The following is a 50,970-nucleotide window of genomic DNA, read 5'->3' as shown; positions in this document are numbered from 1 at the left end:
GCCTGTTCGGGTTTGGGTTCCCAGAGAAAAGGTTTGGTTACCAAGTACTTGGGTGAGTCAAATAATAGTGTGGGAATTGCAGGAAAATTGGGAATGTACTGCTTGCAGTGGCCAGTGAGACCCAGGAATCCTCACGATTGTCTCTTAGTTATTAGTGGGTCACCTGTTGCACAACCAGTTGTCCAGAGTAGGGGGGTCACCTCCATGGGATAAATCTGGTCTTAGGTCATGCACTTTCCTTTGACAAATTGTTAACTTCTCTAAGAAAACCATATGCTCTCTCTGAGCTAAAAGAGTAAACAGAAAAATAAATCTTTCTTAGAGCTCACCTTATCTTTGCAACAAAAATTAGCATCCATATATTAGATAAGAAAAGAATCGCTGGGCAATTTAAAGCCCTTGAGGTTCTGGCTGAGGTCTTGTGAAAAGTAGGACACCTCAGTAAGCAGTCCAGGTATGTTACTGATTTTCCCTGGAGAAAACAAACAGTTATTAACTTTTGATTTGAAGAGACACCAGAGAAAGTACAGCATAGTTCTACCATTGTAAAACACACAGTCAGTCTCCTCAGGTCCTGAAGATAAAATAGTATTTGAGTTTGGTTCTAAGGGAAGCAGGGAGTGACTTTATTTATGGCCATGAGGACCTAAGTAAATTTATATTCTTGCCTATACTGTACTATAGGACATGATATGAAGATTCCTTTCTCTTTAAGGCTTTTGATGATTAGTGTTTTTTTTAAGTATGTTTTATTGATTATATTGTGACAATAGTTCCATTTTTTTCCCCTTTGTTCCCCTCTGCCCAGCACCACCCCTCCCCCAGCAATTGCCCCCAGCCCTCCACCCCAGTCCATGCCCATGGGTCGTACATACAAGTTCTCTGGCTTGACCCTTTCCTATATTATTCTTTTTTTAAAAAGTAATTAATTATTTTTTTTAACAATAAAAAATAACAATCTCCCCCTCTCAGACTTAAGACCCTTTATAATCTTAGAAAGGACAGTGGGCGAAGGTCTCGAGCTCCTCTAGCTGCTTCAAGCTGGACATGGTCGTTGTCCTACCTACCCTTGGGTCCAGAAATCCCTAATAAGAGTGGGGGTGTGGAGGGGAGGGTGGCCTTCCCACATGGGGAAGGATCGTGCAGACTCCAGGTCGGTTGGCTGTTCCCGGACAACAGCATGCTTGGTTTAACAAATAGTGTTTTTTAAGAAGACTGTCTCTCGCGCGCTCTCTTTAAAGATTTATTTTTAAGAGAGAGGGGAGGGGAAGGGAAGGAGAAAGAGAGGGAAACATCAATCTGTTGTCTCTCACACACCCTCAACTGGGAATCTGGCAGCAACCCAGGCATGTCCCCTCACCAGGAATTGAACCGATGACCTTTCGGTTTGCAGGCCAGTACTCAACCTACTAAGCTACACCAGCCAGGGCTGATTATTAGTTTTATTCCTTCTTTAGCATCTTGTTTTAGAAGCTATCGCGCAAGTTTGGGTAGAGGTTAAGGTGGATCAATCTGAACCTTTATGGGTTTAGTCTGGTAGAATATCAGTATAGTTGTTTGCCCACAAAGAGCTTAAATCTCTGCTTGATCTACATACAAAAGTACTGGTAAATCAATATCCAAATTAACCAGAACCTCATTACAAATAGGGAGGTCCTTCGGGACTAGAAGGAAGAGACCACCAGGAGAGCATTCACACAGTAAAATCCTTGCTATTAAGTTAATGAGTGTAGTGTCACAAAGGATAAAGCTTTCTTGGGTTAAAGATTCAAGGCTGACAGTTAATGCCAGGTGTGGGGATTGCTGGAGAAGGTGTGGTGAGGATTATTAGATAGACCTGAGTAGTTGGTTGACTCCAAGGAACAGGCTGCATAATAGTGCTTGGGTTTAAGTTTTTTATTTTTTTATTTTTTTTAGTTTCTTAGTTCTAGAGCTCTTTCAATATAGAGCTCTTTCAAGGTTTTGGGGAATCTGACCATAGAACTGTTTTCCATTCTACTTTGTGCTTGCATATTAAACTCCCTATTTCTGGTATAAGGCCATTCACAAAAAGTTAAGAGGGAGAGCCAAGGTCAAGTCTGCTTCAGAACTTACTCCTGAATGTTGTCCCTAGGTATTAAAGAACCTATCCCTGAGGTCTCCATCAGATTTCTCTCTTTTTTTGGCTCAAAGAACTGAATCAGAACACAATCTACTTTCATAGGAAAGATAAAGGGTGGCTTCTCAAAGACCTTCACCAACATCTACAGCTTTTCTAAAGCCCTTCAGTCCCCTATGCAATTCAGGGTCTTATCTATATATCACCAGTGGAGGTCTTCCAATTCTGACTTTTTCATTGAATTGTTTGCATCTCAGATTTCTACTAACATATGGATTAATTGGTATATAGCTGGATGCTCTGGACTCTATGTCCCTCAATCTATCCTAAATTTCTCTGTGATGTTCTCTGTCTTATCTAGGCCTAGAAGAGTCTTTGATAATGACTTTCAGCTGAGAATGAAACCAGAGCTTAAAAATCACCAGAAGAGGTTTTCTCTGTGTGGAAGGAGGCTTACCTTAAAGAGGTAAGTGTAGTTTGGGGTATCTGGCTGGCCGGGAGGGAAGGAGAGTGGGTCAGGGAGAGAGATGGGGCAGCAGGAGATGGAGGAGCATAGGACTGTTACAGAAAAGCACTTGGGGTTCTACTGCCCACTGCCCAGTAGGCAAACCTCAGAGGCAGAGGTTTGGTGAGAAAGGAAAGTGGTCATTTATTCAAAAGCTACATAATTTTGGAAGAGTGGCAGGCTTCTGCCTTACAGCCCATTCCCTTAAAAACCCTCAAAGAAAAACAACCCTGCCACCCTCTGCCATACCAGACCAGTCCTAGGCTGTGCCCAGAGTTCCTTCTCCCATTTAAAAATGCTGTCCCTTGGGAAACGCACGCGGCCCCAGCATGATCATCCAGGCAGCTTAGCTGGTTCTCAGTCACAGTCTGGCTTCAGGCATCTTTTGGAGTCCGTGTGTGCCAGTGGCCTATTCGCTGCATGCTGCCCCTTTCTTGCCCTTTCTTTCCACACGCTGCCTGCTAGCCCAGCACCTGTGCCCTGTCCCTCTGGCCACAGTCTTGCCAGTGCGTCCATGTGCCTGTACGGTGCAGTACAGCGCCAGTCGCCCAGGACTCTGCCAGACCACGCGGCATCTCCAGGGCCCGCTGGCCCGGGAATGCTCCCCAGACCCAGTGAGCGAGAGGAAACGTCAAGGCGAGTTCCCGGGCGCCCTCCATTTAAAAGTTCGGGCGCCAAATCCCATGCATGGCGGAAGCAAAGAAACTCCCAGCCATTCCAGGCTGGTGTCCATCACACTCATCCACTTGTGCAGGTTATCTGCCCCTCCTTTGGCCGCCATGTTAACCTCCACAGTATACATGTATTGTGACTTTTTCAGCCCGTATGTATTTGGAAGCTTCCTCCTGCTGTACCATGAGCCCTGCTGGTTTGTTTATCCTTAACCCGGGGTATGGAAATCTATCACGTGCCACCTGCAATTTCAGTCCAACAGCTGCTGGTACTTCCCGATTTGCTTCTGGGTTCCCTTCCCTCTGCCCAGCGATCTGGCCAGATGCCCCCAGTAACAGGACGGGGAGAGAGGATAGTTGGTTTGAGTTGTGATTTGAGGGAATGTACAAGACAGATAGTTTTAAGTTCACTTTTTTTTTTTTTGCCTTCGCTAAGGAATCTGTTAAGGAAGCAATTTTGAAATCACGCTTCTTTTGGATGCTTCCTCAGCTAATAAAAAAAAATCATTGGATGTTAGAGATTGTGTTCCCTTTTCATCTTAGGCATTTCTCAAGTGAATAACTTTCTTCATATCAAAAGCTCCTTGTAGTGGCCACTGTAATTCTAAATTATCCTTGGTGAATTGATGCTATTTAGAAAGATAAGTGCACAAATTTGGCCCACAGCATCAATACATGTAAGAAGCAGAAGTTGGTCCCCAGGATGTCATGGACTGAGGTTTATACTGAGTCTGGGAATGGTCAGCTGAGAGTTATGTATGCCTCTTGTGGCTCAGGCCCCCTCCCCCCAACTTCACAGGTAGACCTTATCCAACCACAATTCTGATGAATTTATAGTTCCCAGCAGATGGAGGGTATGGGGAGATCTCTGCTGAATCAAACTCTCAGAGATGAAACAAGTCTGAGGTAAGTTCTCACAAGGTGTTGTTAGTGGCCAGGGACAAGCTTTGTCCCTGGGACAGCTTAGGAATGGATTTATTGGCACTCACCTGTCCTCTTCACTATAAAGTTTCCTCTTCTAGATGCGTAACAACAAATAACCAGGATGGACACTGACAAGTAGTAGCCTTGTTAATAACAAGGCAGATATCCACTAAGGAGGAAAGACTTTCAGATAATCAAAGGATTCCTATAAGGTGTTCTTTATTGCTAGGAGACAAAACAGACCGGACGTTTGGGGAAATCAATAAGAAGAACAATTAAAAAAAGAATTTGGAACTCGGGCCTAAAGCAGCAGGCCTTTCATCCCTCACTGGTGTGGTCTGAAAGACCTGTAGGAGCAAACTGTTTCTGGGTCAGAGGTCTTGTACCACAGTGGTGAGGAAGTCTCAAGTGGATCTCAATGGGCTTCAGTAATTAAAGACTGGCCCCCTGAAAATATTGGGGAAACAACTTTGTGATAATGCAAAGCTGAGTTTGTTCCCATCACACAGAGGGAGAGCAGTACTCTGTATAACCATAATAGCATCTAGAATAGGGGGACAAGGTTGGGAAATTTATGAGGTGTTGGGATCTGTTTTAAGGTGGCTCTTCCAATGATGGGGCTTGTTTAGAACTGAGCAAGAATCATGAACAATAGTTGAGGATTGTTGGGCAGGGCAATAGTTGACTGTTGAGGGCTTTTGGGTGAGGGTTTTGATGCAAGGTTTTTAAAATGTCTTAAAGAATAAAGATGTGATCTATTGAAAAGTTGCAAAATCCATTTCAATGGTTTTTTTCTTGAAATTTCTGCAAAAAATACAAGCTAGTTACAACTTGCCTCATCCTGGGCAAGAGTTTCCTGCAATAGTAAATTCATGTTAGTGTCAATAGTAAATTGTTCAGGTATAGATGGTTTTGGTTCTTCTTGTGTACAGACTCAAAAATGTATTATGTATGTTACTACAATATCTCCTTGCTCCTATCAGATCACTTTCATTTATACTGGTGTCACGTGGCCACAGATAGGAGGCCACCCAGAGGTGGAGATGGCCCGATGGGATGTGTTTCCCACCTTCTGCTGCAGCCTCCTCTTTCATACTATTGTATTTGCCATTTGCGGTCCTCTAGAGCCTTGTGTTCCCAACAGGAGCCCTAAAAATCCTGAATTTGAATATGAATTAAACCTTTATTCAAAGTCAACAGTCTTTTCATCCACTCTTATCACCAGCGTATGTGATGTAGAGCAGAAAGGCGAACTGCTTTCCCAAACTTCTGTAGTCACATGGCCCACAGTCCTTACATTCCTGTGATCTTGGAGCTGCAGCCCCCTGCCTGACGCTGAGCCTGGGGCTGCGCAGTCCACTGGAGGACTGCAGTGCCTTCTGCTCCGCCCCAGGCCCACACTCCTCCTGTGCACGGTACCCAGCAGTTCTGCAGATGTTGTCTATGTCCCTCACAGTGAGCAGGTGTAGGTAATAGTGCTTCTGAGAGGCCCGTCTGGATGAGGCTTTCCAAACTACTCAGAACATCTGAGGAAAGGTTCTGATTATGAAGGCTTAAGGGTATGTGAGATACGGAGCAAGTTTACATGGATGTTGCGAGAAAAATAAAACAGACTATGCAATAGTGTTTTACCATAAAGTCTCTGCTTAAACTTGGACGGGAAAGGGTTGCTTATTAAAATCTTAGCAATTCTGGTAATAAACTTCTAGGATAGCATCTCAAATGGACCTGCTTTATCCTCCTTGTGCCCTACTCTATCTCCCAGAGCCAGTGGATGAGCCATCAGTCAGTGAAGAGAGGTTCATATAAACATTCTGGATGGTTCTTTGGTTACATAATCCTTCCAGAAGGATTATTTTCTATCATTCAAACCTTCACCCTTTTCTGAAAAAGAATGCTCTGTCAAAAAAAGTCCCTTTTAATTCTAATGTGTTCCTTTTCTCATGTTCTGGGCGGTTGTTGAGTGCGCCATAGACCCTGGGAACACATATCCTAATCACTTACAAAGAGTAAATGAGTCAATTGCTGACTTAAACAGAGGGTTTGAACTAATACTTGGAGTAAACACTGTGGCTGGGAAAACTCCAGAATGAGTAACTACCTCTCTTCATGCAGTGCCTACATTGCTAAAAAATGCTGTGTCAATTGAAGTTTTGTAAATTAAACCTTACTAGAAAGGCAGAAAAGATCATCATAGAAAATGCCCTCTGTAAGAAGAGACTCCCTTAATGTGAACAGCCAGACTGTAACCTACAGATTATTGTGTTTGTTTAGCTAATGGCCTCTATATAACCCAGTCTCATGACTGAACGCTTGGGTGCTCCTGCTCAACACTCACCTACTCGGTGAAGCCTTCCCCGGCCACCCAGGTCTTATCATTCATGTTCTTTCATCTCTGCACCCAATTTTAACATCGTCTGTGTCCTACAGTTCAGCTCTTGTTAATACTCAATTTCTGCTGTGCTTTTTTTTTTTTAAAGAGGTATAATACTCAATACATTTAAAAATGCTTCTCTTGCTGCTTCCCTTTTTTTCTATATTTCTATCATTGCAATCTTCAGTATGTTTATCGTCGTCGGCAGCCGTCCGTCTCGAGAGACGATGGCGTAGCTTCTTGAGAGTCTATCTGCACCGCCGAGAATGGCTGTGCAGTCCGATTCGGGAGTGACAATCCCTGCCGCACTTGTTACAGGTGAAGGCAGATGGCTGTTGTTGCTGCTGTTGACGCTGCTTCCGCCTCGATCTTTTCTGGACCGCCTCCTCGTTGCGCGCAGCCTCCGCGCGTGACGTACCTTGCCTGACCGCGAGCCTCCAGGCTAGGCGGTCGTCTGCTTGAACTTCCCATGTGTTGAGATTGATGGAGCATTGTGTCATGTCCTTTTTGCAGATGTCTTTGAACCGCAGTTTTGGGCGCCCTGTCATCCTCTTGCCTTCTGCTAGCTCGCCGTAGAGGAGGTCTTTGGGGATACGGCCTGCATCCATTCTTTTGACATGGCCGAGCCACCTGAGGCGTCTCTCGCTAAGAACTGCATGCAAACTGCTCATATTGGCTCGCTTCAGCACCTCGGTGTTGGGGACCTTATCCTGCCAGGCGACATGCAGGACGCGTCGCAGGCACCTCATGTGGAAGCTGTTGAGTTTCCTTTCGTGCCTTGCATAGGTGGTCCACGTCTCGCTGCCATAGAGGAGAGTGCTGAGTACACAGGCTTGGTAGATGCGCAGTCTGGTTTTCTCAGTGAGGCTGGAATTATTCCACGCTCGCCGATTCAGTCTGGCCATAACTGTGGCTGCCCTGGCGATTCTCCGGTTGACCTCCAAGTCGACTGACAGAGAGCTTGAGATGGTGGACCCGAGGTAAGTGAAGTCGTTGACAACCTCCAGGGTGTATCCGTCGATGGTGATGCATGGGGGAGTCCCCGTGCCTTGAGCCATAACATTCGTCTTCGTCAGGCTGATGGCTAGTCCGAACTCCTTGCATGCGTGGGAAAGGCAAGTGACTAGCTGCTGGAGTCCCTCTTCGGAGTGTGATGTCAAAGCTGCGTCGTCGGCGAAGAGCATCTCACGGATGAGCACCTCTTTGACTTTGGTCTTGGCTCGTAGACGGGCCAGGTTGTAGAGCTTGCCATCGGATCTGGTGTGAATGAAGACACCCTCGCTGCAGTCCTTAAAGGCGTATTGGAGGAGCATGGAGAAGAAGATTCCGAACAGCGTAGGCGCGAGGACGCAGCCCTGCTTTACTCCGCTGCTGACTGGGAAGGCCTCAGAGGTTGCGCCGTTGTAGGACACCGTGCTGTGCATGTTGTCGTGAAAGGACATGACCACAGCAAGCAGATGTGGTGGACAGCCAATCTTCCGTAGCAAGCTGAAGAGTCCGCTTCGACTGACCAGATCAAACGCCTTCGTGAGGTCAATAAAGGCGAGGTAGAGTGGTTTATGCTGCTCGTGACACTTCTCCTGCAGCTGGCGTAGGGAGAAGATCATGTCCACTGTTGATCGGCCAGCTCTGAAGCCACACTGGGACTCTGGGTAGACGCGGGAAGCAAGGGTCTGCAGGCGGGCAAGAGCGACCCGGGCGAATACTTTGCCGACGACGCTGAGGAGAGAGATGCCCCGGTAGTTGTTGCAGTCGCTGCGGTCTCCTTTGTTCTTGTACATGGTGATAATGTTGGCGTCTCTCATATCCTGGGGGATGTAACCCTCCTTCCAGCAGAGACAGAGTAGATGGTGGAGCGGCTGTAGCAGGACTGGTTTCCCGCTCTTTAGGATTTCTGGAGGGATTCCGTCGCTTCCTGGTGCTTTCCCGCAAGCGAGGCGGTCGATGGCTTTGCTGAGCTCTGCCGCAGTAGGTGGGGTATCTAGCTCCTCCATGACTGGTAGGTCTGGGATGGCGTTAAGAGCAGTGTCTGTTACGGTGTTCTTCGTTGCGTACAGCTCGAGGTAGTGCTCGGTCCACCGCCGCATTTGCTGTTCCTGGTCAGTGATGACCTCACCTGTCTTGGACTTAAGGGGGGCGATCTTGGAGGGGATTGGGCCTGTTGCCTTCTTGATACCCTCATACATTCCTCGTGCGTTGCCTATATCGGCGACTTCCTGAATGCTTCTGCACAGGTTTAGCCAATAGGTGTTGGCACAGTGGCGGGCGGTCTTCTGGACTTTGTTCCTGGCAGCCCGTAGAGCTTGAAGTGTACTGGGAGTGGGCGTGACCTTGTAAGCCAGTAGGGCCTTCCTCTTAGCCTCGATCACGGGTTCCATTTCTTCCCAGTGAGCCTCGTACCAGTCAGCGTTCTTCCGCTCTTTCTTCCCGTAAGCAATAATGGCGGAGTTGTATATGGCGTCGCGGAGACGTGGCCAATTGGATTCGATAATGTCATCTGCCGCCACTCCCTCGCCGAGTGCATCTTCCATCTTGTTGATGAATTGCTGGGTCTTAACTGGGTTGCTGGCACAACTGGTGTTGATGCGTGGGCGACCCTTCATCTTGGAGTGGTGCAACCTCTTCGGCATTATGCGCACCTTGCTTACCACGAGGGCATGGTCCGTGTCGCAGTCTGCACTGTGGTAGCTGCGGGTGAGGAGGGTGCTGCCAATATCTGTTCTTCTGGTGATGACGAGGTCAAGCTGGTGCCAATGGCGGGAGCGGGGGTGCCTCCATGACACCTGGTGGATCTCTTTGCAGTTGAAGAATGTGTTTGTCACGCACAGGCCGTGGTGACACGAAAGCTCAAGCAGTCGCTGACCATTCTCATTGATCTTTCCTCTCCCAAAGTTTCCAAGGCAGGTGGGCCAGGCCATGTGGTCGGCTCCTACTCTTGCGTTGAAGTCTCCAAGGAGATAGAGAGCGTTACTTCTGGGAATCTTGGATAACGCTTCGTCCAGTGCATGGTAGAACTGTTCTTTCTCTTCGGTGGTGGCGCAGAGGGTTGGGGCATACGCGCTAAGAATGCTGACTGGGCCGCAAGTTGTTGACAATCGGAGGGTAAGTAATCTCTCTGTGCCTCCTGTGGGTGGCTCTATGGAGTTAACAAGCGTGTTCTTCACAGCGAACCCAACACCGTGCTGTCTTGGTTGGTCCGGAGACTTCCCTTGCCAGTAGAAGGTGTAGTTGGTTTCTCTGATAGTTCCGTTGTCGGCCAACCGGGTCTCCTGTAGAGCCGCAATGTCGATGTTTAGTCGTGCCAGTTCCCTATCGATGACAGCGGTTTTCCTGGCACCCTTGATCCACGGAAGGTCTGCAGTAAGTCCGGGGCACATGGTCCTGATGTTCCAGCTAGCGAGGCGAAGAGCCGGAGGCTTCTTTCTTGTTGTTTGCTTGGAATTAACTGGTGCGGGTGTTTTGTGGCCCACTTTTCGAGAGGCGCCTCTCTGATCCCCACGCACCCAGTGGGGCAGGCGAGCCATGGCGAGACGGTAGCTGTCCAGTGAGGTGCGATGACCTCTCCCACCGTCAGAGGAGACCCCTGGCGCTCGTTTCCTTCGCCAATCGGATGAGCTTATAACCGGTATCTGTCTCCTCCCGTGTTGAGTCGACATCTTGCGATGACGCTGGAGTGTCCTCTCAAGTGAAACTGAAGCTACAGAGCCTGGGCAGGGTGATATGGAGGGTCTGCTGTTGCCCATGCAGCAGACCCCCCCTCTCTTCGCAGCTGAAGGGTCCAAGGGAAAGACAAAGTCAATACAGCTTGGCTTCAGGTGCGCCGCAGGAGTTGCCGGTGTTGACTACAATGTCAAACCGCCTTAGGGACTCCGGCTCCGGATTTTCTGTCGGGGTTTACTCCCTTAGCCTTTCCCCTGAAGAGGTATGCCGCAAGGCAGCGGAGGTTTTTTGGAGTCAGAGTTTTCCTTCTCTGATTTTAGAGATGTCCTTCCTCTTTCCTCCTTTACAGTCTTGAGGGCAGCATTTACAGGCTAAAATAGAAAACTGGCAGTGTAACCTTCTAAGCAGATACTACCAATACCCTGCTTGGGTATACTCACCCAACAATAAACATCTCTTAAATGTCCTCCAAGTGCCATGCCTCGAATTAGTAAATGGCAGTGCAATGGCAGCCAAACATTTGGATCAGTTTCACTAAGTAAACCACCAACACAAGTAGGTTTTTAAAACAATAGAATAGTGTCTCATTTTATTAAAAATAATAACTATTTTTAAGCAACTTACCAGCAACACTGAATAAAAACCTGGCTGTGTTTCCCACTGTTTCAACTGCTCCTCAGCTGGCTTTAACACAGCAGTATCCTGACTGGTGGCCTGAGTTAAGACTTGAAGAACAACAGTGCTGGCACTATTGAGATCCATGGAAACCAATTGGCTCAGTCCGAATAGCCCGGCTCTCCAGCTTCCACTGTCCAACACGAAGTGGCGTCGGTTGGTCCCGCGCCCCACGCTTGCAAGTCCACGCGCCGCCGCCCACTGATGCCGAAAGCGGCTTCTAGGAACGCGCCATGTTCTGAGTCGCAGCTCTAAACGATGCGGACGCTAGAATATCGCGTCACAGACATCCACAGCAATAAAAAAGATCAAAATACTGATACACAAAACAACACAAATGAATCTCAAAAAGCATTACGCTAAGTGAAAGAAGCAAAGCATAAAAGTCTACATGAAGTTCTAGAAAATGCAAAATTATAGAGACAGAAAGTAGATCGCTGGTTGCCTTGGGCTATGGGGCTAGAGGAAAGGATGATACAACAAGACACAGGATAATTTTTAGGGAGATGGAAATGCTTTAATCTTGATTCAATAGTAGTTATGCTACCGAAAAGCAATTTGGGGTCCTGCTGCCTGCCGCCACCCTCTAGGCAAAATTCCAGAAGCAAAGGTTTGGTGATAAAGAAAGTCTATCCAGTCACAGCTTCAATTACTTAAGCCTATCAATTAAGGCTAAACTCTAACACCTGGGCCCTGCTATCATTTCCCCCTGTTTTAATCACCTTATTTCTATAGGGCTAGTTACAAACTAAAACAGCATAAAATACAAAAACTACACAACTTTGGAAGAATGACAGGCTTCTGCCTCATAGCCTGTTCCCTCTAGAACACCCAAAGAATAAACCAGGGACCCTCTGCCAGGCCAGCCCAATCCTTTAGAAAAATAGGAAGCCCCACACTTTGTTCTTCCACAGAGACACGAACTTAACAATATACTGTCTAAAAACGCTTTAAGAGAACTCCAGAAACCAGTTAAAAAGTCATAATATCCCAGGAAAGTGCAAAGCCAAAACCAGCTACATTAAAATGGTTAAAAAAATTATTTCACCCATGAGAGCCCCTCCCCTAAGCCAGCACAGAAACAACCTTAAAGAAATGAAGACCTAATAATTATGAGACAAAAATAAAAACGACCATCTTAAATAAGTTCAATGAACTTCGAGAGAAAACAGACAACTAAGGAAAATCAGGAAAATGATGCGTGAACAAAATGAAAATATCTTAAAAAACAGAACTTCAGGAATTGAAGAATATAATAATTCAATTAAAATAACACAATATCACATGTTGAAATATCTGTTGACATCACCCAGTGAACAACTGTGTCTTTCCAGCGATTAGGACTTTGCTAAACAAAAAATACCTCTAAGTGCATAACAATAAATTATATTAGGAATTCCATCAGTGTTTCATCATTTTGGGTGCCAAAAAAATGTGGCTGTTACTTTCTCTGGGTGAGGTGGCATTCTGCTGACATACCTGCTACTTCACCAGATAAGAAATGAGATGCAGGAAATGTATCACAGCAATAGAATGAGGGGGAAAAATTACATGGTGTTACTTGATATTTTTATAGCTTTTGTTTTTCTTGAAAATAATTCAAAACATAATGAAATTTGGGACTCTGGAAGATTTCAGTTCTTGGTGGTGTGGGAAGGTGAGGTGTGACTTAAAGGAAGTACCTGGAAGTGATGTAACTGCTTACCTCAGTCCCCACCTAGAAGCCTGGATCATCCCTGCTTCCCAGTTTCATATTTTACAAGCCTATAGATTTTTCTCCTAGGTTGTGGGCTCAATCCCTGGTTGAGAGATGTATGGGAGGCAGCCAATTGATATCTCTCTCTCTCTCTCCTCTCTCTCTTTCCCCCTTCTTCTCTCTCTGGAAATATGGATGGTCTTTTTTTCGGGCGCCTCAGGTGAATGGGTTCCAAGTTTTTAATGTTTCTTTGAAGTCTTCCTCTAGCATCATGTCCTAGGAGTAGTTCCGGTGGCAGACTACTCCGTCTTGATGACTTGTAATCATTTTGAGCTGACTGCAGCTTGTTCTTCGTTCTGGAATACAAATTGCTGTCATCAACTGCCATTGCAAGATCAGGGACACTTAACAAAAATCTGCAAAGCCAAAGCCAGCAGCTCCCAGAGCCATCTCCACCCAGGTTCAGACGTCCTCATGCAAAAGCATGAGGACGTCTGAACCTGGGTGGAGTATGTTTATAATAATAAGAATTTCAGGTATAGGTCTATAGGTCAACAGGTGTCACTGTGAAAAATAAAATTCTTAAATCTTACCATTCTTTTTAAATTTATTAACTAATTCATTCACTCATCCACCCCTTCATTTATTGTTTTTAAAACTGTTAGATGTTGGATCAAGAAGAGAAAACAATTATTAATGTTACTTAGAGAAGAATAGATTGTAATGGTGGGAATTTGGGGGAAGGCAGAGAAAAGTCACCTTATAGGTGACCTAATCAAGTTAATTTATTCTGAGCAGGCATCTGTCAACATTTTACTAAAAAAACAAGTACAGTGCCCTGAACTGACTTGTACTTTAAAAAAAAAACAAAAAACTGAAAACTGAATAGAAGCAGCTCAGATCTCTAAATGCCAATTCATGGAAGGATCAATTAGTTCAATGTCCAAGGTACCCCCAATTTGCCAAATGTGCAATTTACCAGAAACTTAGAGTACTCTTGAAAATAACCAATGACTATTAAGGTATTTTAAAATGAATATCATGTGGAATACTTTTATTCAAGATATTCTTCCAGATATTATTCTCTAATATTCTAATTCAAAACATTCATATTTAATATAGTCTAGAATATGTTTTTCTTAATGAATATGTTGCATGAATCTATTTACTTCTGTTTCTTTCAGAACATCTTGAAATGATGGTAAAATAAGTCAAGCTTTCTATTAATTGGAAAGCTAAGCTCATAAGAAAGTAAGGAAAATTCTCAGTGGTCAGAAAATTAAGGGGGAGCTAAGTTGGGGGATGGGAGAGGAAGTGTTGGATGAGCTGATATTAAGGCTTCCCTGGGGTTTACTGGTCTCAGAACCCAAAGACTTTGAGATTTAATGGACACACATCAACAGGAGAAGAGCAGTTGGATTAATAAGAATAAGGAGATAGACTTGATACTTTCACAAAAAATTGGAATTCTCAAAGGGTTATACCTTTAGTGACAGTATGAACCAGAAAATCTGCAGAGATGTGCAATGAAACAGTAAAGCTCTATCTCTTGGTCTAGCATCTTGACAGGGGAAAGAACAATTTCCCTGAGAATTTATAACTAGAGCCTGCCCGTATTCAGGTCCAGAGTTCAGCCTTATGCTACCTATAGAAACCCAGAATGCACAAGTTGAAAAATTAACCTAAGATAGTTAGTAAGCAGATAATAAAATCTCTTTGAAGGGACCTACCCTCCACCTGGAACACACAGGATTCCCATAGACAAAGCCCCACTAAAGATGAACTCATCATCCAAAATTATAAAATGTAGGAGGAAATAGTCACTGCAGGTAAGAGTTGAGAAATTCTGAGAGAGTGGTACAGACCTGGGCTAACATCATAGCATCAGCCCAGCATGAACATTCTATAGTTAAAATCTCCTAGTCATCAGAAGAATCTGTCAGTAACTGAAATTGCTTTCCTATGCTTACCCTAGCTAGCCTGTTCAAGAGCACACTCCACACACTAGACTGTAAGTCCATTAGCCTCTCACCCACCCAAATATCGAATTAAAAATATCCCCAAACTTACCGTCCTCAGAGTGTCTTTAGTTTTTTTCTTCTCTTTTACAAATTTCTTTTTGTTGGCAACAGTCTAAGGACTAGTCTCTTTAAAATAAGTGAGTGTATCACTTGCATGCAGATAAATAAATGTCTGAGTTATGCTTTTACTGAGTCAAAAAGAGTAGACACACAGCCCAATAGACCACAATAACTAAGGGTAATAGAATGATCAGACTATTTTTAAAAGCATGCTTAAAATATTTAGACTTATCCCTAAATATTTTATGTTTTTGGTTGCTATTGTAATGGTATTTAAAATTTTTTGTTTCCCACGTGTTCATTATTAACATATAGAAATATATGGTCCCTTCTGGGGTTATCCTGAGCTTCTTAGGCCCTGGGCAATGCATCTTACTTAGATTCAAGATTTAAGGTCCCCTTAAAAATGGGGAAGGAACATAACTGTGAAAGGGCATACATGTTCTAAGGCAGGTCCTTGTCAGGCAGGTCAACTTTAGCAAAGAGTGCGTATGAAAATGGAAGACCTGCAAAGTAATCTCTGAAGCTACCCATGCCTAGACACCCCTTGGAATGTCTCCATGTACCCTCTGTATGAATGGTGACAGATCATCATGATGGAAATGGCAAACGCAATGTAAGATAGGCTGGTTGGCTAGTTTTGATGGTTTAAAACATAAGAGAGCTTTTTTTTTTTTTTTTTAGCATATTTTATTGATTATGCTATTGCAGTTGTCCCAATTTTTTTCCTTTGCTTCCCTCTGCCCAGTACCCACTTTCCCTCCAGCAGTCCCCTTCTTAGTTCATGTCCATGGGTCATGCCTGTATGTTCTTTGGCTTCTTCCTTTCCTATACTATTCTTAACATTCCCTTGTCTATTTTGTACCAACCAATTATGCTTTTTAACCCCTGCACCATTTCCCCATTTCTCCCTCTTCCCCCTTCCAGCTGATAACTCTCCAAATGACCCCCATACCTATGATTCTGTTCCTGTTTTGGTTGTTTGTTTAGTTTGTTTTTGTTTTTATTTTTAGATTCTGTTGTTGATAGTTCTGAGTTTGTTGTCATTTTAATGTTCATAGTTTTGATCTTCTTTTTTTTCTTAAGTAAGTTCCTTTAACATTTCATATAATAATGGCTTGATGATGATGAACTCCTTTAGCTTTACCTTGTCTGGGAAGCACTTTATCTGCCCTTCCACTCTAAATGATAGCTTTGCTGGATAGAGTAATCTTGGTTGTACGTCCTTGCTTTTCATCACTTTGAATACTTCTTGCCAGTCCCTCCTTGCCTGCAAAGTTTCTTTTGAGAAATCAGCTGATAGTCTTACAGGTGCCTCTTTGTAGATAAACTCTCTTCTTTTCTCTTGCTGCTTTTAAGATTCTCTCTTTATCTTTAACCTTTGACATTAATTATGATGTGCCTTGGTGTGGTCTTTTTTGGGTCTAGCTTATTTGGGATTCTGTTCTTCCTGGGCTTCTATGTCTATTTCCTTTGCCAATTTTGAGAAGTTTTCCTTCATTATTTTTTCAAATGAGTTTTCTATTTCTTGCTCTTCCTCTTCTTCTGGTACACCTATGATGCATATTTGGTACATTTAAAGTTGTCCCAGAGTTTCCTAAACTGCTCCTTGTTTTTTTTCAATTCTTGTTTTTTCATTCTGTACTGGCTGTTTATTCCTTATGTTCCAAATCATTGATTTGAACCCCAGCTTCCTTCCCTTCACATTGGTTTTGTGTGGATTTTCCTTCCTTTCACTTAGCATAGCCTTCATTTCTTCCCTTATACATCTGTCATACTTGTTTGTCAAGTCTGTGAGCATCATTATCACCAGTGTTTTGAACTCTTTGTCTACTAGTTTGGCTATCTCCTCATCTGTTAGGTTAGCTATCTCCTTGTCACTTAGTTCTCCCACTGGAACCTTGACCTGTTCCCTCTTTTGGACTATACTTCTCTGCCTCCTCAACTTGACCACCTCCTGTGTTTGCTTCTGCGTCTCAAGGTTAGAGGTGTTGCATATGTTACATAGTAAGGGGCGGAGCCTTAGGTATTCATCAGTGCAGGGCAACCTGTTTCACCATGTTGTGGTGCTTTATGTGGGAGATGGATCTGAGAGGCAACAATGCCACTTACTCAGTACTCGCCCCTTTTCCAGGCACTTCTCCCACTTCCCATTGGGACTGATGCCCCTTTAACTGTTGCCCTAGTTGCAGTTCTCAGAGTGGGTGGGTTTGTGGATGTTCTTGGACCATGGGGGCCTCTAAATAAATGGACTCTGCTTAGAGACCAGCAGTTTCTTCTGCTGCCCCAACCCCCACTGGTTTTCACAGTCAGAAGCAATGAGGCTTTATTTTGTCCAGCGCTGGAGCCATGAGCTGCATGGCCTAGTCTGGGTCTGGGACCCTCCTGAATTTTATAATGTGTGACTGTGCTTTCTGCCAGCTGGCCACAGCCATGGCCTTGCTGCCACTGCCGCAGCCACCACTGCCACATCGTGTCCTTTCCTTCCCAGCTCTTCCCCCCCTACCTGTCTGTGTGAGTATTGCTTCCTCATATCTTTGTTTGTTGGACTTCCATGCAGTTCAATTTTCTTGTAGTTCTGGTTGTTCTTAGTTTTGAGATAGTTGTATTTCTTCTTATTGTTGTGGGGGTGGTGAAGTGTGTTTACCTATGTCTCCATCTTGGCCAGAAGTCCTGGATGTGTCAGAGAGAACTTTAAAATAATAAATTTAAAAAATCACCAACTCAGAATTTAAAATTCTTTGCTCAAACCACAATCAGAGCCTCTAAAATGTAAAAAAAAAACACAAAAACAAAAAAAAACAAACTCTTCTCTTAGAGCTGTTGAACATAAGCAGCTAAAATCTAGATGCCGTGTCTGATACTGTGGAAACCTATATTATTACAATGTAAGATGTATTTACAAAGAAACCATATCTCTTATGAGAAAGTTTTGGCATGGACCAAGAACATATGGAACTTTAGGAATTAGAATAGGGGAATCTTGGTGGATTTCAATTCATCTGAGTACCTGGAATTCTTAAAACTGAGAATCTCCCTTGCCAGTAGAAGCAGCTCCTTCTTTCCATCCTCTCATCCCTTGCTGGTGTCCTCTACTAGCTTAGCCAGCAGAAAGCCAGGTGACTGGGGAGGCTAGGAAATGCAACCCACGGGGGGTCAGAACACTGTGGGGGAAGAGTGAGGAATGGCTCTGAAATCCAGTAGTCCCAGGACAGGACACCCCTCTCTTTCCCCATGTGCTACTAATGTCTGGAGTCCTGCCATGGCCTCCCTTTGTCAGGTAGATCTGCTCTGCATCCTCCTCACCCCAATCACCAGGTCTCATCTGGTTGCTTTGCTCTCACACTTGGTCTCCTTGGAGGGCTTGGGAATTCTTGCCTCCTTTTGCTGAACCATGCTGCAGTGGAGGGACTCCTTCAGGATGCTCTTAGGCCCATCTTCCCAGTCATCACCCTCAGTATTGCATTTCCATTATTCAGGTCCCATATTGGGGCACATGGGACTTGGAAAACACCCAAGGAAACTGGGGTCTCTACCCTGGCTCAAATGCAACCCAAGTCATGAGCCCTTGAACCAGCTTGGGATCATTTTTAAGGGGATTCTGCCCAAAAGAGTGTCTGCTGGAGTGCCAGGGGAACCAGATATTGAGAGAGAGAGCCAGAAGCCTGTCAAAAGAGGTGCTGCCCATGTGAAGGGAACTGCAGTGAAGGCTCCAGCAGGGGAATACAGGAAAGCACAGTGAGTGAATCAGCATTAAACGTCAGTGAGGTGGGGGTAGAAGAGCCAACTTATCGTACCAGTTGAGTAAGAACTTCCGTATTCCTCAAACCATTCTCCAATCCATCCCCTGACTCAACCCTAGCAAGAGGGGGAAGAGTTGGTGATTGAGAGAAAGGAACTTGTTTTTTTATTAGGCAACTTTCTGTTCTACTTTTTTCCCCTGATATGTCCATATATAATTTAGATACAAAAACTTTTCAAATTAAAATTCAAAAAATGTACATTAATTATTGTATACAGTCCACTAGTTATGCAGACTGTACCATTATAAATGAAGAATCTCCAATTTCAATGGAGCCTTCAGCTCAGGCCAGAAGGTCTTCTGACTCCCCTAGGCAGCTTGCTTTCTCAGTTACACAATGAAGATTTCAAATTTTGACTCACTCAATCTCCCTGCCCCTCCCCCAATTATGGCAGTCTCAGAAAGTTGTCATGCTTCCCAAATTTCAGGCTAACCCCCCCACCTCTGGGCTTTGTATCTATTCTCTCCTGCCTCCTCAATAATCTTATTCTTTCAATTTTGTCCACTCTACTGTTTCTTGAATCTCGTTTTTGCCGGGTCTTTCCCAGAAGGATTTAAAACATATACAAGGCCCTCTACCTTAAAGACAACCCTTTCTGCCTCCTGTGTCCCCCTCTAGCTACTTCCTGTCCTTTCACAGCGAGTGCTTGAAAGACTTGAGTATACTAGTTGCACCCACTGTTTACCTACCAGCCACTCATCACCCACTGCAATTTAGCTGCTGTTCAATATTGCACATAAACTGTTCTCTGAGCCTGCAGTGACCTCACATTGATAAATTCAGTTCACATTTGAGTCCACATCTTGTTTGACTTCTTTGTCACTCAGGAATGCTTTGGACTATAAGTAACTGGCTTAGAGTGACTTAAACAAATAATTCTCCCTGCATAACAGGATAACCGGAGGTAAGCAGTTGCTGGTGCTGATTCAGCACCCTCACAGCACTGGAGTAGCCTTTCTGAAATTCTCCTGCTTCCGTTCATGGTTGAGGATGACTCTGAAGTGGTGTCCTGAAGAACTTTAGTAATTAGTTCATGTATGTTATGAGATGAAAAAGGTTGAAAATAGCTGTCCTAGTAACATAGGAGGTATGCAAGAAATGTTACTGAATTATTGAACAAATAAGCAAATGGAAGAATAGATGGATGGCAGATGCAGGGCTGGAAAACAAATTACATCAAACCAACTCAAACTTCAGAGTAAGCAAATAAGAGTGGGTCTTGGATTACTAGGGTTTCTTCAGGAACTTCAGAGTCCTGGGACTTTTCTCTGGGATAGGACTGACAGATTTCAACTAAGATGAAGGTGAGAAGGAATGAGTCACTGTCCATGGCAGTTGCGTTGGCCAACTTTCAAGGCACCGATCTGCTAAAGCCGATTGCAGGAGGGGTTCTGGGACCATCTGCTTACTTAACCACTTTCTTTCCCTGTCTCCCTTTCTGGACCCAGGCTCATATGAAAAGTGATTATGTATCTTTATGGAGACAAATGGGAGAAAAAAAATTTTTAATGAGTTTCACGTTCATTTACTCATCTGGTCAATAGGTATTCACTGAATGACAGGCTTGTATGGAGGGAAAGGTATAAATAAGAGATTTATGGAGGGCTTATGTATTTGTTTCTTTTGTTTATGGGTCTTTTTATTTTTAATGCTTGTCTTCTATTGAGATAGCAGCTGATTTCACGAACTGCACACGGAAGGTGGTGTTTGAACTGGGCCACCCATAAAGTCTCGGTGGGACCCCTATATGAGTGAATAGGTATTGGCGGCTATGGCTCTTGTGGAGTGGAGAAAGTAGAGTCTGGAAGAAGGCCCCTTTTGGAAACGCAGGATTCAAGGCCGGCTCTAGCATCTTTTAGCCCTTTCATTAAGAAGGGAATTAGGATTCCTATCATCTATCTTTCTTCCCAATTTGCAGTTAGAGGAACTGCTGTAAAAGTGGAGATGGAGGCAGAGCTGGAAGCTGGCTTTGGCCTCCTCCCCACTCCGTTTTCACCACTCTACCTCACACGCGGGACTACGTTCCTGGGAGTTTCCGAAGTTGCCTAGTAACCTTCCGGGCCTCTGGTGTTCGCGTCAATCACGCCAGGCTCTAGCCGAGCGTTGCCTTTGGAAACAGTAATGAGAACTCCCTCTGCCCCGCCCTCTGGAGCCCGTTACACGTGGAATTGCCCCAGCCGAGCCGTACACACAGCTGGGCGGTGGGCAGGGGCGGCGCTTCGTGGCGCCAATAGGCGGGCAGAAGGGAGCGCGCTTGCGCAGGGCAGGTCTGGGGGCGGGTCGGGACAGGGGAAAAGTGTTGCGAAGACGGGGGCTGGCGAGGCTCACGCTGGAACGCTTGGCGTCTGGAAAAACGGGAAGTTGCGGGCAGCGAAGGTGAGTGAACTCGGGAACAGCCCAGGTGTGGGCCACGGCTTGTGAGTCCCCTGACTGGACCCTGGGGGAGGAGGTTCGTGAGGAGGTGTGCAGTGGTCCGCAACAGGGCGGAATCCCAGTGTCCATCTGGGGTCTCGTGGCCTCAGGCTCAGGGTGAGAGGCCTGAGCGGCCTAGGTGTGGGTCTCCGCCCTCGAGCCGCCTCGGGAAGCTTAGCGGACTACAAGCAGAGTCTCTCGGGGCCGAAGATGCTGGGGCCTTTGAAGGCAGATGGGCCTGGCCGGGCGATCGATCTCTTCCCTCTTGAAGGACCGGCCGTGGGGCGTGACTCAGTCTGCTGTTGGTATCCCCCTCCCCCCATCTTCCACCCCCATGGAGGAGACAACAAACTGGTCCTGTCTGGTCGGGCGGGCTTGGCTTGGCTGTCCCGGGAGAGGGGGAAGGCGAGGTAAGCTGATTTCCTCTTGTATTTCCTATCCGGGCACGGACACCGTCGTCCACCCAGGGCCCAAGCCCGAACCTCGCGTAGTTCTCACCTCCTGTGCTCCTTTACCACCCATATGGAATCCATCACAAATCTCTCTTGGGAACGGCCACCTTTACACTCCCAGCCTCCGCTCTAACTAGTTCAGGTCACCATCACCTCTCTCCTGGACTACCCCAGTAGACTCCTGATGATCCTCTGTATTTCTTGTTGATTCTCTGTAGTTTGTTCTGTACTGGACAGCCAGAGTGAGGGTCTTAAAGCACAGATCTGATCACATCACCCTTTCCTTTCCGACCCCTTTCCGTGAATTCCCAGTGCTCTTCCTAGCCATCCAACAAGGGCTTGCAAGCCCCTTCATGCCCTGTTGTCTTTTTACTCTTAACTCATCAGTCTCCACTATAGCGTGTCTTCAACCATATTGAACTTGGTCGTGGGTTGGACCAAGTTCTCTCTAGGTTTAGGTTTCTGTTACATCAGGTTCCCTCTGCTTCTGGTGCTATTCTTTGGTTGAAAAAAATTCTAATCCCTAATGAATTACTTCAGGTGTGGATTGTGTGTCTTACTGGTCCATAGGTTGTCATCTGTGTGAGTGGAGTTTGTCTCAGTCACAGTCCTAACCTTATACCTTATGCAGCACCAGGCTGTTAGTGAAGAGTATGCCATGCCCTGGCAGGTGTGGCTCGGTTGGAGCATTGTTCCAACCCAGGGTTGAGGGTTCGAGTCCCAGTCCAGGCACCTCTGGGAGGCAACCAGTCAGTGTTTCTCTCTCACATTGATGTTTCTCTCCCTTTCTCTCTTTCTCTAAAAGCAATGAAAAAAAATATCCTCAGGTAAGGATTAAAAAAAATAGATAAATAAAGAGTATGTTCATTAAATGTATAAATGAAGCATGGCAGCTCCTGGGCTCCCTAAGTGAACAAATTTCTCTGCTCTTTCAGAATCTATTCTGAACCCCCAACCCCTGTAGATGTTCCTTTGGCCTAGGAACTTGCTTATTTTCTCGTCTTCAGTTAAGGCCCATGGAAGTTTTAAATGGGGAGGTACCGATCAGAGTTGTTCTTTGGCTTTGACTCTATGTGCAGGACGTCTGGATGTTGGTGAGTGTGGCTGCTTTGAGTTTGAATTCTTAACCGAGGCCCCTTCGTGTGAGAAATGCTGCTAACAGCTGCTGTGGTGTTTATGGGAGAAAGGCTGGCTCCAAACTATTCCTTACTAAAAGGACAAACTATATAATGGGAGGGATGGGTGGGCCAGGCCAAATCACTGGTGAGAGGGCTCCAGAGGAGAGTTATTTTTCCAGCTTAGGCCACATCTTTATGATAGGGAACAACATACCTAGAGCCAGGAGCCACTGCCCTGATTCAGATGTGGAGGTCTGCCATCTGTAGGGCAGCTCAGCACTCTGTGATGAATTTAGTAGGGTGTGGAAGAGACAGAGAAGATAGGTTCCCAGCCCTCAGAGAGGGAGGAGGAGAGAGAAAAGCAAAAGAAGAAAACTCTGTGACAGTATCTTAAGGCCAAATGAGTGTAAGAGGCTGCAGACTGAGGTCAAGAGGAGGGAACTATTGATCTTGGCTGGAAGAACCCAGGGATGATATTTGAAGTGGGCCTGGAAGGAAGAGGGAGGACAGACAGGTGGAACCAGTGGGAGCAAATGCTCTGGCTGGAAGAGGACGCTGCGGCAGTGAGGGGAACTGTCACAGCCCCAGCGCTGCAGGGGGCTTGCTGCTGCCGGTGGGCCAGTGCTTTGCTCCCAGGACTGAGGCTTCTTGTTTAAGATGTCTCAAAGTGTGGGTTGTATTCTGAAGTCTCTTTCAGAAATCTCTCCTTTGGCTTTTTCTCTAACCTAGCCTTTACATTTTCTCAAAGAAGGCCAGTGAGGTCAGGAACTCCTGGGGTTGATCTGCCTGGCTGTTTGCTCATGGCCTTGGGCTAAGTGGTTGGGGTGTGGGTGATGCAATTTGATCAGCAGGCTGAAGGGAATTTCTTATGTTTCTTTTTGAATGTGACAATTTAAAGTGTTGGTGGCAGTCAAATTCCCTGTTTTCATTGCAGCTCTTACAGTGAGAGTTTCTCCTCTGTGTTCATAGATTTGGTTTCCATTGTGTTCTAATACAGACATACCCCAGAGATGTTACGAGTTTGGTTCCTGACCACCACAATAAAGCAGATTTTGCAATCAAGTGAGTCATGTGAATTGTTTGGTTTCTCAGTGATATAATACACTAAACTGGTACTCTCTTAAGTGTGCAAAGTGCAAAAACATGTCTAAGAAACTGTGTACATTCCTTAATTATAAATACTTCATTGCTTAAAAATGCTAAACATCATTTGAGTCTTCAGGGAGTCTTAATCTTTGTGCTGATTGAGGGTCTTGCTCTGTGTTGATGAAAACGCCATAAAGTGAAACCCATTACAACAAGGTATGCCTGTAGTTAGAAACCTGCAACAGCAAACCAAGATGGGACAGGTTCAGTATCAATGGTTCTTGGCCTTTGTTCTGCCTCCCTTGAAGAAGGAATCATTTGGGCCCACAGGTACTATACTACTAATCACTTGGTTACTTTTTGGTGTTCTTTGAATAGTACCAGCCCCCCACTCCAACTTAATATACTAAGTTTCCGGCCATGTACTTATAGGAAATGGTGCCATGGGTTTAGTGATCAATCAGCTCAACTGTCTGATAGATATCTCAAAAAAAAGTTTTATGCTGTTACATTGACATCAAAACTTGGCATCAGGTATGTGTAAGTGGGACCCCCACTTCCCCCAAGGACCATGGCACACAATCTGAGGACTGTCAACCTCTGTGCCTGGCACCATGTCTGATGCTAGGAGTGTGGTTGCAGTCCCCACCCTCACAGAGCCCATTCCGGTGAGGGGCACAGGCAACAGTCATGTGTGTTCAAGGTCACGTTCACAGCTGTTGTCAGCAATGGGCAGGCCCTTCTGATGGAAAGCGCTCTGGAGCATATGGAAAGAACACCTCAGTCAGACTTGGAATTAAAGGCTTGTTGGAGAAAGAGGCCCCTAACGCGTGTATGGGTGTCTGAAGGGCTTGGGAGGAACTGGCTTCTCTCTGATCCCTCTTGTCCCAGAACTCGAACAGGCTGTTCTGTTTGGCCTGTGCAGTCACTGCTGAGTAACTTGAAACCTTGTTTTCTGGTACCAGGCACAGTGGCGGTGGCCTCATCAGGGTCTGGATACTTTTATTTGGTAAAATTGGAAATGTGGTTTCTGTTTCTGAATTACTTTCTAGAGTTGAGAATTGGGAGCCCCTTTTTAAATCCCAGTCATATAATATTGGAACAAAAGTATGAGATAAGTTACATTAACTACATAATTGTAAATTAAACACGTCTATAGAAGAAATTTTAGAAGCAGTAGAAAAGTGAAGAAAAATCAGAAGTCCTAATCTCATGACTCAAAAGATAATCTTTGATTTTAGTTGTTCTCTGGGTGAAATACACATACATTCTTTCTTTTTTTACAAAAGTGAATTATTCTTTACAGATTTCTTCAGCCTATTCTTTTTTTGTTTGATATATATATATATTGAACATCTTTTCCCATTTTTAATTTTCACAGATTGCATTATGATATCCCTCTTCAGTAGTAGTACTAGGTGTTGCTTTTTCACCTTAAAAGTTACAGACCCTGGTGACTATTGTCCCCTTAGGGAGGGGGCCATGGGATGTTATACTGCTGATAGGCAGTGAGTTTGGGAAATTTTCCTAAACATTTGTAAGGGTGGAATTTTCTAGGGCCTACCTTTTAGGATGGGTGAGGGGGCTGCAACACGTGTACTTTTCAGCCCAGGTACAGGGAGTAGAAATGGCACGGCTTCAGAGCTGAACTCTGGGTGCAGCTGTGTCAGGGCTGCAGTTGGCCCCTTAGAAATCATGGCCCTTGTTATCCAGTGGAATCTGCACTGCTGCCTCTTGCGCAGTGGATCTGTAAGTCAGGGCTTTTCTCTGTGTTGGTATGCAGGTCTCCTGGCTGTGCTGCCCGTTCCTTTTTGAGGTCAGTTCATAAGCCCCAGAAGGGACCAGGACTTTCAGTTTAGCAAACAGTTAGGAAAGCCCTGCCTGAGCTTGGAGGGGCAATACTAATGGGAACAAAGCACCCCAACCTCATCAGGGAGCTTGCTCTGTCGCTGACTGTGTCTTCCTGTTGTTGACCACAGTTCCAGGTCTAGCCAAACCTGGGAGTATTGGATGGAATTCTAATTTCTATGCTCCTCTCCTTTCCCATGCTCTTCCATGGTATTTAAGTTACTGGCCTCTGTCACAGGCCTATAAATGAGGGAGGCAGGGTGTAATGTAATTTTCTCTATGACGGCCTTGAACTGACCCACGTCATTCCTTCCCGCAACTATCTGTGACTGCCTTGAACTGACCCACATCATTCCTTCCCTCAATTATCTATGACAGCCTTGAACTGACCCACGTCATTCCTTCCCTCAACTACCTTTGCTGTTCTAAATACCTTCCCTGCGGCGCTGCCAGATCAGCCACTCTGAAAATAAGCTCTGATCTCATCTTCCACTCAGGAATCCTCAGTGGCTCTGCGTGAGCCTCAGGAAACTTCAGTCCCCCTGGCTTACCAGGCAAAGCCATGTTCAGTGCTGCTTGGTCATCCTTTGCAGCCTGTTCACTGTTCTGCCTGCCTCACAGCCTCTGGTTTCCAGACCAACTAAACCATTTGAGTTTCTTTCCCACTTGTCTGCACCTGCCCCTCTGCTCACGCCATTCCCTTCGTCCTTCAGGCCACAGCACACTCATCCTTCCAGGCCCAGCTGAAGTGTCCCGTGTCCATCAGCCTTCTCTGATGTTCCCTCACCCAGAGGAAATTTCTTTCTCTGAACTCGCAGGGGGTTTATCTGTCTTTAGTACAGTTCACTTTCCACCTTTATTAGTTGCTCTCGGTAAGCTTCTTGTAGGCAGGACTAATCTTCACATCCCTTTAAGCTGTCAGTGGGTTGTGTGGCATTCTGAAGGTGCTTCAGGAAATGTCCTGGACTTGCCAGTTTACGTGACAGGGACCTAGAGTCTAGTGGTCTAGTGGCAGAGCTGGGCTTCGAGCCAGATTAACATATCCTCTTACCCCACCTTGCTCCTTCATCAGGTTCCTGAGGAGCACACTCTGTTGAGTCTTGAAAGAACTCTAGCTCTGGTGTGCCCACCTTCATCTTCTGTGTTCCCCACCTCCCAGGTACCGGTGACCATGAGATCTCTGCGGCTGCTCAGAACCCCCTTCCTATGTGCTCTGCTCTGGGCCCTTTGTGCCCCAGGTGCCAGGGCCGAGGAGCCCAGGGCCGGCTCCTCCCATCCCGGCAACGTGGGCCTGGATAAGAACACAGTGCACGACCAAGAGTACGTATTCAGCCAGGTCTGTGGGCCAGGGGTCTCCCCGTCCTCTGCGGCTGCAGCCAGCTTCCACGGTGCCCTCCGTCTTTTTTCCTTCTAGGTGAATGGCTCGGCATTTTTCGAGGGTGATATTTATTCCTTACTTCCACCTGTAAGTCAGGTATTCCTTTTTTCGTCATCATATCACCAGTGGAGGATCTTGAAGCCCAGATGGGATACATGACTTTCCTGAATTCATTCAGTCTCTCACTACAGACGGGCAGATACACACGCATGCATACATGCAGTAGTAGTGGTGGAATCCAGAATGGAGCTAAGGTTTCTTGACTCTGACAAGACCGTTTTCTTTTTTTATTGGCATATCTCAACATTGAATCATTTATTGCAACTTTTGTCTTGGGCCAGTTAGCCTCACACATTATACTCTGTTATCCTTGAATTGCTTAAATCAATGTTTTTTAATTGATAGCCTCAAAAATATTACAGCAATATTCTAGTAATAAAAAGGAAAAACACCCATAATCTGGCCAGCATCATAGATGCCGTGTTTGATTTTATTCCCTGTTCCTTTCATGGCCTTGCCTGTATCTGCCATCCTTGACTGTGGTCTGCCACTGTATCTGTTTGTTTTTGTGCTACGGATGGATTTTAAGATCTTGAACTTTTAATTAAGAGTCCTTAAGCTTTTGGATTGATCCCACTGTCCCTGCCAAGTGGTCTGAGTCTAACTGTTGGTTTCTAGGCATATCATGGAACATCTAGAAGGTGTCATCAACAAACCAGAGGCAGAGATGTCCCCACAAGAACTGCAGCTCCATTATTTTAAAATGCATGATTATGACGGCAATAATTTGCTTGACGGCCTAGAACTCTCCACAGCCATCACTCATGTCCATAAGGAGGTAGGTCAGGCAGTTGTGCACTGGGCAGCGGCCCAGAAAGGCCTCCCTTTGGTACTTCAGTCCCCAGTCTTGATGACCTGTGCTGTCCTTGTGCAGCAGTGTTACTGATTCTCCTTTTTCTGCTCACCACTCTGTTCTGTCTCTTTTCCTATTAAGTGGCCCTTCTTGCAAAGGGTGACCTGTTGAGGCAGAAGCCCTAGGCCCTTGTATCTTTAACAAGTGCTGTAAGCATTTCTACTGCACACCAGAGTTTGAAAACCAGTGCCCAAAAGATAGACCATGTTCAAAATGCAGAGCAGGAGAGAAGTTATTTTACTTGAGAAGAATGGGGAATCGGTACCAAGGGACAGGGAGACTCAGCAATAATTGAAGGTTTGCATATTGCTGCAAACAAAGCCATTTACAAAGCACTTTCAAGTAGGTTAGAGATCTCACTTGATCTTTGCAACAGCCTGTGAGTAGACAGGGGTAGGTGTTGTTATTACCTGATTTTAGAAGGGAGGAAACTGAAATTGAGATCTTATGTCTTTAGGCTTAATGCCCGACCTGCCCTGCCACACTGCAATGTAGAGAGAGAGGAGGAGAGGCAGAGTTGGCGAGGTGGATGCGATCACATTGGCTGCCCAGGAGAGGAGGTTTGGGTTTACTGTGAAGGCAGTGGGGAGGGCTCACAGCTCTGTACAGGAGAACAGCATGACTAGAGCAGTGTTTCGGGATGATCTTTGCTTGGGAGGCCTACTGATAGATGTGAGGAGAGTCTGGCATCAGGGAGAACAGATTCAGTGTCCTGGCAGGTGAGGGTGGTGGTGGCAACAGGAGAAGAACGGGTGAACATGGGAGAGGTGCCAAAGGAAGAATCGACACAGGATGCTAACAGCATTGGCTTAGCACTCAGCACAGTGAGCCTCTGGAATAGGAGACATACCTTCCCCTCAAATATCCTAACAGGTTCTACTGGTTGGCAGTGCCTTCCTTCCTCCTCTTGTTCTGACTCCAGGGTATAGTCCAGAGTGGATTGCTTCTTACTTTATCAGGGCAGATTGTTCCCAGAGCTGCCCCTTGGGAGGGCCTGGGCTGTGAGCTTTTATCTAGGGTGGGTTTGTGGGTCATGGAATCCATGAAATGCATAATTTTCTGTAAGCCAGATCTATCTTTCTACAATGAACGTATGTGACTTTTATAGATAGAAAAGGATGGAAAGTAATTTTTAAAATAAATAAGCAAGGGCCAACTTTGATTTTATCTTTCTTTTAACTGGCAAATATAATTTCTAAATTGGATCATTATAAACTGACTATATCAGATATATGGTTTGTGGATTCCTACAAGTAGAAGTGACCACATACTCACTGAAGGAGTTTTTGGACATGTATGAGCGTGGACCTTTTGGAACTTAGCTAAGCACTTCCAGTAAAATGTGCCAACTCATTGTCTAATTTGAATTTTGTAGGGAGGAAATGAACAAGCACCTCCAATGAGCGAAGAGGAACTGATTAACTTAATAGACGGTGTGTTAAGAGACGATGACAAGAACAATGATGGATACATCGACTATGCTGAATTTGCAAAATCACTACAGTAGATATTTGACCATCTAGTTGCTATGCAAATGTGACCCATTATAATGTGATCAAAGACCTTCCATAATGCAGAATAACTCATTTCCAACTACTGTCAAAGTATTTTGGTAAAAACATGTAGCAAATGTTACACTGGCATGAGAAAGAGAAGTCAAGAGAAATGAAAGGGAAGCAAAGTGGGACATGCTGTAGTCCCCAAGTACTGTTAAGTCTCCTTTGAGCAAGGGCTTGATTAAAGAATCTTTTTAAGAATATTGGATCATTGGAGCTGAATACTCAGGAACATGCCTATAGAACACTGCTAGTCTCTTGGTTTTAATTCATGCTACTTGAAAAGTAAGATGAGCTTTGCCAAGTGGACACACTTTTCAGTAACAGTGAAGGAATGGGATCAGTGCCAGATGTTTCCCCCTGTGAGTCCTGTCTTTGCAGGTAAACATGGTCAGTATTCTGTAGGGTTCCCCTGGCTTAAACGATCACTTGCTTTGGGCAGGTGAGTACTGATTAAGCTATTTCAAAGCCACAGCATAACAGACGTCAGATTCTGAGTTCAGCTAGCCACAGAATGTATATCTTCTGGCACTCTGGATATGCCACACCACTGACCCAAGTGATTAACCATTTTCAATTTTTCAATATTTTATAAAACTACTGCCATATTCTCATACTTTATTTCTTTTATGTCTTCTTCAACCTGGGAGACACCTTGAACTTAAAAGCATTCTTTAATCAATAGCAAATGTTTTAGCTTTCTTAATATGTATATTTAACGCTTGCTTTTAGGGTTTTGTTGTTGCAGTTTAGAAACGTAGGAATGTATGGGTTTATCCCTTCTGCTTGATGCAGTGGGGGTAAAACTACTAGCTGCCTTAACCTCTGTGAAAACTGAAAGATCGTTCACCAAGCACAGTGATAAATCTGATACAAGTGCTGGTTAGAAGGAGTGCTGTTTAAATGACCTCTTCTAACCTAAATATGTGAATTCTTTTAGATCAGGAAAGATTAAAAAGAAGCCTAAAAACTCTTTTAACAGTATGAATCTCAACAGTAGTTAAAAATGAGAAGCAGCAGCAAACCGTAATTTGGTTCATTGGATGTGATGGACATACTGTGATAAAAAATCTTGGAATGGGGAAAAACTGCATAAAATTTGCTGTATGATGTATAGAGATTTATTTTCTTTATTAAAGTATTCTTATAAGAAAACATATGTATTTGTAAAAATGGTTTCTTGTGTCAAGTATTTGTGCATTTAGAGCTGGATTATAAACTATTCTTGTAAAATCTAGTTATTTTGAAAGATTTATATAATGAATTCTGGATATATGACCAATAAAACTGATGAAACAAAATAAAGAGTCATTGATTCTGTCCACATAGTCTTCTCCCACCACATGAAAGCTTTGTTTATTTAATACAGATGCTTACATGGGCCGGTCTATCGTAGATCCTGGGACCCTCCCTGTTCCTTTTGCAGGAGCTGATTTCCAGTATTCAGTCACCACCACCCCCAGCCCCCTTTTTTTCCCCTCTGAATGAAATCACTTTTTGGACCTTTTTTTTTCTGGCCAGTTCAGATTATGACAACATTTTCTGGCTTAGGAAAATACAGTGTTTTCTCCTTGAGTCTGGTGATTGTTCTTTGCTAGAAAATTTAATTAGATATTATTGCAAGCCTCCCAGGTCCAAACAAAAAGTACAGTTCCTTCTGGCTTTTTGGAGATGACACTTTGTTCTGCCAGTTGAAAAGGAAGAAAGGAAGTTACCATTGTCTTCCCCCACCCTGCAAGATCCTTGAATCTTGCACTGGCTCTTCCTCATCCAGAGCTTCCCCTCTGGACAGATCTAGTGAGTGGGCTCCCACTTGGAGGAACCTCATGCTGTTGGCAGCTGGGAAGGGAGTCAGTGAGGCAGCTGGGGAGGAAAAGAAGCAGATCCCTGGAAGGTAGGGTCATTCCATTAAACAGGCAAGGTGGATACCGGCTTCCACCTCCACAGCTGGTTACCTTTGGTAACGATTCCCTGCTGGCCTCTGTGGTCCTATTAGTCTGCTTTTCTTTTCTATAAAGTTTCCCTGGGGAATGGGGGGCCTGTGACGTCAGGGACACAGCATGATTAGCCATTTTCTGTATATCCTTTTATCTCCCCTCCGCTCCCCTCCATGAGGCTTTGGCCTCATAGCTCACCTCAAGGATCTTTCAGAAAGTGTTAGAAACATCTCTGTACAGTAGTCCCTCTCTATATCGTGGTTCACTTATTGTGGCCTCACTGTATCGCGGGATTTTTAAAAATACTATATTTATCACGGATTTTTCGTTATGTTGCTGGATTTTGCGGTACTGTATACGTATGTTGTTAAAAGTTACATAGGTTTAAGAGTAGAATATGTTTAAGAACATAAGTAGTGTTTATAAATGTGTGGAAAAGGTTAATAAGGGACTGGGAATGGTTTCTAAGTGTGTGGGTAGGGTTTATAAAGCCTTAAAATATATATAAATACTAAAATAAATGTAAGGTTCCTACTTCACAGATTTTCACCTATCGCGGGGGGGTCTAGAACCTAATACCCGTGATAAGTGAGGGAATACTGTACCTCAGTTTCCTCATCTCTAAAATGGAGATAAATACACCTGAAAGAGTCAGCTTATGTGAGCACAAGCTTTTGGACTTAGGCAGACATGCCTAAGGCCTGCTGGTCTTTAGCTATGAACTTTAGTTTCTTATCTAAAAAATAACAATAATGAAACACCCAAAGAGTGGTTAAGAGGTTTAACAAAATGAAAAAATATATAAAGCATCTTACAAGTACCTGGCACAGAGTAGGTGCTAAACATAACTCATCTGCTCCTTAGCCTCTCTAGAGAGCCGAGACCCCTCCCTCACTGAAGAGTGGGGCTGGAGGGGCTATAAAGAAATGAATGACTCTTCAGGGGCATGGATCCAATAAATATCCATGGGATATTTATTGTGTGTTTGCCGCATAACCTCTCTCGTCTAGTTTCTGGATTTCAATATCTTAAGGAGAAGAGAAAAAGAAAAAGCTTTTTTTTCTTTTAAAATCACATGTCAGACTTCCCCTGAAGGTTCTAAGGGGCACACAGTAATGTTCTCGCACAAAAAAAAAAAAAAAAACAAAAATAACAAAGTCACATTTCTACCTCAAGAGAGGGAATTCATTATCTCAGGAGCCTAACCTAATATCTCGCATTTCAACCAAGAAATTAGTAGCAGAAACCATGAACATTATGTCTGAGCTTCCTGGGTGTTAAGGATTTCTGCTTCTAGGAAAATGGACTAGATGCACTTTTTCCTATTCCTCTAAGCATGACAAAATCCCCGGACATTACTTATAAGAAGCCTTTGAAGGGCAGAATTCAGATGGGCTAGGGGCCTTGAGACCTAAACAACAACATGGTGGTAAGTTTCCTGTCTTCTCTCCCACCCTGCCCCCTACTCATACATTCTCAGACTTGGAGCTAAGGAAGCTGGCAACCCAGAAATGCCAAAAGGAGCAGACACTAAAAAAAGAAAAAGAAAGAAAGGACCTGCTCTCTTCTAGCCAAAGAATGCGAAAAAGCCCAGCCCAACAAGGCAGACAACTTCTAGACAATAACTCGTCTACTCCAGCCAAACACCACAGGGAAAGCTGGCCCAGCCAGCAAAGGCTGACTGAGGAGCCTGGACCTTCACCCTTGCCAAGCTGTCATGAGGTGCCCTTCCTCTCTATATTTGAGGTGATGCCAGAGGAGGGCACTAGGGAGCTGGGGCTTTCATTCTCCCAACCCCTCCTGCCTGCAGTGTCACCAGCCCCTTCCTGCCCACAGTGTCAGTAAAGAACACACGGGGGGCCTGAACCCGTGGCTCCTCTCCCTCTACCCACTGGGTGTGTCAGAGGAGGCCTAGTGGAGGGTCAGGACGTTGACCACTGCCCAGCGATAACTACACATACCCTCCATTGCAGTGTCAGTTGAGACAATGGTGTGGGCGGGGTGCAAACTCCCACCCCTGCCCAGCAGTAATGCGGATGTCCTGGCCTTGGGTGTCAGTGAGGCCAAGTGGAGAGTTTGGACTTCTCCCTGCACCTGTCAGTAATGAGGCAGCACCCTTCTATTCCCCTGCTGGAGTAATGTCATAGAAAACCAGTTAAAACAGAAGTTTCGATAAGATCGATAATACAAAAACATCCAGTTTCAATAAAAAATTACCACACCAAGAACCAGGACATTTTAAACTGAAGGGGAAAAAGATGCCAACAGTGAGGTAACATGTTAGAATTATCTGACAAAGGTTTTAAGGCAGCCATGATTTAAAAAATAATAACTTCAATGACTACAAACATGCATCAAACAAATGAGAACATCAAGTCTCAGCAAAGAAAGAGAAGATATAAAGAAGAACCAAATGGGAAATTAAGAACTAAAAAATATAACCAAATAAAATAACCAAAATAAAAATGTCACTGGATAGGTTTAACAGTGGAATAGAGGGGACAGAGGAAAGACTCAGTGAACTGGAAGATAGAACAATCGATGCTACCCAATCTGACCAACAGAAAATGGACTGAAAAGTGAATATGCAGAGCCTCAGGGACCTGTGGAACAGGAATGAAAAAAAAGTCTAACATTCTTCCGATCATCAGAGTCCCAGAAGTAGGGGAAGAGGAGGCTGGAGCTGAACAGGTATTCAAAGGCCTGCAGCTTCATGAAGCTGAGCAAACTCCAAAGAGAACAAGCCCAAAGAAATCAACCGCAAGATTCATCATTGTCAACCTTTTGAGACTTAAAGACAAAAACAAAAGAAATTGAAAACAGGAGAGAAACAACACCTTACCTATAAGAGAAAAATGACTTGAATAACAGCAAATTTCTCATCAGAAACCATGGAAGTTAGAGAGAAAATGGTACAACAGTTTTCAAGTGCTGAAAGAAGAATCCTCAATCCAGAATGTTGTATCTAGTGAAAATATCCTTTAGGAATAATGGGAAATCAAGATATTCCCCATGAAGCTGAGAATCAAATCAGTGATTTGGAACATAAGGAAGCAAAAACCAACCAAACAGAACAGGAAGAAAGAAAAAAGAATTTAAAAAAATTAGGATAGTGTACGGAACCTCTGGGACAACTTCAAGCACACCAACATTCACATCATAGGAGTGCCAGAAGGAGAAGAGAAAGAGCAAGAAACTGGAAACCTATTTGAAAAAATAATGAAAGAAAACTTCCCTAACTTGGTGAAGGAAATAGACCTACAAATCCAGGAAGCACAAAGAGTCCCAAACAAGTTAGACCCAAAGAGGACCACACCAAGACCCATCATAATTAAAATGCCAAAGGTTAAATACAAAGAGAGAATCTTAAAAGCAGCAAGAGAAAAGTAGTTACCTACAAGGGAGCCCCCATAAGACTGTCAGCTGATTTCTCAAAAGAACCTTTGCAGGCTAAAAGGGATTGGTAAGAAATATTCAAAGTGATGAAAAGCAAGGATCTACAACTAAGGTCACTCTATCCAGCAAAATTATCATTTAGAATCGAAAGGCAGATAAAGAGCTTCCCAGACAAGAAAAATATAAAGGAGTTCATCATCTCATCATCACCAAACCAATATTATATGAAATGTTAAAGGATCTTCTTTAAGAAGAAGATCAAAAATATGAACAAGAAAATGGCAATAAATATATATATATCAACAATTGAATCTAAAAAACAAAATAAATAAGAAGAATAGAAACAGAATCATAGATACAGAGAATGTCTTGATGGTTGCCAGATGGGAGGGGGGTTAGGGGGATGGGCGAAAGAGGTGAAGGAATTAAGAAGTACAATTTGGTAGTTACAGAATAGCCATGAGGATGTAAAATACAGCCTAGGAATAGAGTGGGCAAAGAACATATATGCAGGGCCCATGGGCATGAACAACGGTGTGGGGGGATTGCCTGAGGGAGTGGGGGGGGCTGAGTGGAGGGGGACAAAGGGGGAAAATTTGGAACAAGTGTAATAGCATAAACAATAAAATATAATTAAAAAAAGATATTCTCAGATGAAGGGAAATGAAGAGAATTTCTCACCGGCAGACCTACCCTAAAATAGTGGCTAAAGGAAGTTCTGTAAGCAGAAAGGGAAAAGTAAAAGAAGGAAATTTAGAGCATCAGGAAGGAAGAAAGAATATGGTAAACAAAAATATAAATAAATAAGTAACCTAGGTGTCTATCAATAGATGAATGGTTTAAGAATATGTGATGTATATATATATATATACACACACACACACATATATATAAAATGAAATATTACTCAGCCATAAAATGAGTGAAATCCCGCCATTGTGACAATATGGATGGACCTAGAGAATATTATGTTAAGTGAAGTTAGTCAGACAAAGAAAATACCATAGATTTTCATTTATGTGTAGAATCTAAAAAGCAAAAATGAACAAACAAACTCATAGATACAGAAAATTTTATGGTTGTCGGGGGGGAGGGAGTGGGGGAGATGGGGGAAAGGGGGAGGGGAATTAAGAAGTACAAAATGCCATTTATAAAATATGTCATGGGGATGTAACATACAGCATAAGGAATATAGTCAATACTATTGTAATAACTAGACTTATTATTATGAATAACTAGATATTCATAAGGTATATAAATATTGAACACCTGAAACTATTATATGTCAGCTATAATGAAAATAAATTTAAAAAAGAGAAAAAGATAAATATAATTACAATAGACTTTCCTTCTGTACTTTATAAGTTATATTTAATAGTTGAAGCAAAAAATATAATATAGTCTGATGTGGTTCTAAATGTACGAAGAGGTAATATTTAAGATAATTATATTGCAAATGGGGAGGATAAAATAATGTAAAGAAAAATAAGTTTTCTATATTTCTTTCTATACTTCAAACTGGTAAGATGAATGTAAAATGGTACAGGCACCCTAGTAAACAATTTACAGCTCCTTAAAAAACTAAGCATTCAACTACCACATGACCAGCAATTGGATTCTTGGACATTTATGCTTGCACAGAAACATGCACATGAATGTTTATAGCAGCTTTATTTGTAATAGCCCCAAACTGGAAGCAGCCCTAATGTCCTTCAACAGATAAATAGTTAAGCTATGGCACATCCATTCCACTCAGCAACTGAAAGAGACACACTATTGATAATGGGCAGCAACCTGGATGAATCTCCAGAGCATTATGCTGAGTTTAAAAAAAAAAAGAAAAGAAAAAAAGCCAATCCCAAAAGGTTACACACTGTAGAATGCTATTTATATAGAATTCCTAAAATGACAAAATTATAGAAATGGAAAACAGATTTGTGGTTGCCAAGAATTAAGGAGGGGTGAGAGCAAGGAGAAGTGGGCATGGCTATTAAAGGGCAACACAGGGATCCTTGTGCTGATGGAAATGTCCTCTATCTTGACTGTGTCAGTGTTAATATCCTGTTTTGGATATTGCATAATAGTGTTGGGAGGTGCTACCCTTGGGGAACTGGGTCAAGGGTATGCAGGATCTCCCTATGATTTCTTACAACTGAATGTATATAAACCTAAAATTATTTCAAACTAAATATTTTAATCAGGCCCAGTGACAGATGATTGCTAGAATTAGTGGGGTGATCACACTATAAGGTATAAAAATATCAAATTGCCTGAAACTAATATAATATTGTATACTTAAAAAATAATTAAAAGTTCAATTGAGCCCTAGCTAGTGTGGCTCAGTGGATTGAGTGGCTGACCTTCAGACCAAAGAGTCACTAGTTTGATTTTTGGTTGGGGCACATGCCTAGGTTGTGGCCCAGGTCCCAGTGAAGGCATGTGAGAAGCAACCGATCAATGTTTCTCTCGCACATCAGTGTTTCTCTCTCTCTCTCTCTCCCTCCCTTCTCCTCTCTCTAAAATTATAAATAAATGAAATCTTTAAAAAATGTTTAATTGAAAAACCAGTTTTGAAAGACATACTCATAGTCTTTTCAATACTACCACTGGAGACAGTGTTAGGTCTGCCCATTGGTTGGTGTTAGAGCCCCAGGGGCTGTACTGGCTGTGCTTACAATCAAAGTTTTCTTTCAGAGAATTTGCTTTGCTCTGCCAGAATCAAAAGGAAACATTGCACTGGGCATTTTCCGTCCATGAATTTCTAATTGCCTTCCCACTGAGTGGCTGGGGAAGGACATACAGGTCACACCTGCCAAGGCTAAAAGGGCCTGCTGCCCAGAGAGGGGAGAGAAAGTTTAAGGAGGTACTTGTGCCCCGCTGGAGGGGGAGTACAGGGGGATGACCTAAATGGCTGGAGTCCCACAGGCTGAGGCAGAATGAGTGTCCTTGTCCTTGGCTGTGCGTATAGTCAAAGGGGGCAGTGGGGAGTGTGTGGCTGTAGTTGGTGAACCTCAGAAAAGAGTTCTAACAGGTGTACAAATCGAGATCGCAGGGAGAGATCCTGACCTTCATGGATGTCAGAGAATCAGAGAGCAGGAAATAGTGATGGCTTATCCATGAGGCAGGCTCTGGTGTCCATAGGTAAATTCTAAAGGTACTGGGGAGTGTGGGATGGAAATGGTGTGACCATATCTGAAGGGACAAGGGTACTAAACCCAGTGTCCCTAGACTTGTCTTGAAGGGTCTTGGAAGTGCCCTTTCTCATATGGTTATGGGAGTTCAGGACCCCATCAATAACAGCCTCATCAAAACCCAAACTTGAGCTGTTAGAGCAAGTCCCTGGGTGGCAACACGGTGGTATAGAGGGACCAGAGCACAGAACAGTGATGTCTAGGGCTGTAGTTGATGATGTCCTCTACCTCAAGGTGGGGCCTCCAGCCTTTAGCTCAGCCACACACATGCCTCCTTCTTGACTGTTCTTTTTCTTTTTTAAAAGATTATTTATTTATTTATTTATTTATTTATTTTTAAAGCGGGGAAAGGGAGGGAGACAGAGAGGGAGAGAAACATTGATGTGCAGGAGAAACATCGATCGGTTGCCTCTCACATGCCCGCATCCAGGGACCTGGCCCGCAGCCCAGGCATGTGCCCTGACTGGGAATTGAACTGGTGACCTTTCAGTTTGCAGGATGACGTCTAAACCACTGAACCACACCAGTCAGGGCTTGACTGTTCTGATAACATTTCTTCTGCTCCATGAGGGTAGACATACTGAGGCTATAGGGCCCTGTCTATAGATCATAGTTTCAGAGTTAGACCCAAATACCCACTCAAGTTGGACCAACACATCCTCTCTCCCAGAGATTTGATATTTGGGACAGGGGAACTCAGCAGCGGGGAGGGGTGGTGGCAGAGGCATGACAGTGGTGCGCTTGCCTACTGAATGTGTGGTCCATGGACCCCAAGCATCACCTGGGGGTTTATGACTGCCTTACCTCAGGTGTCACCCCAGATCAGCTGAGTCAGAATCTGCTTGATAACAGCTGCCCAGTGATGTGTGCAGGAGAAGCGCTGCTCCAGAGAGAAGGTCCCCAGACATCTATTGCCAAGACACCTGAGCTGCCCCATCCCTGCTGCTTGGAGAAGCGTGGTTCCCCCCTTCCTTGGATTCCAGTGGAATCCTATTGAGTTGCCTTCTAGGTCTGGGCAACTTGGGTTCTCTGTTGTTTATAACAAGGGAAACTTACTCATGCACATGAGCAGGTCAGGGGGCACAGTGTGAGTCAAGGGCAAGCAGACCAGTGCGCCACACCAACCGAATTTCATAACCAGAGGGTCAGTCTTCTGTGCTCATAGATGCTTTGAATCTTATTAAATGAAAATCTTCCTGAAATGAAAGTGTTTTTAGTCATTTATCTTTTTGTATGAAGTCGCTTCTCAAATTCTTTCCAAAGGGACCCATTTGCTGGGCTGGGCATAGGAGAAGTCATAGAAACCCTCCCATGTTTACATTTTGGCAAAGTCTGGTTCTGCTTGCCCAGATAAAACCTGTATTGTATTGTTCTGTGGGGCCCCTTTTAATAAAGTATGAAGATAATTATGATAATTCTATCTTAATAAAGTTGAAAGAAAAAAATTAGAAGAAGACATCCACCCAGTCCTCTGGGAAGCCTTCTCTGACTAGTCCAGCCCATGGTCACCTGTTCCTACTCTGAGCCTCCAGAACAGCCACTCTTGACCTTTGTATCCATTGGACTGCTGTAAAAAACAACGTTTTCAAGTGCATAAAATAAAAAAGGATTTCAAATAAACCAATTATATAGAGATATAGATATCAAAATATTTTAAAAGACAAGTGATTTAGTAATAAATGTGCTTCTTAATTAACATTAATAAGATCTAGAAGCAGGTCTAATAGTCACTGTAATTTCAAAGTAGTAATGAGTAAAATGATTTGAGATATCTGTAATAAATGTACTATGATAGGAAAATATTTTATAATTTATACGAATGATGAAGTCACAGGTTCTGATAATACCACTGCAGTGAGTTGTTTAATTTATAACGGAAGAAAATGCTAAATTTCAGTCTGTTTGTGAAAACAAAGATGTAATTTTTTCCACCCTGTTTTTCTGGGTCCCCTGGAGTGAACCTAGGGTTGGTAGACCTGAGGTTAAGGACCTTGTCTTAGGGAACGTGTGGCCAATAACAACTAATAAATCATTTTGACCACTGAAATGATAAGTGTTTTAAAGCTGCGAACCAAATAGATGTGTATTAAAGCAAGATTCCAGTCCCCACCGCTCCACTGCTTGCCGTTTACTGGGGTTTGCTCTTCGGCCTGCCGCTGTTTGGGCAGGTGTTTGGTACTTAGTAGACTTGAGTCTGTGTTGTCTCCTGGACCATCAGCTCCACTCCACTCACTTGCAGGGGCCGGGCCCAGAATTTGTTGACTTTAAGTCAGCACTTGTTGACTCTCTGCCTGTGATGAGTCTTTGAGTGTCAACATTTTAAGATTCTGAAATTTTTATTTTCAATCCTGACTATTGAAACCCCTCAGGTCTCATGCAAAATTTGTCATTTTCATGATAACCACTAGATGGCAGCAGTATCTCACAGAGTGTCCATTCTCAGCCCTTAGTTTACCCTTGTTTATTTTTTTCAGTCAGTTGTATTTCACTCCCGGAAAACCCAAATTCACTGTCCCTCCTGACCTCCCCTCACCTGCGTGGATTTCCCAGACAGAGTCATCACTGCATTATTTTGTTCCTCCTGTCGGGAGGCAGTGCAGAACAGTCGAAAAACATGGGTAGGTAAGCAGACAGTCTAAGGTCACGTACAAAATGTTCCTACTGGTCTGCATGGGAAATTCAATCCCTCCCAGCATTTACTGAGCACCTACTGAGTGTCAGACCTAATGCTACAGTTCACTTACATAGACACGCTGTTTGTGTCGCAGATGTGTGGCCATGTACAGAGAATGAAGGGAAAGTGTAGCGTGGTCTCTGGGGGAATGAAGAAAGGTTTAGTCAGAGCTGCAGTGGGGAACCGCTTCTGGCACGAGCAGTAATGCCCTCACGGGGCTGCTGACTCCACTTGGAAAGTTTAAGTCCCGAAAGTCTCTGACTGTAATGAAGCTAAAATATATATGTGGACGAAGTCCGAAGGTGATACGCAAACATGAAATCTGTGATTGTAATGGAATTGAGGGAGGACGGTGTATACAAAACGCTCTGTCCTACTGCCATTATATAATTTAAAAAACAAAAAGATTGAAGAACATATTAATAATGCTAGTAAGGAGTAGACCTTTAGCTAGCCCCCAAATCTATTACACATGTTGTTCATAGATGAATCAGGTTTGGTGAGAGACCTTATCGCAGATTGTGTTTAAGTGGCCGAAATGGCAGGAACAACCCAGAGCGCTTCCATGTGAGGTCAGCTGCTTTGTTTGCTTCAAGGTGGAACAAAAGCCTTTTAATCTTCAAATCAAGAGGCAGGCTGGCTGACATCAAATGCTTCCGAGTATTCCAGAGCGCATACCAGAATCACATGGTCTTGAATGGATGTGACTCCTTCCCTTCCATGCAATCCTTTACAAGGACAAAGAGATGGGTTGATTCTTGGTCAAATCTCCCTGAATCAAATAGCCACCAGAAGCGCCCCCCTCTGCCCTGCCAACACACATTCACATACAATCACACAACAGCAATGAAACCATTAAAAAATGAATAAGAACGTGAAGAGAATATAACTTCTCTGGCTGAACTGCTGTGGGGAAAGGCACTGTTAAACTTTCCCCAAACAATGATAGTGATGATCAGGAAGAAGAGAGGCAGGGTGGCACCATGGCCGAAGCAGCCTGTTCCAAGACCTAGTAAAGGAATCTTGCTCAGCTTGTGAACTAAAGAGCCACTGTGCTTTCTTTTCTGAGAAATTCCCACCATGTTGCAGCTGAGCTGAATGGAAATGACATTTCCCCAACACTGTCATTAGGATGGCACTGGGGGTATGTGTGGGGGACAGGGCCACCCAGAGGCTGCAGCAGTGTGGGGGTGGGGTGCAGAGGCATGGGAATCATGGAACACAGCCTGGACTTGGAAAACCAGCCAGGTAGATTGAAAGAACCAGACCCTGAGGGAGGGGTGGAGTAGGGGCAGAAGGAGGTGGGGGAACTCGGTTAAGTGCCTTGTACCCAGAGTTTACATCCTGACATTATCAGTCCTTAAAGTTTGATGCCAGCAGCCCTCCAAATGTTACCAAAGCTGAGAAAATCCTCCTGCCACCCTCCCTCTTCAAAGTCTGAGAAAGCCGAAACCCCTAAAGAGGTGAGAAAACTTTACTTTTTAAAATGTTACTTGTTCTTTCAGCAGAAGCAACAAGGAGAAATCAAACTGGTTTATTTATTGCCAAGCTTTGAAGAACAGACTAAAGTGTAGTGTTCTACCATTTAGTTTGGTGAATGTTTTTTAATGTCTGAGGAGCCAGTATTCTGAGGGCGGTGACGAGTCTCAGACCTGGGGTTCAAGGTCCAGGCAGCATGCATAGGAGTCACATGCTTTCACAAAGCCTCAGTTGCCACCTCTGTAAAATAGGGATATCTGGTGCCTATTTCATAGGATTATTGTGGAGATTAAGGGTAAAGACTTTAGCACAGAGCCTGGGGCATTTATTGATAATTAACCAAGAAATTGTATATATTGATATGCAATTATGTATGTATTCATTTAGCCAAGTCTGGTGGATCTCTGAGGACCTAAAGATGAGAGGGACCCAATCTCACCCTCAAAGAACAGGATATTTAATGAGCTATTGTGAACCCAGGAGACATAGGAGTGTATATACAAGTACACCCACATGTATCATATTTCATCAATTCTAAAATGTAATTTTTCATATTTTAACATCTTTGAATTTGACAACTTTTTTTTTCTTGGTGGAAAATGACATAATGGTGTGGCTTACAATCAGAGGAATCTTAGATTTGGTAAAAACAGTATAATCATAAAGACAGAGCCACTGGCTCACCACCCTGATCCAGCTCCTACATGGACACCTAGAACCACAATCCCAGGACAGGTGACTCAGGATGCTGTCTTCTCTCTCCTCGGATATGTCAGCTGCTCTGCTGCCTTTGGGAGACAGGACTGGGAGGGGCCATTGGGGTGACTGGACTGAACACGTTCTTGGTGTCTGAGGGCTGGGCTGTACCCAAACTCTAAGGCAGGTAGAGGTTCATGTTCAGAATGCAGGTCTTTAGGTCCTGCCCCAGAGGATCTGGTTGGGTAGGTCTGCGAGTGGAGCCTCGGATGATTCAGACAGCCCTGGTCCCTCCCTGGTATGAGGGGATTCTCTGTTTTCAGAGAGCATCTCAGTCATGGGCTCATGAAATGATATTTACCTAAAACTGAGTTTGCTTCCAGATGCTACAGGTCCAGTAGTATGCTAGCTAGCTAGCTAGTTCTTACTGGTTAGTGTGATATCAGCTATGGTGGAGGTATTTACACCACGGCAAGTGGCAAACCCTATAAACCAAGAAACCAAGGCTTTTTTTTTTTTCTTCAGAGAGTCAGTTTACCAGCACACCACTGTAACTTCTCCTTAGCTGGGTGACGTTGGTAAAGAATGTCACTAAAATGGCTCTGAGCCTCTGAAGGGAGATAATTATATTTCTCACCTCAAAGACTTATGGTGGAATAAATGAATCTTCAAGTATGAGAAGACATCTAGTCCAGTGCCAGGCTCTCTCAGTTTACAGCTTTTTCTTTAGCTCCAGAAGTTTCTTATAATGCTTTCTCCTCGGAAACTTGCCAAGAAGAAAATGAAATGAAACATGGAGTCTTCATGATACAATTTAAGTCTCTGTGTGACTAATTAGCATTTAACAGTAAGGATAATGACTACCTTGATATCACCTTTTACAGTTTAACACACTGTTTTTAACGTGGCATATTAAATATGGCAGACACTGATATCCCCAGTTTTCAGAGGAGACAATCAAGACTCAGAGAAGTTAAATGACTTGTGCCGTGCCATGTGGCTGGAGTGAGGCTGGAGCTGCAACTTTTGATGTACTTCCCTCCCTGCCCCCACTTCATCACAGCAGAGCCTGTGTGAAGGGCCTGGGTGGGTGGCTGGTGTTAAACCAAACCCCAAGTCCCACAAGGGTCCTGCCCGAAACTTAAAGTTGAGTTGGACAAGTCCAATTCCCAAGGGAATCACTTGAGAATGATGACCCAGCAAAATTGCAGAGGGTGCTGTCAGCAGATCATTTTGTGAATTCACTTACACAGGCACATGGGGGACAATGCAAGAGCAGAACCTAAGACTAACAAAACTGGACAGCTATTTCCTTTGACTGTGTTTCTTGACTGTGTTCTTCCACCGCTGCAGGAACAGAGCTCGGGGCTGGGCAGCATTTTTCTCCTTTCCTTGGCTACACTTAGGCTATTGGTTTTCTCCAAGACAAACACTAAATTCTTGAAAGCTGAGACCGTGCACTCTGGGTGTGAATGCGGATGGTGATTTAGTCTTTAGTTTCCCCAACTATGAACTCAATTGCCCAAGCTGCTTACTGACTTATGAGTGATTAAAAGAAAGGGAGAGGAGGAACCTTTCCCAGCTAAAGACACACACCAGGCTTTCCCAAAGTTTAAAAAAAGTTGAAGTTCAGCTGCAGTTTGGCTGCAGTTGGGGTAAGGCTGCAGCCTTGGAATTAAGGAGGTGTTAAACGGTCCAGCCTTGCCACTTGGTGGAGTACAACGTCTTTCCTTAAAAAGAGCTTCCGGTCAGTCGATTCCCCCAACCTTGGGTTTTGCAGACAAGATGGAAGCAGCTATTCAAGTAATTCAGGGATCTAGTAGGAACAGTAGACACCTGGCTACAAGTTTCTGGAGATGGTGCAGCTTCATAGTCATGATCAGCCGTCCTGATCCTGTCACCCACAGGCCACCTGGGTACACAAGTCCTCTGGGGTGTGACCACTCATCTGTTGGTGAAGGGGTGGCTTTTCAGGGGCTTTCTACGGAGGGCTGGGGCTGAATCTGCACAGAGTTTGAACTTCTCTTCCTTTCCCTCCCTCCAAAAATGTGTGTGCCATCAGAAGGGGACTATGCCACTGCAAATCGCAAGTTCCACCATTCCCTGGTTTTTATACCCACTTCACGCACCCACAGCATAAGAGGCTATTAAGGACTCTTTCTGCTCTACAGATTCTATTATTAAGGTATATGTGATTCATGCACATTTTGAAATACTAAAATCATTTGGTTGAAAAATATTTGTTGATATGGGAAAATATTCACAGTCTAATGTGATATGTAATAATAATAACACTGATATCAGAAAGTCATGTACTAAGATGTGAACCATGGAAATCTCTGGGCTTTGAGATGAAGGCTGACATGTATTTGTTTTTGTTTAATCTTTCTGCATCACATGACATCATAATCATTAGTGTCTGCCTCATGCCTGGGTAAACTGGAAGCTGAGTGCATGGTCTGTGTCTAATGTATTTCTTGATGTATCCATTATGCCAAGACCATGTTGGGCATACAGAAGGCACTAAATATTTGTTGAATGAATTAATGTTTGTGTTTCTGGGTTGTATGTATTGTACCATGAGCCTATATTTTATCACTTTTGAAAGGTAGGGAGAGCAAAAAAATGTTAATAAATAGGCTACTCTGATGAAAATTCACATCCTTAAAAACTTTTCTTAGAAAATCAACAACAAGAACAACCCCCAGAAGTCTGAATATGGTGTAAGGAACTGAATATTGAACAGGGATTATGCTGTCGTGTTAGTTTAGGGGGGAACATTGGCAAGTCCGGAGACCACCAGCCAGGGGGAGTCTCTATGAGTGTGTGGAGTTGTCCCCAGAGTCAGTGTTGAACACCAGGCACATTTGAGAGCCTGAGCTACCTCAGGGCTGATCTGGCTGACAGGGGTTGAGCTAGACTTTTTATTATAAAATATGGGATTATTTATTAATAACCAAGAGTAACCGGAAAGCTGTGGAATCAGCCTGCAATTTCACTGGAAGAATGTAAGTTGCTGGGGCTCTCCTGAGTCTCTGCTTGCACCCTCCTGAGGCAGCTCGTCACATGAATGGATTCCACTTGTTAAGAGATAAGAATTGCTGTGGGCTTGAGGGAGCTTCGTTGACTCCTGTGTCCCGGCTTTGCATTAGCCCACTGACTAGCGTAGGCCTGGTGCTTGCTACATGCCTGAGTGGTCAGCACAGGGTTGTAAATGACATGAAAGAGGGTCTGCTGAAGGGCAGAGGAGCAAGACAGCAGGACCAAGAAGACATGCATGTGTGACCACTGCACGGAGGGGCAACGTTTGAGTCCATGAGTGAGAACTCCAAAACAGATTCAGTCTCTGGGCTCAGATCAGTTGCAGCTGCTGCTCCCCAAGGTACCACATCCTGCACCCAGGCCATGGGATGTGAGAGTGAGCAATATGGCTTCATGAGCCTGGCCAGAAACTGTGTTCTATTTCTGGGTCCCCCTACTGGGTTGCACTTGCTAAAAGCTTGCTGTTTGGTTCATTGATTGGCAGGTGGAAGAAAGCCTATTTAGCCCTTGACCTTGGCTGTATATCAGAATCACTTGGGCAGCTTAAAGCTTCTGACACCCAGGCTCCACCAATTACATCAGAATCTCTGGGGGTGAGACCCAGGCCACCAGGCCTTTTAAAGCCCCTCCTCCCTCTCCACTTCCACAGTTGATACCACCAGCAGCCAAGGCTGGGAACCAGGGAGATACCTGAGCTCCAGGCCTTCCTGCTGCCTGTCTTGACCTAATCCTGGTCAAGTGCTCCCTTGGAACACTGTCTGGGGTTTAATGAGCAGGTGTGAGGCTGGGGTGACCCCCGCTGCGGAGGCTGCCTCTGGCTGTCACCGTTGTCACCAGCTCGGGCTGATTTCTCGTTAAGTGTGATTTACGAGGCAAAAATTTCTCTCTTCATAAAAATGTTCTGTGTTCCTGTCACGAAGGGTGATTGAAGCTTTTAGTTTCTGTGTCACGGCCGTCCCATTTCCTCATGTGCCCAGTGGTACTGCCTGTGGGGATTAAGTCATGTTCTCGGTCGGGAGTAACGGAGAGGCTGTGAAACGGACATGCAGGCCAGCTGACTCAGCCAAGACCCGAGTCCCCCGGGAGCACCCCCCCCAATCCCGGGCCCTCAGTCACCCAGGCTAGACCTCCCCGGCAGCGCGGGAGGAAGAGTTTGGAATGACTTCTGCTTCGTCGTCTGTAAAAGGGGCGACTCTGTTTACTCTTGGGATTACTTTGAAGGTCAGAGGAGGCCATGAATTTGAAAAATCTGGTGCCTGGTAGGGGGTGGTTTATTTGAGCCACCTGCCTGCGGCTTCCGTTTCCATCCTCTTCCCCACCCGGCCCCAAACAATTCCACCCGCAGCAGGAACTGAGTAAATACTTGAGAACTAAATTCCAAGAAGCTGTGAGTTAGGGCTGTTGGGGATTTTAGGCCCATTTCCTGTACCTGCCAAGAAGCTCTTGTCCTCTCTTGATTGCAGACCACACCCTAGGGTTCTCCCCGCACCTGAGATGGGAACCGCAGAGTGGCCCCTGAACGACCCTTACAACCAACCCCTCAGGCTACCTTTTCACCTCATCTGCATCCCTCAGTGGTCCTCAGACCTAGGAATAAAATAGATATCCTTCTTTCAATGGACAGATGAGGAAATGGGGGCCAGGGAAGTAAAGCAATTTCTTCAGGTCACAGAGATAGTGCCCAGCAGATTGGGCCCCCAGGCCCTCTGCACTGGAGGGTGAAGGCGCCCTCTGGAGGGTTCTCCTGGGAGTGGAGTCTTGTAGGGAGAGGGCTCTGGTGTTGGGGGCCTTGGGGTCAAGGTACAGATCTCAGCACTCGGAGGCTCACCCATGGGGTGGCAGGGTCCTTGGCAAGAGAGAGGATGGGATGTGAGTTCCCAGGGCTGGTCCAGGCTAGGCCCACTGCTCCAGGGCAACGAAGATACCAACTCACCAGGAAAACACGGCCAACTGCGGACTAACCCGCAGGTTTTGTGCTCTGGAAAGAGCCCTGCAATTCTGCAACTATTCTGATGGCGGGCTCCGGAGACTGAAGCAGGCATGTCAGGGACAGCACGAGAGGGGGATGAGGGTTTGTAATCCTGGCTCTCCCTGCTCCCTGTGGGTGATCGTGGGCCCAATGACCTCAACTCTCCTGCCTCAGTGTTCCCATCTGTAAAGTGTGGGTGATAGTATTATTCTCACTGGGCTGGTATGAGAATTGATTGACACATAAAAAACACTTATCAAGTTCCCAGCCCAGAGCAAACACTATATAAATGTCTGCCGTGCTCAATGAATCTGAATTTCTTGGCCCTTTTCCGACAGCAGAGCCCTCTGTCTCTGGTTGCTTCTCCCACAGTCTCACTTGCCCTGCCCATGACCCGGCTCTGCCTGATTGAGGAGGACAGCAGTGTTCAGGCAGCCAAGGCAGGGTCCAGGTTTAACTTAATCAGGTGTGGAGGATACTCTGTGCTTTTTGTTATTTGTTTGTTTGGTGGTGTTTGGGCCTTCTGACCTGGGTGAAATATTGTATTATTTTTATTTTAATTTGTATTTCCCTGAATACCAGTTCTAACCCCACGATTGTATTTATTTCTCTTTCCTTCTGGTCTCCACCCAGAGACATGTATAATTTTGACTAGTGTGTAATGAGCTTTATAGTTTTCAAAGCTCCCTCACACAGAAGAGCGAATGCAGTCCTGCCCAGCTGCGGATGGAGTTTGCTTATTGGTTCTACTTCAGGGACATGCAAATGTAGCTAAAGACATTAAATGATGTGTCTGAGTTGCAAGGGGCCTTGCTTACTGATCTAATGTCTGAGCCTGTGCTGTTCTTTCCCCCACAATACTTTTCCACCTGACTTTTGACACAATTCCATACTTACAAACTTTAAATTCTTTTTTTTTTTTTTACTTAATATTAATTCAAAAATGTGGTTACCGTTTTTTTTTAACACTGTCATCTGGCTATCACTTGAATGGCTGCACAATATTTTACCATGATTTACTCATTAGCCTCAGGTTATTGTTCATTTAGGCCATTCTGGTTTTGGTGTATTAGAAGCAACTCTATTGCAACCTTTTGGGGCAAGAGCAATTTTCTTCCTCTGATTGTTTGCTTAGAGCAAGTTCACAGGAATGAGATTAAGGACTCAATGAGTGTGAACGTCTTGATGACTCTTGGTTCACGCTGGTGTTATAGACTTCCAAAGGAACCAGGACTATTTACCCATTATCCATCAATATATACATTCAATGCTTTGTATAGCCATCCATCCATCCATCCATCCTCCCACTCAATATATACCGCGTTTCCTCTAAGCCTCTCATACACTGTGGAAGTCCCAGAAAGAGTGTGTGTTCCGGTATGAGAGTGGATGTAGGTATAGCAGAGGAAGTCCCTGCCCTGCCCTCCAGTCCATCCCCCAGTTTCTATTCTTTTTTCACACTAGTCCCTGCTGCAGCCCTGGGTCCCCCTGAGCAACATATTCCCAGGCTCTGTCCCTGCCTCATTGCCCTCAGTGGACTCTCTCGTTGATGCTGGCCATCTCTGCTCCCTCGGCCTCCATTTGCTTATTTTGGAAGGTCTGGCCATTTAGCTGCAGCCTCTGGAGTCATTTGGTTATAGCTGTTTCCCCAGGGCCTGGCTGGTGGAGGTTCTGGGCCTGAGATAGCCAACCTGAGTTGGGGGAGGTCCGGTCCCTGGGGGAAAGAGAGGCCAGGACTAGCTCTGGGATATCTTCAGAGGACAGTGGCCTGTTGTGGGAGACTTGACTGTGGGTGAGTTGGCCCTAGTCACCCTTTGGAAGATCACATGATACTTCTGAGAAGTTCCACTCCCTCCATCTATAGCTGTGGCCCACCTATCTCAGGTGGGCACAGGTAACCAGGTTCTTGGTGATCGCAGGCAAAGCATTGAACTGAACACACAGAGAGTTTACAGCAAAGAGAGAGAGAGAGCAGATTTATTAAGTGATAGTACACTCCACAGAACTCCAAGCAGAGATTGACCCGTAGTGGCCGGAGGGATTCTATTCTTACAGGGCAGATATGTCCTGGTTAGTTTTTGGCAGGTTTTTATTGTGTATGTACAAGGAGTTATATTACTTTTAAGCTACTATGCATTTGGTCTCCCATGATTTTCCTTGATTGCCCATCAGGGGAGGGGGGCCTGCAATGCTAATTTATTATTATCCTATTATAGTGAAGCAAGGGCCATGTAGCATCTTTTGCACAGGTGACTCATAATTCACCATGATTCAGCACTTTTTCAGAAAGCAGGGGGCAACCGGTCTTAGAAGAGTGTCTCTGTCCTGTCTCAATGTCCTTTGTCTTAGTCCTGAAGCGCCTCTGGAGTTTCCTCACTCCTGGCTAACTCCTGCCTCACACCAACCCCACTGGAAGGGACTCTTTTCTCTCCAAGAGAACCTTGGCAATGAGGTTTTTTTTTTTTTAAATTAAAAAAACCCTCTCTGTTTCTTTATTAAATAAGTCAAATATTGCCTTGGTAGAAAGTGTAGATAAGCAAGAAGAAAAATTATCTCTGATCCCACCATCCAGTGGTGCGTGTGCTAACACAGGTTGCATACCCCGTGAAGGAGACTAGTATGGCTAATGCTCAGGGACTTTGCTGGCTCCAGAAGGATATGAGGCTTGAAGGCATGGATTAGGCCCCAGATTTTTTTGTGTCCCTAGGAGCTCCAAGGAGAGAGGTCATGGCCTTATCTTCAAATCTGAGGTCGGAACCTGTCACCCAACATCTCTGAACCTTCACTGTCTGATGGGAACAATGAAATCTATCTCGTGGGATTGAGAGTGACCATGCCTCATGCCTTGCACATGGTAGTAACTGTTGAACAGGTGTCAGCCCCTCCCCAGCGAGTTTGGGCTTTCTCCTGTGAAGCCATAATTTAAGCAGGGGAGGGAAAATATATTTCTTATGACTGACTCTTTGAAAACCATTTACAGGATCATAGGAGGAAATCTGCATTTCATAGTTTGCCTGAGGTGGCAGAGGAGGAATTTTCTGCTCCTATCTTCTCTTGCAGAGCAGTTATGCATTAAAAAAAAAAAAAAAAAAAACAACGTGTAAAAAACCGCAGTGCCTACCCTTTCGTCCAGCAATGCTCTTGTAAGTAACTCATCTAATGGAGATCATCAGGCAAGATGTATGCACAACGTTATTCACTCATAGTGTTGTTTTCAGTGTAAAAATGACAAGCTAGATGCCCAAGAGCTCGTCACATGCCTCTGACTTGGACACATCCTTACAGTGGAAACATTGCCAGCAATAAATGAAGTTTTAGATCTAGGTTTATTAACAT

General features: G+C 44.5%; 1 protein-coding gene across 3 annotated transcripts; it reads left to right on the top strand.

Moving 5' to 3' along the window:
• Window positions 1–2,501: 2,501 nt before the first annotated feature.
• On the top strand, window positions 2,502–29,451 carry MCFD2 (multiple coagulation factor deficiency 2, ER cargo receptor complex subunit). 3 transcript variants are annotated; one of them, XM_090281257.1, is made up of 4 exons: window positions 2,502–2,564; window positions 26,563–26,723; window positions 27,460–27,619; window positions 29,070–29,451. In XM_090281257.1, exons 2-4 carry the CDS (start codon window positions 26,575–26,577, stop codon window positions 29,199–29,201), a joined length of 441 nt encoding a protein of 146 aa, XP_090137383.1. In that variant the 5' UTR covers window positions 2,502–2,564; window positions 26,563–26,574; the 3' UTR covers window positions 29,202–29,451. The 3 variants fall into 3 exon arrangements, with proteins under 3 accessions (XP_090137383.1, XP_090137384.1, XP_090137382.1); XM_090281256.1 differs by lacking the exon at window positions 2,502–2,564 and adding an exon at window positions 20,807–20,863; XM_090281258.1 differs by lacking the exons at window positions 2,502–2,564; window positions 26,563–26,723 and adding an exon at window positions 20,805–20,863.
• The last annotated feature ends 21,519 nt before the right edge of the window (window positions 29,452–50,970 follow it).

This window comes from Furipterus horrens, unplaced genomic scaffold (assembly GCF_987537825.1).
Source record: "Furipterus horrens unplaced genomic scaffold, mFurHor1.1.pri manual_scaffold_6, whole genome shotgun sequence".
Classification (NCBI taxonomy): Eukaryota; Metazoa; Chordata; class Mammalia; order Chiroptera; family Furipteridae; genus Furipterus; species Furipterus horrens.
The sequence above is the reverse complement of the archived record's forward strand: the minus strand, read 5'-3'. Positions and strand labels throughout refer to the sequence as shown.

Coding starts and splice junctions, on each gene's coding strand:
- MCFD2 (XM_090281257.1), top strand. CDS start 26,575: ATGAGATCTCTGCGGCTGCTCAGAACCCCCTTCCTATGTGCTCTGCTC. Junction 26,724..27,459: donor AACACAGTGCACGACCAAGA/GTACGTATTCAG, acceptor GTTGGTTTCTAG/GCATATCATGGAACATCTAG. Junction 27,620..29,069: donor TCACTCATGTCCATAAGGAG/GTAGGTCAGGCA, acceptor TGAATTTTGTAG/GGAGGAAATGAACAAGCACC.